This window comes from Miscanthus floridulus, chromosome 11, assembly GCF_019320115.1.
Source record: "Miscanthus floridulus cultivar M001 chromosome 11, ASM1932011v1, whole genome shotgun sequence".
Lineage (NCBI taxonomy): Eukaryota > Viridiplantae > Streptophyta > Magnoliopsida > Poales > Poaceae > Miscanthus > Miscanthus floridulus.
The window spans coordinates 85,619,155-85,688,974 of NC_089590.1; the positions used below are offsets into that span (position 1 = coordinate 85,619,155).

The 69,820-nt window shown below is 44.9% G+C and overlaps 7 protein-coding genes across 11 annotated transcripts; 4 read left to right on the forward strand and 3 right to left on the reverse strand.

Moving 5' to 3' along the window:
* The first annotated feature begins 10,712 nt into the window (after positions 1-10,712).
* LOC136493708 (ent-kaur-16-ene synthase, chloroplastic-like) lies at positions 10,713-15,679 on the forward strand. 5 transcript variants are annotated; one of them, XM_066489831.1, is made up of 16 exons: positions 10,713-10,847; positions 11,183-11,468; positions 11,555-11,678; positions 11,944-11,993; positions 12,082-12,367; positions 12,468-12,648; positions 12,953-13,170; positions 13,254-13,374; positions 13,446-13,543; positions 13,631-13,845; positions 13,924-14,036; positions 14,125-14,220; positions 14,293-14,508; positions 14,591-14,732; positions 14,807-15,052; positions 15,185-15,679. In XM_066489831.1, the coding sequence occupies exons 3-16, from the start codon at positions 11,576-11,578 to the stop codon at positions 15,512-15,514; spliced, it is 2,415 nt and encodes an 804-aa protein (XP_066345928.1). In that variant the 5' UTR covers positions 10,713-10,847; positions 11,183-11,468; positions 11,555-11,575; the 3' UTR covers positions 15,515-15,679. The 5 variants fall into 5 exon arrangements, with proteins under 5 accessions (XP_066345928.1, XP_066345930.1, XP_066345929.1 ...); XM_066489833.1 differs by having other exon boundaries at positions 11,183-11,463; XM_066489832.1 differs by having other exon boundaries at positions 11,183-11,352; positions 11,501-11,678.
* A 12,329-nt stretch (positions 15,680-28,008) lies between these two features.
* On the forward strand, positions 28,009-28,999 carry LOC136493893 (36.4 kDa proline-rich protein-like). The gene has a single exon (XM_066490020.1). It carries the CDS (start codon positions 28,141-28,143, stop codon positions 28,582-28,584), a length of 444 nt encoding a protein of 147 aa, XP_066346117.1. The 5' UTR covers positions 28,009-28,140; the 3' UTR covers positions 28,585-28,999.
* A 1,077-nt stretch (positions 29,000-30,076) lies between these two features.
* Positions 30,077-34,767, reverse strand: LOC136493710 (coatomer subunit epsilon-1). Its single transcript, XM_066489835.1, has 7 exons — positions 34,500-34,767; positions 34,328-34,411; positions 33,030-33,181; positions 32,089-32,224; positions 31,836-31,991; positions 31,628-31,707; positions 30,077-30,326 (listed from the first exon to the last, which is right to left on the reverse strand). The coding sequence occupies exons 1-7, from the start codon at positions 34,659-34,661 to the stop codon at positions 30,233-30,235; spliced, it is 864 nt and encodes a 287-aa protein (XP_066345932.1). The 5' UTR covers positions 34,662-34,767; the 3' UTR covers positions 30,077-30,232.
* Positions 34,768-36,687: 1,920 nt separating this feature from the next.
* LOC136491446 (probable cinnamyl alcohol dehydrogenase 5) lies at positions 36,688-41,469 on the forward strand. Its single transcript, XM_066487730.1, has 5 exons — positions 36,688-36,903; positions 39,433-39,546; positions 39,821-40,334; positions 40,715-40,868; positions 41,089-41,469. The coding sequence occupies exons 1-5, from the start codon at positions 36,806-36,808 to the stop codon at positions 41,319-41,321; spliced, it is 1,113 nt and encodes a 370-aa protein (XP_066343827.1). The 5' UTR covers positions 36,688-36,805; the 3' UTR covers positions 41,322-41,469.
* A 124-nt stretch (positions 41,470-41,593) lies between these two features.
* On the reverse strand, positions 41,594-44,158 carry LOC136491445 (pentatricopeptide repeat-containing protein At1g79490, mitochondrial-like). Its single transcript, XM_066487729.1, has one exon. It carries the CDS (start codon positions 44,005-44,007, stop codon positions 41,653-41,655), a length of 2,355 nt encoding a protein of 784 aa, XP_066343826.1. The 5' UTR covers positions 44,008-44,158; the 3' UTR covers positions 41,594-41,652.
* Positions 44,159-44,240: 82 nt separating this feature from the next.
* LOC136491447 (uncharacterized) lies at positions 44,241-45,267 on the forward strand. Its single transcript, XM_066487732.1, has 3 exons — positions 44,241-44,445; positions 44,641-44,757; positions 44,874-45,267. Exons 2-3 carry the CDS (start codon positions 44,661-44,663, stop codon positions 45,098-45,100), a joined length of 324 nt encoding a protein of 107 aa, XP_066343829.1. The 5' UTR covers positions 44,241-44,445; positions 44,641-44,660; the 3' UTR covers positions 45,101-45,267.
* A 4,881-nt stretch (positions 45,268-50,148) lies between these two features.
* On the reverse strand, positions 50,149-53,054 carry LOC136491448 (zinc transporter 3-like). Its single transcript, XM_066487733.1, has 3 exons — positions 51,651-53,054; positions 51,020-51,169; positions 50,149-50,454 (listed from the first exon to the last, which is right to left on the reverse strand). Exons 1-3 carry the CDS (start codon positions 52,302-52,304, stop codon positions 50,149-50,151), a joined length of 1,110 nt encoding a protein of 369 aa, XP_066343830.1. The 5' UTR covers positions 52,305-53,054.
* Between the last annotated feature and the right edge of the window lie 16,766 nt (positions 53,055-69,820).

The window sequence follows — 69,820 nt, forward strand, 5'->3', positions numbered from 1 at the left end:
TGGTATGGAGGGGTAGGAGACTAGCAAGGGTGTCCAAGTCAAGAAGGAGGTCCAAGGCTAATTTGGTTCGAATCCTCGAGGTGGAGGCCCAAAGCAATTCAAGTTCGAGTCTGCCTCGGCCTCCAGAACTAGTTTGCCTTAAACTAGTCACCCAGGACACATCTGGACTCTATTTTCAACGATCCACATATGGTTGGAAAGCTAATTTGATAAGGAAGCCAATCCAAGTGGTCTCACATCAAAAGACCTTTGGAATTAATGGGAATCATTGAAATAAGTCAGTGTCCAGAATCTATCAGGGTGTTGCGACACCGTCTTTTGGTCCGTTGAACCGTGTATCGTGTTTAGACCCATTAGGGGGCGTGTCCAGGGGGGTGACGCCTAAGACTCTATAAATAGCAGCCGTCGCTCTCCTTAGAATTTGAGTTTTGTTTAGTTCTTGATTTCCTCATGAAACATATGTCGTTTTGCTGCAACTGTGCCGCCAAGGCTGCTTGCTGTGAACCAGGGCCCCAGTTCTTGATCTTGTTCACCTGTGGCGATTAGTCCTTTCGAATAAAGACTTGAACTCTTTCTTGTTATTATAAGCCTCATATTTATTTGCAATTTCAAATTGTGTTTATCCCGTTCTTGCTTGTGTTCTTGATTCGCTTGCAGGAAAGCCTTCTCGGTGAGGTCAATCACGTTTGCGTGGTTGATAACCAACAGAGCAGTGGTGTAACGGTTGCGGGGGTCCGAATCAGTCTTGATTCGAAGCCTAGATCATGAACGTCGAGTCTCCACCAATTGATGCTATCATACCTATCAGAAGATCGGGCATTGTCTACATCAAAGGGTTAGCGGGACAAAACAATGATAGGCATAGATAATGATTCATCAATTATATCACAAGTTAAGCCTATATTGCAAGTTTTAATATGCTTCTTTTTATTTTGCTCATCAAACAAAGAGGAATGAGCCTTTTTCAAGCTTTTTGTGAGTCTTGTCAAGCTTCTCATGGGCTTCCTCTAGCCTCTCATGAGATGCATTGAGCTTATCAAAGGCTTGCTTAAGGGCTTTTAGTTTCTTATGCAAGCTTTTGCATTCCCTTCTCTTAATGCTAAAGTGTTCTTTAGCATCTTTTAGCATGTCAAATAGTTCATCCTTAGTAGGTTCATCATCATCACTATCACTATCATTTTCATTTTCATTTTCATTTTCATTTTCATTTTCATTTTCATTTTCATTTTCATTTTCATTTTCATTTTCATGTTCCTCATCACTTCCATCGTCACAAATTTGTACCTTAGTGGTCTTAGCCATGAAGAATGATGGAGTGTCAAAGAGAGAAGGCTTCTCATTGATAGCAATGCTTGCAAGTGCCTTCTTCTTGGTGGTCTTGTCATCATCACTATCATCATCATCACTTGAGGAAGCATCACTATCCCAAGTGACCACATATGAACCACCCTTCTTTTTCTTAAAGGTCATCTTGTCCTTCTTCTCTTTCTTTTCCTTCTTGTCCTTCTTCTTGTTCTTCTTGTCATCATCTTTGTCACTATTGTATGGGCATTGAGCAACAAGATGATCTTTGCTTCCACAATTGAAGCACCTTCTTGACTCTTCCTTGTTCTTGGATGAAGACTTCTTTCTTCTAGCATGGTAGCCCTTCTTCATCATGAACTTGCCAAATCTCTTGACAAAGAGAGTCATCTTCTCATCATCATCATCATCATCCCATGAGCCATCATCTTCACTTGATGTATCTTGTTTTGCCTTGCCCTTGGATGATATGGCCTTGAATGCCACGCTCTTCTTCTTCTTATCCTTCTTCTCATCTTTCTTCTTCTTCTTCTTCTTTTCTTCCTTCTCATCATCATCTCTATATATATCATCAGTTATTATATCTCCCAACACTTGGTTTGGTGTCATGGTGTCTATGGGGGATATACCCCCAGGTACCACAAGATGGTACATGGGCCGCACCATCCAAGGTGGCCTGGCCCGTAAGATAAAGGCGTGCACATCAAGATTACAAGTTGTACTAGATATTGTAATAGTACCAAATTGGATACTTTACTTGTAACCTTGTCTCTTTGGAGTATATAAGGAGAGACAAGGGTCCCCTAGAGGACAGGTTAATCCATCTACATCTCAATACAATACACCAAAGACACAGGACGTAGGATATTATGTCGATTAGACAGCCCGAACCTATCTAAATCATTGTCTTTGCGCCTTGTGTCACCATCTGTTCTTGATTACATGCACCGTCTACCGATAATCTACCACCATGGGCACCCCCCTCAGTGGACTACCGACCATATTTTGTCGACAGTGGTACGCTAGGTAGGGGGTGTGCGTGCTGATCCATGGCGAATCAGATGGGAATTTTCTTCATCAAAGACGTCATGGTAATTCAACTCCCGCGACGGTGTGCTTCAGAGACGAGCCATGATTCCAGCGCTCCCATGCATCCGTGTGTCGCAGCAAGCCACCACTGATGATTCACGGAGTTTAGTGACAGCCTCGTGGATCGATAGCATGTGACGTGCGGAGCAGAAGCAGCGGGGCATCATCATAACAAGGGCATTCGACACCTTACTGTGAGGCCTAGATCCGATCTACAGGATCATACAACCTGGAATAAAGCAAGACGTGACCGGCAAAAAGAAAGCAATCAACGGATCATGTATATGCATCTATACATCACGGATGCATGTGCATACAAGGAAAATTCCTTTGATGATCGCCTATGTCTCCAAGATCAGATGACCACTCCGGTTAAATAAGCTAAGTCAAGTCAAGATTTACTATTTAGCAAAATACATATTTTTATATATTATAGTTCTAGCTATGTCTACGTGTCTCCCTGTCTACTATGGGTAGGAATCAGATATGGTACCCTTGCCATATGGGCGGTTTCCCTTATCGACGACGAAAGAATCATCACGGATCATCACGCACATCAAGCGGCACCGCAACACGATTCTGTCCCGACGGCAGACTCTGCGGTAGACAAGAATTAGAAGATGAGTTCACCTGGAGGCTAGCAACGAGGCCGCGGAGTCATGTAGATCACCACGTCAATGGCGCCCTGTCTCCATGAGACGGCGAGATCTGATCTAAAGCCCAAGTATCGTAATCAGAGCACAAGTCGGACTACAACGCCGTCTCCATCTCCAACATGGTAGTCAAGGTTTCGCCGATCAAGACTTTCCTCTTATTATGAGCAAACAGGAAGCAAGCAGGGCCAAGGCATCTATGGATATATGCATGCATCGTATATGGGTATATGCATGTGAATGTCATGGCCATGCAAGCAAATAAGGAGCCACCGTGCTATGTTACAGAACCATGCAACCAAGGAAGCATATATGTGGTACAGGGCCATGCATCAATGGAGTGTGTATACATGTATATGTCACCGTTTCTTGCATAGCATCTGATACTTCATACAAGTCCAAGTTAGATCACCACACAAGCCACTGATGACGATGAATACTCCATTAGCGGCAAAGGCTGTTCCTACTGCTCCTACACCATCACCGATTGAGCAAGCCGTCCGAGCTCACGTCGACCACGGACCATGTCGACCACGTCCCAAATGGCTACACCGAGCTCTGGCCACGTTGACCACGGACCACGTCAGCCATGTCTCGAGCGGCTCTGCTGAGCTCTGACCACGTCGACCACGGACCACATTGACCACGTCTCAAGTGGCTCCGCCGAGCTCCGACCACGTCGACCACGGACCACGTTGACCACGTCTCGAGCAGCTCCACTAAGCTCCAACCACATCAACCACGGACCACATTGACCACGTCTCGAGCGGCTCCACCGAGCTCCGACCATGTCGACCACGGACCACGTTGACCACGTCTCAAGCGGCTCCATCGAGCTCCGACCACATCGACCACGTCCCGAGCGGCTTTGCCAAGCTCCGACCACCTCGACCACCAGAACACATCACAATGATGATTGCCGCGAAGAACGGTGCTACGACAACCGTGACCACCGTCATGACAACAGGTCGGAAAGCTCGAGGACCGGACGACTTCATCACCACCGACCAGATTTCTATCCAAAGATAAGTACACTTCTAATATTTATATTTAACACAATTTTCATTACGATGTTTCTCCACAGCGTCCTTGTCATGATTATTCTTCAAATAACGTTTGTCCATGTATACAATCTTAAATATAACATACATCTATACTTAATGCAAATCCTCAACCAGTCATGTTGACGCTTGATGCCTCTAGAGATGGCCCTATCTCTGGCTCCTCCCTACACGTGCATGAGCATCTGCCCTCTACGTTATGGGTGGTCGGCAGCGGTTCCTTAGCGACGCTTTGTTCTTCCTACACGTGCACAGGCTTCGTGCCCCATGTTATGGTTCATGGGTTAGCTAGGGCTAGAGACTCAGCTACATACTAACTGGTCGGGCGGTTTATATTAAGTATAAACACAAACTTCATATTAACACTGATGTTCATAAAGCACCAACTGCTTTATCACATCATGCTCATTTGCAAATGACTGCTGATCGTATTTTCTTCACCGCTGATTTTTTCTCCATAATTTATTATTTTGTACATCATGTACTACCATTCTACATATTTATATTGCAGTAATTTTGAGCTATGCTCGGGGACTTCGTCGCTCGCTTCTTGACCTACACTCAGGGACTGCCTCGATCACTCTCCAACCACGGCTCAGGGACTTCATTGCTCGCTCCTTGACCTATGCTCAAGGACTACCTCGATCACTCTCCGACCACGGCTCAGGGACTTCATCGCTCACTCCTTGACCTGCGCTCAGGGACTGCCTCAATCACTCTCCGACCACGGCTCGGGGACTTCGTCGCTCGCTCCTTGACCTACGCTCAGGGACTGCCTCGATCACTCTCCGACCACGGCTCGGGGACTTCGTCGCTCACTCCTCGACCTGTGCTCGGGGACTGCCTCAATCACTCTCCGACCATAGCTCAGGGACTTCATCGCTCGCTCCTCGACCTGTGCTCAGGGACTGCCTCGACCACTCTCCAACCACGGCTCGGGGACTTTGCGTCTCGACTACATGTGACTGGCAACTCGCATACAGTTGTGATATTTTTTCTCACTTAGACCTTGCTACAAGGCTCATACCTCGCCTTTCAGCAAGCTCGAGGACTACATCGGTACGATGCACCTGCCGGTGCATCTCGTATCGCCTGTACGATGATTGGATTCTCAACTTAACTAGGAATTCTTTTTTAGACCCTGGCACCACGTGCCTACGTCACCTACTACCAGGCTCGGGGACTAAGTGGGCACACTTCACCTTGTGGTGAATGTGTTTGTTTTTCGACCCCTACGCCTCTGATGATCAAAGACGCTACGCTTCAAGACGCACTTACATTTCTTTTCAGAAATACAAGTGGGCACACTTCCCAGGATGGGAATCATTTTCTTTCTTCTTAAGAGCACCATACATTCTTCAGACAACCTACTTCTCCGGTGACAACGGTGGTCGGAGATGTCAAGAACTCAAGCCTCACTGTTCGGAGAAGGTTAAAATGACGTGTCGCATCAGAATACATGGCGCTCAGGGACTAGCTGTGGGGGATATACCCCTGGGTACCATAAGATGGTACATGGGCCGCACCATCCAAGGTGGCCCGGCCCGTAAGATCAAGGCATGCACATTAAGATTACAAGTTGTACTAGATATTGTAATAGTACCAAATTAGATACTTTACTTATAACCTTATCTCTTCGGAGTATATAAGGAGAGACAAGGGTCCCCTAGAGGATAGGTTAATCCATCTACATCTCAATACAATACACCAAAGACACAGGACGTAGGATATTACGTCAATCAGACGGCCCGAACCTATCTAAATCGTTGTCTCTGCGCCTTGTGTCACCATCTGGTTCCTGATTACACGCACCGTCTACTGATAATCTACCACCACGGGCACCCCCCTTGGTGGACTGCCGACCATATTTCGTCGACAGTGTCTAAACCACTCCTCACTAGAATAGTGACCAATGTGTCAAATCTCGAAGGTAAGCATCTCAAGAACTTGTGGGAGAAGTCCTTGTCCTTCACCCCTTCTCCAAGTGCTTTAAGATCATTGACAAGCACTTGAAGCCTATGGAACATCTTCGGCACACTCTCATCCTCCTATATCTTTAAGCTTGCAAACGATGGTATTATTAAACACCTTAAAATTGGTCAATATAAAAAGTGTAGTACAAGTCATGTACTATAATATAACGTAGTTTACACATAAGTCAGCAAAAAAACACAGTTTACACAGAGCTAATCATTGGCCATTAATTGCCTATTTGCCGAGACCCATATGGCCCAAGGAGTTGGCGATCCCAACATGTATCCCTCTGTTCTCTTCCCTATATTTTTGTCTGTTTTCTTTACTCTCCACTCCCACATTACACTATGCTGGCTAAGAAAATCCGGAGAAAAATCAAACTCCAAGCATAGTTGGAATTGTTGGACTGCTGGAGGGGTAAAATAAAAGAGGAAAAAAAACTTTTGGGAAAATTGGTCTCATAGCATTGAAAGATCACCGTATCCGAAAAATACCATCAAAACTTTGTCGCTCCGTAAAATACCACTGAAACAGCGCAACGTCACCTGGATATAGCATTCTGTCACGTTTGGAACAAACGCCGTCGCCTCCGTCAAGCTCCTCCCCTTCTCCTTCCTGAGGCGAGTGCGGCCGCTCTCTCTGCTCCAGGTGGGACTATGGTCAGCGACGTTGCTATTGCATTCCAAAACCAGCCGCTCATCTTGCCAGCACTGTGGTCAGCCATGTTGCTGCTGCTGCTGCCGCCGCCGGCGAGGCTCTGGCCGGTCTCCCCCGAGTTGCCAGTAGCAGGCTCCTTGGCCTATGCCTCTACGGCTTCTGGCCAAGGCCGCCCACGAAGCAGTCCATGGAGAAGGAGCGCTTGATGGGCCACTGCACGGCACCGGTCTTGGTCGGGAACTTGCAGGAGCTCGGAGCTCGAGCCCGGCGCCTGTGTCCTTGCCTCGGACGCTGCTGACGAGCACTCCAGCGTCGACGCCGTACGCCGCCGGAGCCGCGCTCGTGGCTCACCGAAGCCACCTCCGCCGGAGCTATGCCGCACCAGCTCATGATTCTGCCCGCAGCAGCCAGACGTTGGAGCTTGCCGCCATGGGCACCAGGGCCTACCAGTTTCCACGATCTAGCTCACTATTCAAATAAGTCATCTGTTCTTCACCTAGCACCATATATTTTCCTATCTTCACCGTTCCCTAGTCCCCAAGCCTCACCAGAGCAGAGTAGCGCAGTAGGTCTTGGTCAGCCGACACTGGTTCTGGCCAGGAGGGCTCGCCAGTGGCACAGGGCGAGCGACAAGGTGCGCGGGCCCCTGTGCGGAGACAACGTGGCCATGGAGAGCGACCCGAGGGGGCCAGGGCACCCGACGGTGGGTAGGGCACTACTGCCCACGTGTAGACATGGATGGCGGCAATGGTGTAGCGTTCCGGTGAGATGGCTACGACATAGGTTACACAAGGAGTCAAGGAAGGACTAGTGGCTCACCACGAACACCGCTGTAGAGTTGGTTAGGGCAGGAATGGCTCGAGATGGACTAGCCACGTGCGAGGCGGATAGGCGAGTCCGTGACGGCGGTGGAGATGATGTTCCCGGTGAACCATTGGAGGTCCGGCGAACCTGCTTCATATGCGACACCGATACGTCAAAGAGAAGCTAAACTGAGGTCATGGAAAGGAGAAAGTGCTCGAGGAGGGTGCAACCACAGTAGAGCTTAGATCGGTGGACACAGTGGCCGGCGGCGAGGAGATTGGTTTGGGCGAGCTCACTGGTGGATGATTTACCCCGCGACCAAGTGCAGTGGCAAGCTATGCACCTTGGGCACCAGTGAGTGCAAGGAATTGGAGGGAGGCACTTCGTGCACGATGAATTTAGGAGGAGAGGGAGGGCGGCCATGGTGACTGGCGATGACAAAAATGACTTAATGGCCTTGAGCAGGGCGGCGCGAGCTTGGCGAGCCTCAAGAAGGCAGAGGGCAGGGCAGGCAGCAGCATGTGCGGCCATGGCTAGAAGGACGAGAGCGGGGCCAATGAGGACCGAGCAGGACATGGGCTACCGGGCATGGCGCACGTAGGGGCAGGGCCAGCGAGGGTAGTGGCCATGTGCCAGCACAGGAGCGCACTATGCAACAATTTCGGTCAAGGTTCAGGTCCCGCGTACTAATAATGCATGCATATTTGCGCTATGCCCTGGTGGCTTCAGCAGAGGCAGGCAGAGACAAGCAGAGGCAGTACGCGGCAGCAGTAGCTCGGGTAGGTGAAATGAACGACCGAGAGCGGGCGGGGCGATGTAGTTAAGGTGAGCGGCTGAGATCGCATTGCTATAGGTGCCAGTTCACGAACAGAGCGCCAACGACATATCCTTAACGCGTTCTAACGAAGTTCGGTCAATTTTTGCGTGAGCATCGTAACTCAAACGTAACCACAATCTGCACCATGTCCTAGTATACACCTAACTACAACCGATCGTGTGAAAACATAGATGTAGTGCTTAACCATTTTTATTGGAAATTGAATGCCAAAACGGCATTGTCTACTATCGTTTCATATTTAAAAGAATTCAAGGTTTTAGTTAGAACTAATCTTCCTAAGCACTTTTGGTTGAATTTTTAAATGGTCAATAATTTACCAAATTTTACCAAATACCATTTCACGGCATAGCACACACTTTATACCAAACAATAGAACCAAAACATCATGGCGTTATTTAACTATTTTGCATTTTAAAAATCATCAAAAAGTGTACTTTCAACATAACTTCACATTTTTGCCGATTCAACGAAAAGAACTAATTTTAATCTTGATTTAATTTTTGAGCTAGCAAAAACCCTAGTCAACAACATTTGTTTTCCATACCCACGTTTTCATCTACTCGACTTGTACTTCAATTTTTATTAAAACCCCCAAACATACGTTCTTTATTATTATTGCTTTATAAAAATCACTTTTTAAGTCAACTATTAACTTATCCATATAACTAGGGATTAGTTTTTTTTCATTATCGCATTTGATTAAACTAACTCACTATGCTTATAGATCTATTTCTCATACCGTAATCTCTGTGCTAAGCGAGCTCATAACAACAGAGGTGTTACAGTACTCATGTTGACTTATACAATCTCTATGTTGTTTCCACACACATAGGTCATAAGTCAACATGAGTACTTATGACCTATGTGTGGAAACAACATATACAAGTTAAAAACATGAGTGCACACACAACCTCTGTTGTTGTTTATCACCAGATCACCTAACTAAAAGCATTGTTAAGATTATCTCTAACTAAAGATAAATCTATGACATGTGATGATAGTTATGCAGACGTCAAAGCCTTTTAATTATGGTCAAACTCAATTTTTGGTGAAAAAGATAAATTAAATTAAATAATTATTAAATATAATTTAATGTCAAATAAATGAAAACAATTCAAATTACCAAACACATGATGCAGAAACCTTAACTCCAACTAAAAATAAAATAAAAATAAAGGAGAAAAATAAAGGCCACATAAAATGATAATGTATTTAAAAGCTTTAAACATATGCTATTATTAAATATAACTCTATATATTTGCTTGTGCACAAAAGTCAACCTTGTGACCATTAAATCCTAATTAAGTTATTAAACATCTTTCATTGAAGTTTCATGTGAAAATGGTATAAAGGAAATGACTAAAAGTTATGAATACTCCATTGGCCATTAATTGCCTATTAGCCTTTTGGAGAGCCAATTAAATGATAAAATTATTAAACACCTTAAAATTGGTCAATATAAAAAGTGTAGTACAAGTCATGTACTATAATATAACGCAGTTTACACAGAAGTCGCAAAAAAAAACACAGTTTACACAGAGCTAATCATTGGTCATTAATTGCCTATTTGCCGAGACCCATGGCCCAAGGAGTTGGCGATCCCAACATGTATCCCTCTGTTCTCTTCCCCGTATTTTTGTCTGTTTTCTTTACTCTCCACTCCCACATTACACTGTGCTGGCTAAGAAAATCCGGAGAAAAATCGAACTCGGAGTTGTTGGACTGTTGGAGGGGTAAAAAAAGAGGAAAAAAACTTTTTGGCCCTTTATTATTACAGGTAATAACAAGCCAGCTCCAGCGATTTCAGTTCAGTTTGCAGAAATGGCCCAGCCCACTACCTCAACCTTATGATCTAGCGAAACGAAGGGCCGAACATTCCTGTTGGGCCGTCACCTTGATGACCCAGTCTCGCAGAGTCGCAGTGCAGGCGCTCCCTTCTCGCGCCGCCGCCCGTGGCCCGTCCGTGACGTGAGCTCGTGGCCCGTCACTGTCCGCCGGCCCTCCTACTCGCTCGCACGCAGGCGGCAGGCAGCAGCACGCCAACAGCTCCCAATTTTTTTCTTCTTCTTCTGGTTTTCCTATAGATCGGCAGACAGGGACAAAACTAGACTTGGGTGCATCTCGCAACGAACACCGTCGTCGATGGTTCCCCTCCGGGCTCCGGTGCTTCCGGGAAGTGTGGAACCGCCTCTGCCTCAACACACCGTACACACTGGGAGTACGAGTATATAAACCAACTCATCGTACTCAAGAGATTCAGAGCAGAGCAGAGCATGGTCATGGCTGTGAATTGTAATGGTTGAAAGCCAAAGCGTACTGTATTGCTAGTCCGACGACAAAATCACTCCAGATTTCTGTCCTTCTCCCAGTCCCATCTCGAGAGCAAACAAGCATCCAGATCCGACGACAAGTCATCACAACAACAAAAAGACGCTCCCACTCAGGCCCCGTTTAGTACTTGTTTGGCAGGTCTCCTCTCCGGCTTTGGCTTCGGCTCCTTTAGAGGAGCTCTGCTAAACGTTTTTTTTTGGAGGAGCCATTTTTCAGTGAAAAACAGAGGAGCCCCTCAGGAGGAGCCGTGTTAAACAGAGGAGTTCCGAATTTTTTTGGCTTTTGGCTACTGTAGCATTTCATTTGTATTTGACAAAAATTATTTAATTATGGACTATTTAGGCTTAAAAGATTCGTCTCGTCAATTACAGGCAAACTGTGTAATTAGTTATTTTTTTATTTATATTTAATGCTTCATACATGTGTCGTAAGATTTGATGTGATGAGGAATGTTAAAAATTTTTGGATTTTAGGTGGGATGGCCTCAGAGCGCACGGCCCCGGCGCCTCCGCTCGCCTCTTTCTTAACCAGTGAGCAGTAGTTCTTCGCCGCCGCTGATCCCCCTCCTCGGTTCCTCCTAGTCCCGCCGACCGAGGTTCTCCCCTCCGCGGCCCCGGCAGCTGACTGTCTTCGTTCTCTGCTGGTGAGTAGAACCTAGCTTGGTTGGTTCTCTCTATTTTTTATGAGGATGGGTGCGGGCGACCGGGTCCCAGATCTTCGAATTCGTCTCGTGCATGCTACATCCCTATAATAAGTAAGGTAGTGCCAAAAAGCTCAAATTTGCCGATCAGGTTCCTCCTCCTCTTCTTCAGGAATTGGCTGGCTCTCGACATTTTTTTCCCCAGGTGGTGGTTTTGCTGGACCCGATGCCCACCGTTACGGCCGCCGCCCCAGCCGGCTGCTCACCTTGCGTGGTGACTCCGGCGCGATCGAGCAGAGGCAGAGCATCTCTTTCCGGGGTAGCTAGAGGTACGTCCACGTCGTCTTCTTGGTTCCATCCGTTGGCATCCTACCATGACGATGCCGTCGCGTAACACAGTTGAGGGAAAAGTGATATTTATCTTGGTTTCTGTCACCTTCGATGGCTATGTTGGGTTCAATCCAGAAAGGATTTTTTTAGTTCTTATATATACACGTTCTCGGGCACTTACTCTGGCAAGTTGCTAAGGGCGGGATTTTACTTCACCTTCTTATGCCTGGGACTTATTGCTGCCTGATTCCTTTCTTCGAACAGCATATGCCGAGAGGCGGTTGGTTGCAGAAAACATAAGCCTGCCAAACAAGGTACGGGCCTCATTGTTGATTATTGTAAGTGTGCAACTTGCCGTGGGTTTCTATGAAATAATAATACTAGCATACTAATAAATTGCAGCATAAAGAGGAACTGGAGACTAGAATAAGGAGTCAGCTCCGGAGGCCCCAGTTGCCACCTTCTTCATATGACACGGCCTGGGTTTCTATGGTGCCGATACGGGGCTCTCATCAGACTCCCTGCTTCCCACAATGTGTTGAGTGGATATTGCAGAACCAGCAGGATGATGGATCTTGGGGTGTCAACCAATCTGACTCGTCAGTCAGCAAGGATGTTCTCCTATCCACGTTGGCATGTGTTCTTGCGTTGAAGAGATGGAATGTTGGTAGAGAGAACATGTGGAGAGGTATAAATTGTGGTTCATCAGGAGAGATTTGAAGGTATTTTTATTTCAGTGAAAATTTATGCTGACCAATCACCTTTTTTTCCTTTTATGTTTTGAACAGGACTGCATTTCATTGAGAGAAATTTCTCTGTTGCTATGGACGAGCAGGTCACTGGTCCTATAGGTTTCAACATCACTTTTCCTGGTTTACTTAGCCTCGCCATTGATATGGGTTTAGAAATTCCTATAAGACAAACTGATGTCTGTGGGATTCTTCACCTCCGGGAGATGGAATTGAAAAGGTTTGTCGATGACTTATCCTGGCATCAAAGTTCATCTTGTATTTCTTTTGTGTTTGCATATCAGGGAAGACTTGTTTTATAGAGTTATTGGTATATATGGATTTAACGCATGAACATAAATCACTCGTAATTATTTTCCTTGTTTTTGAAACATTAAAGGAGTTTGCATTAATTTTTCAGATGACCATAATTTTGCTGGAAAGGGGTGCTCCTGATGTTGTTCATATTGTCTTTTGATTAATTCATAATTTGACATGAGCTTGTGAATAATGTACTGAAAGTCCTGATAGTTGATTTAATTTAGACAGGCTGTGGACAGTTCTTCTGGAAGAAAAGCATATATGGCTTGTATCGCAGAAGGATTAGGAAATATGCTGGACTGGGATGAAGCTATGAAGTTCCAGAGGAAGAATGGATCATTGTTCAGCTCTCCTTCCACAACTGCTGTTGCATTAATCCACAAATACAATGATCAAGCCCTTCAATACCTAAATTTGCTTGTCAGTGAATTTGGCAGTGCTGGTGGGTTGCCGTACTATTCCTTCTCATAATCATTCTAGCATTTGGACTATTGGTTAATACCTAATGGCATTAGGCTTTTGCAGTACCAGCAATGTATCCTTTAAAAATACATTGTCAGCTTTCAATGGTGGATGCACTTGAAAAAATGGGAATTTCTCAGCACTTTGTCAGTGACATAAAAAGCATCCTGGACATGGCATACAGGTAATTGTCTTGTTTGAAAATTTTATATCTTCCTTTAGTAACTTATATACTTGACTATATCCAGCTTGCAGTTGCTGGTTACAGAAAGATGAGGAAATCATGATGGACATAGCAACATGTGCAATGGCATTTCGCCTTTTGAGGATGAATGGTTACAATGTTTCCTCAGGTACTTCAGAACTCACAAGTCTGGAATTCCAGACAACATTAGTTTTTTCTTTGACTTTGGCCAAACTAATGCGCTAATTTACATCAGATGAGCTGTCTCTTGTTGCTGGACCTTCCAATTTTCATGATTCACTACAAGGATATTTAAATGATACAAGATCCCTGCTGGAATTGTACAAGGCTTCAAAAGTCAGCTTATCAGAAAACGATTTGATCTTAGATGGCATAGGATCCTGGTCTGGCAACTTATTGAAGGATAAGTTGTGCTCTAGGAGGGTGCAAAAAGACCTGATTTTTGGAGAGGTGCTGCATAAAATTTGAAATTCTCATTTTCACTTGGGAGGTTCAGTTTATGTTTAATTCTGTGTTTTCTGATTTCAGATGGAGTATGCTGTTAAGTTTCCCTTTTATGCTACACTGGAGCGTCTAGAACACAAGAGAAACATTGAACATTTTGATGCTTGGGGTCCTCTGATGCTAACAACAAAATCCTTGTAAGATTTTAATTTTGCAGAAGCACATCTCATCAAATTTGAGTAGTTTAGATGCTGAGTACCAATGTTATACACTTTGTTGTATCAGGTCTTTTCGTATCAATCAAGAATTTGTAGCTTTGGCTGTCGAAGATTTCAGTTCCTCTCAATATGTTTACCAGGATGAACTTCAGCATCTTGATAGGTAATATAAATGCCATATACTTGTCTTTTAAATTTTCTCCCTTAGGTAAATGGCTTAAGTTTGTTGCAACAGTTGGGTGAAGGAGAACAAGCTGGACCAGCTACAATTTGCTCGGCAGAAACTGACATACTGCTATCTGTCTGCTGCTGCTACCATATTTTCTTCTGAATTGTCTGACGCTCGCATTTCATGGGCAAAAAATGGTGTTCTCACAACTGTGGTTGATGACTTCTTCGATGTTGGGGGATCAAAAGAAGAATTAGAAAGCCTGATAGCACTAGTTGAGAAGTATGTCTGCTCTTTATGAAGTAACGCTGATCGCTTATGCATGCCTAATTAATCTCCCATTTTTGGCTGATGATTTTCATAGATGGCATGCGCACCATGCAGTTGAGTTCTACTCAGAGCAAGTGAAAATAGTATTTTCTGCTATTTATACAACAGTGAACCATCTTGGAGCAATGGCTTCTGCAGCACAAGGCCGTGATGTTACAAACCACCTAGTAGAAATAGTAAGTCTGATGTGTGTCCCAATAATCTTGCATTTGGTTATGTTCAGTACTGACAACTTGGAGCACATTTGCAGTGGCTGGATTTGTTGAGGTCTATGATGGTCGAGACAGAATGGCAGAGAAGCCAATATGTGCCAACAGTTGAAGAATACATGACAAATGCTGTTGTCTCGTTTGCACTGGGCCCAATTGTGCTCCCAGCATTGTATTTTGTAGGGCAAGAGGTATTAGAGCAAGCTGTCAAAGATGAAGAGTACGATAAATTATTTAGGCTAATGAGCACTTCTGGGAGGCTCCTCAATGACTGCCAAAGTTTCGAGGTATTAGAACCCCTTTACACATAAAAGTCATGATTTTCTACTAGATAAGCATATCTTCTTAAAATTTTCCTCATTTTCTCATTAAGTTTGCAACTGGATGATTCTTACAAAATTGTTCGTCCATGTCTGCAGAGGGAAGGAAACCAGGGGAAGCTGAATAGTGTTTCTCTACTTGTCCTCCACAGTGGTGGTTCTATGTCCATAGAAGCCGCTAAAAAGGCAATGCAGAAGTCCATAGACGTCTCTAGGAGAGAGTTGCTAAGATTGGTTCTCAGGAAAGAAAGCCCTGTTCCTAGGCCATGCAAGGAGCTCTTCTGGAAGATGTGTAAGATAGTTCACTTGTTCTACTCTCAGACTGATGGATTTAGTTCCCCAAAGGAAATGGTAAGTGCAGTGAATGCTGTTATCAACGAGCCACTCAGAGTCCAAAATAGTACTAGTTCGTTTTTGTCTAGTTCATGAAGAGAGGATCTCATGTAATGTATCCGTTTCATATGGATCAGATACAACAGCAGCAAGCTTAAGATATTTGTGAGTTTGTAACTGGGCTGATGTAGATCGGTGAAGGTACAGTTTTGTTGTATGTGGATCAAGGTATTAGTGAGAGTTATTCGCTCTCTTTCTCAAGATTTTGTCGAGAATTTGCAATATCCTGGCCAAAATCCGCTCCCTATCCATAGTCTTTCTTTCTTTTACCCACAAATAAATATTAATCTGTCTTATTGGGCTCTTATTTACCCTATTACGAATTTATGATAAGGATTATGCTGTGCGTCACAACTGAGGTTTTCTTGTCATCTGTATCCTGCTAGTCACACTTCGGCACTTCAGATGCTTTATTAGTTCTTCTCAACTTGCCTCCAAATCAAACACGCGCTTAGTGTCGAAAGAAGTCAGCTTGATCATAGAGAACAAAATCCTACTACAGCTTAACATCAGAGAGTAAAGATTCCCAGAGTACGCGTAAGCATCAAGTTAGCATATTTGACTTAAAATAATTGGGCGAAAAGCTGAAAGTGAAAAGATGGCAAGCAGCAGTCTGAGTAAGAGCTTGTATATCAATATGTAAAGGAATCACCTTAGTTTCACCTTTGCACAGTATTGGTCTTACAAAATTCAAAACCATACTAGTGAAGAAGAGCTAGTTACAAAATCTGGAGTGGTGTGGCCTAGAAGCAAAAGGAATGATAAGCCCAAATGATTTTGGGAAAAATTTGCACATCTGCAGTCTGTTCTCCTGCATATCTACGTACCCTCCCTCCTCACAGAAGGTCAAATTTGCACTTCTCGTAGCCTGCAGAGACAAAATAATGCAGTAGGGTTAGTCGGTTAAGTAAATTAGGAGGGAAATGTAGTTGGGTTCGGTTTAACACGCAAGTTACACCATAGTTAACAAGAATATTGAAGGCATTTTTCAGGGGAACTACAGCAGGTGAGATGCCGGTTTGAACAAAGGCATTTCAAAGGAAACAATTCGATTCCTTAAAAACCTGGAATATGTGCTTAATAAGGATAAACAAGTCCTGGAAGGCAAGTATCTAAGTTCAGTTCAGTCAGAGCCTCAGAGCAATACACTAGTTCAGTCAGAAGTAGAGTAGTCTACAATCTACAGACTACAGCATCACTGAACAAGATTGACAGTGATCAGTAAAGGCCAAACAACATCTTCGAGTTCGAGCAAGAATGCAAGATTGACATGAAGCAAAAGTCAGAGCAGGCAAATCCACCACGGCATGAACGCATTGAAGGTGAGGGAGCTGATGATGATGCTTACTTGGGTCTCTGGTGACAATGGTGGCTGTGCCGCCGAAGTCGCAGGTGCCGCCGTTCGCCTTGACCTGCTGCCAGTAGCTGTTGAACGCGAAGGAGGCGTGCGCGAGCACGGTGTTGGGGCGGTAGCACGCGCCGCTGGGCAGGATGGAGTCGCACTCGGCGCCGGAGCCGCACGCGTAGTCCATGGCCTCCTGGATGATGGGGTCCGGCACCGTGGGCTTGGCCACGCACCACAGCGTCTGCCCGGCGCCCGGCGGCATCGGCGGCGCCAGCGGAGGTGGGTACACGATCGGCGGCTGGAACGGGATGCCGCCACCGCCGCCGCCGCCGCCGGAGCCGGAGCCGGGACCAGGGCCGAATCCCGGCGGGCTCGGCACCACGACGATGGGGCTCGGCGGCACCGATCCGAATGGCGTGCCCGGACCGACCTGCGGCGGCGAGTTCGGTGTTGTGGATGCCGGTGGGCCTTCCTGGCCTTGACCTCCGCCTCCCTGGCCTTGATCACCGCCTCCCTGGCTTTGACCACCTCCCTGGCCTTGGTCTCCGCCCTGGCCTTGACCACCGCCCTGTCCCTGGCCTCCACTCGGGGCGCCGTTCTCCGGCGGGCTGGGCTCGAAGGACGGCGGCACGGGGGTGATCGGCGGCAGCGGCGGCAGCGGCGGCGCCTGGCCCGGGAACGAAGGCGTGAAGGGCGTGGACGACGTGGACGGCGGTGTCGTGGACGACGGCGCGTCCGGTGGGTTGACGCAGAACGGCGAGTTGGTGGTGTCGCCCGCGGCGAGGCTCGCGGCGTCGGCCGCGTCGGCGGTCGGAGTGGGCAGCCGGCGCGGTGGCTCCACCGTCCGGATGAAGTTGAGTTTGAACAGCGCGTTCAGCAGCGGGCTGCTGCTCCTGCTCTGCAGTCGCCTCGCCGCCATGGCCCTCGCTTCTGCTCCATGCATGCACGGAAAAAAAAGTCAAAAACCCTCTCGCTTAGTTATTACTCCTAGCTAGTGACCCAGCATTGTGATGAGGAGGATCGCCATGGCCCTCGCTGTTGGTCGTGCGTGTGAGACTGTGAGTGAAGTGCAGCACGTACTTACCACACCGAGTGGCGCAGCAGAGCAGGAGCAGCAGCGACGCCACCGCGAACCCGGCAGTACTGACGAGCGGCACTCTGTCCTTGTGCGCCATGGCTACCGCCGGCGCTGCCCTGTCCCTGACTCCCTGTGCAGCAGCAGGCAGCAGTGGGGGCCGTTATATGTGTGGCTTTCGCGAGGCTAAAGGAGCAGCTGGGGGAACAGCGGTGTGGATCGGCCATGCGTGGATCTCCAAAGCGTCTGGGAAACTCTAAAAGCCGGGCGGCGCAGCGGAAAGAGGCAAAAGGGATGGATCGGCCGCGGTGGCGGTGGTGGATGATGCTCATGCCATGTATGCTTTCCCAAGAAAACTTAGAGAAGGCACGTCGGGGTTAGTTGTTGCGACGACTGCTGCACGCAGTGGCAGTGGGCAGTGGCCATGGATGGAGGGAGGGAGTGAGGATGGGACGAGGTGGCTGTGTCGCCTTTGTTAATTAGCTTGTTCTTTAATCTTGGCATCTATGCTTGCTTGCCGCTAGGGAAAATGCTAGTACGTCCTGCCGGGCCGTCGCGGCACGGGCAACGTGCGACGTGTCTGCATCTTCAGCTTGCTTTGTGCTCAAGGGAAGAGATGCTCCTACTCCTACTGCTGTGGAGTGTGACTTGTCACTAGTGGCTGCTGTGTTCTGGCCGGGCTTCTTGCATCGAGAAGCTTTTGTGTGTTCGTCAGCTGATGAGCTTAGGTTGACCGAGGTCGGGGAGAGAAAGATCAGGCTGTTATGCCTTTCTTGACGGGGCCGGAAATCTTTCTGAATCGGAGCAGGCGAAAAGAGGAAAACGGGCTTGCGTCTTGTAGCCTTTTAGGTAGTTTTGGGCCTGGACGCAGCCCACACACAGCATCGAGTCCTGGGCCAGGGACCGCCCTCCCCCGGTTGTTTCGGCCCGCGTACGACGCGGACGCGGAAGACAAGGGGAAGGCCCGGCATCCCGGTGAGGGCCCCACGTCCACGCCTATCAATTCTGCTGGGCTGCACCTCGCGCGAGGCGACGGAGCTAGACATCCATGGACGGTCGATGTAGGTGTGAAAGTGACGTAGATAATTCTTTTATTTGATTCAACTTGAATTCAATTTTTTTTATGTGTAGAGAAGAATTTTTTTGTATAAATAAGAATTTTTAATATCGATACAGATAAGGATAATCCAAATCTAATTGTATGGAAATGTGGGACATGATATAGAATAGGAAAAATCATGTAGATATAGATTATCCGTAAATTATATGCGGATTATTCGATGTTTAAAATAGGATATCCAATAGTTTTTCTCCTAGACTAAAACCAAGAGGAATTTAGAAACTTTTTAAAAAGTATTAGTTGAGAACCCTTATTTTGTGTTGTGGTCGTTTGATGTTCTAAATTTTGAATTAAGAATTTCCTAGCTAGTATTACATATTGGTTAATAATTTATCATTTATGAGTGAAGATATCGGTATTATAGCCACAACATGGAATGCGATGCAAAATCCATCTCCGATTCAATTTCGCTCCATCTATGTACCAGTTCCGACGTCCAAACAATCTGCATCCACATCTACATCCATGTATTATCGCTCCGATCTAAATCCGACAAAAAAAATTAAATTAAAATATGGAAGAGACATCTCCGCTCCTACATGTATGTTTTCATCCCATGCGCCAGGTTTGGTACATGCCGTCGCCATCGCGGCGGGCCGGTAGCTAGTGGCTACTGTAGATGCCCCTGGTCCGTGGGCACTGCCCCATTGCCAGCATTGGATGCCAAATCGCGTTGACAAAAGGGAAGAATATTGGGTGAGCGATTGCGCCCCCTTGGCTGATGCCTGCCGCGTGTCACCGGTTGTAATCAAAGGACCAGCACACGAGGCGCGTCGTGGGCTCTCCCCTCGGCTCCTCACGTACACACACAACGGCTCCTCGGCTCCTTGCACGGGTGGATGGGATCGACCGATCGATGCCACTGCATGCATGCACGCACGCACGCACGCACGCACTGGCCGCCGCCGCCGCCGCCGCCGCGTACGTCGGCCTGTCTGTATGTCGTCGGTCGGCCGAGTCAGTAATACACGCGCGGCCGCAGCAGCACCGTCGTCGCCCACGCCGACCGACGCCCTCAGCCCCTCACCGTACGTCACCCAGCGAGTTAGGACGAGACGCGCGTACCATGGACTGCACGGACAACGACGACGTGTGTGCCTGGTGACAACGACGACGATCGAGATCACGGCCGCTCTCTGCCATTGCCGGCCGGCGCCCCGGCCCGAGATCGACCGAGAGGTCGTCTCGCTTGTCGGTCAATCAATCTAGCTAGTAACCTAGGCTAGCTACTGCTGTGTGGCCGGACGACGACGGCGCGCCGGTACCCATATGCTATGTACGGCGGCCGATTATATGTGGCTGTGTTTAGTTCCGGAAATTTGGGAATTCGGCTACCGTAACACTTTCGTTTTTATTTGGCAATTAGTGTTCAATCATGGACTAATTAGGCTCAAAACGTTCGTCTCGCGATTTCCAACCAAACTGTGCAATTAGTTTTTTTTCGTCTACATTTAATGCTCCATGCACGTATCGCAAGATTCGATGTGATGGCTGCTGTAGCACTTTTTGGAACTAAACGCAGCCTGTATTGATTTCGATGAGCGATCGATCAGCACTTCAGCAGGTGAGTGCTTGTTTAGTTCCCAAAAAGTTTTTCAAAAAGTGCTACAGTAGCCATCATATCGAATCTTGCGATACGTGTATGGAGCATTAAATGTAGATGAAAAAAAACTAATTGCACAGTTTGATTGGAAATTGCGGGACGAATGTTTTAAGCCTAATTAGTTCATGATTGAACACTAATTATCAAATAAAAATAAAAATACTACTATAGCTAAATTCTCAAAATTCGTAAACTAAACACGCATTGAGATCTCTCAGCAGATACTAGTACACCACTACTGGTAGTGTGTACGTTCCTGCTGGTGTTCGTTCCCTCGTCCCAAGGGCAAAGCGGGCATGCATGCCGGGCTGCCAGGCAAAGCACTAGGCTACTGCTCCACGCCACAACGGGAGATCAAGACAAGTCGCCTGCGAACAACCTGCGACTACCCATTTCTAGATATTTAGGAAATCGTCTAAAAAAGATATTTAGGAAATGAATGAAGAATAAAAATGGCGTAGGTCTGACACCTACAACACGCGTAGTAGTATCATTAGATAAATTAAAAAAATACATTTTCGTAGTGTCTGTGCTACACCTTCGGAATACCTCTATAGTGATTCGGACAAAATTGATTAGCGTCAGATCGATATATCAGGTGAGGCATCACATCACATCACATCCATCCTGGGTCCTGAGTCCTGACGGAGAGCCCGGGGCATGCATGCAGCATGCCAAGCCACCAAGCCAAGCCTACAGTACATGCCAATGCCAAGCCACCAAAAGCCTACAGCACAAACAGAGCAGACATGACAAACTGCTGGAACGTGCGTTTCGCCGACTAATAAAAATCGCTAGTATGCCAATATATGCATGCTCCGTTCATAGGTGTACTGCTTTTTACTGGAACAGGAGATTTTTTTTTTTGAAACGGAACAGGAGAATTCTTTCATATGAAGCAGTGGCGAAGCTAGAGAAAATTCAAGGAGGGTGCACTTGTCTTGTAGATGCATAGAATTATGCCACAGGGTGCATATATGGTGAATTGTGACTATAACTAATTTTTGAAATTTTGGAGGGTGCCTTTGCACCCCCTACTCACATAGGTCTGTTCGGCTGGTATTAAAACCGGCTGATAAGCTGGCCTTAGCTGATTTGTTGTGAGAGAAAAATACGGTAGATTTTAGCTGATAAGCCGGCTGATAAGTTCAAACGAACAGGCCATCGCCACATGTGGTATATATTCATCCTGGCGTAAGATTCACCACTGTATACTGTATTACATCGGCTATATATATATATATATATATATATATATATATTCTGATCAGTGGTACATCTTGCATACACCAATCTCGTTCATAGCCTATTAACCTGATAGCCAATACTCCCGGGGCCCTGTTCGGTTCCCGAGGAATGACGTCCCGGAACCGTTCTGACCAGGAATGTCTATTTAATTTATACGTAGCAGACTCGTTCCGGGGGATGACTCAAACGAACGAGCCCCCAAGAGGCTCGCAAGCATGCATCTACTACATTCTGCCCACTAACTTGGACTCGATGTGTAAATAATAAATTTGTCTGTATATATCTTCTTCGTGCATTGTTCTCGTTCCCATCAACTTCAGTAGTACATCATCGTTGGTTGTGTAATCTCATCCAACCAAGCAAAGTCAAACTATATATTTCCTCATATATCTGTGTGGCGAGCTAGAATTGAAAGGATGAATAAGAGGTTGTTTGGTTCCGTCCCCGTCTATAATTATCATAACTAACTTTAGGCTAGTGTGTCAATAAGCTACAAAAGTATATGGCTATAAAATTTAGACCCACACTTTGCCTTTGCCATGTCTAAGTGAATCTTGCCACCAAACTTCAATTAAAAATCATGAATTGTACGTATGTACCTTGTAAGTTGTCCCTTTAATCAGAAGACTACCTTGTTGTCTAAGATTGTTGCTTGAAAACTGAGGCACCTAAAATGTAGGAATTCTCAATATAAAATAAAAGTATATGTTTTCTATCAGTCTAGTAATATTGATCTTATATTTTTTAAACTATTTGGCTTAGAACAAATTAAATTTATTTGTATTTTAAGTTGAAGGTACTACATATTTGTCTTCAGCTATTTGATATATATTTCATTCATGGAGTTAGTAAATTTAAATATACTACTATAGTACGTTCCAGTTTAAAAATAAACTTCCCTTATATCTTAGATGCCTAACTTTTGTTGTTGTTCTGACAACATGCAATTTTTCTGTTTGTTGTCTCTTATGAGTTGTCCTTTTAACTGTACTAGTTGTTTTTTTTGTGAGTTGTTGCATGAAAAATTCTCAAAATCAAACGTCTGAAATATAGCAACTCCCTTAAATATACTACTACAGTACCTCCCAATTTTAGCAGTGGATCCAAACAAAACCCAGCCTCAGACCTGTAATATAATGTGTTTTTAGAAATTTTAAAACAACTTAAGGGAACACTCAAATGATGACACACATGCCGATGGATTAAACCCAATTAAAGAGTTTCTCCTCAGATTATGGTTTGTTTTTAATAAATCTTGCCAAATATGAGCATGGACACCACATACAATGCATTATATTTCAGGACAAATTTTAAAGACATAACATATATTATATTTCAGGATGGAGGGAGTAACTCGCTAATAGTTATTAGCTAGCTCTAATATATATATTGGATATGTATTATTAAGGGGCCACGTGGTATCGTTCCTTGAATTAGTTTCTCTATGAGAATCACTTCTCCTAAGCCAAACAGTAAAAATCTGCAGAAATTTTGGTGGAGAGCATATAAGAATCTCTTGTCCATTACAATCTAGGAGTTAAAAGAAACTCGCTTCTCACCACTCCCTATTCAATCTACACCAGAATCAATTCTCAGCTAGAGACCTAATCACTAGGTCTTTCAAGGACCTGGACTTATGAATCAGGATGTGGAGCTCTGTCAAATAGACTCTAATAACCAACTCTTTCAAGTGTAGGCAGGATAATTACAGAATTACACCGGTAACAAGCACTCCATCCATCCTGAAATATAAGATATCTAAGTAATTTTAGGACATATTATGTTGTACAACATATGGCACATATAAGCTTTTTTCCTGATTACTATATTTGAGTTGCTGATAGATATTATTAATGGTAGGTCTCTGTATGTTAATGTTGCTTTTTAGAGGGTCTGTTCACTTAGCTAGAATCACTTATAATTTTGAATAAATTTGAATGCTTAGATACCTTATATTTGAGGGACCGTGACTTGATTTGCTTGTGTTGAACAAGCAGGGCCCAACGTCGACACAGTTCAATTCTCTCCATATGCAGTTCAGCAATGGGAGGACAGGAAGATCCAGGAGATCACGAATCCGGTCCAAGCGTACAGCAGTATCATATCATACATTCATGCACCGCGTTCAGACTTGAGTAGCACTACACACACAACAGGAGCAGGGGTCTCGCTAGCTAGGTAGCGGCAAAAACCGCAGTCCCGTGAAGAGACCAAGCTAGAAATGCATGGCTGGATGACAGGTACGTGGAAGTCGGCACGGGAAGGCGCCAAAGCCGTTGGCGCGTTGGCGCCACGCCCTTCCAAGAGGCATGTCGCCCGTCTTGGATCCTTTGGACGGGAGACACCGTCGCCTCCCTATCATATCATCAGTCCGTCCGGCACCCGGGCCCCCTCTAATACCCTGCACTGTTTTCTTACGGGACTTCACGTTTGTTCGCGTATACGTAGCAGCAGCAGCAGCAGCAGCGTATGATCGATGTGCCCTGCTCGGACGGATGCATGATGGTAGAAGGTATCCGTCCATCGTCGATCCATGGATCGTCCACTTGCAGCTCAGCAAGTCCAAAAAAATGTGGCCCGGACGGCCGGTGGCCGGATCGTCCGGAAGTCCACTGGTGCTAGCTACACACAGATGTTATGCGCCCCTCGGCACACGGTGTAGACTAAGCAGAGTACTGCGGAGTATACCACAACCAAAATTAATAACGCCGGACATAGTTGATAAATAAAAGTACTAGAATATCGATGTACACAGTCGGTCGGTAAATGGTGATATTTGCATCCAAGGATCCGTCGGCACATATGAATTGGGCTCGCGTGCGCTCGGTTGCCCCAATTTGTGCCTTATTTTTAGATGACCCACACGATGACAAACCAAACCCTAGCATGTGCCTACAAAAAATTGTATGTAGTCCAACTTTGCAAACGCCAGTGTGATTGTATCTGCCCTAAAAAAGACCATCGGTGGTTTAGTACAAGGTCAGAAAACACCTACTTCTGGCTAGTTAACAGGTTGTAGCAAAAGGTGATTTGATCAATGCATACCATATTTTTCTCCATCTCCAGTGACATGAAAAGTTGTGTTCTTGATGATATAAGATGTTTTCTATAGAAATTGTATATTATGTTTTAGGTAATGTTATTGATGAATTGAATGGCTGTTTTGATTTTCAGGTACAAATTACTAGATATATATAGTTTGTTGAGCAATATGATCAAAGTGCTTATAGTGGTTGTTTTGTTCCATGACTTCCTAGAGGTGAAACGGTTTTTAAAAGAACTTTATGATTGTGCAAACAATACCAGTGAGTTATGGGCTATACATGACAAACATCTTAGTTGTGTAGATACTTAAGTGATCTAGCTTGGTTGTGGGTATTTTAATAAAACATTGTGCAAGTACAAATGCTGATGGCTTCAATGAAAATTGTGAGCATGGTTTAGCCATTTCTGTATTTGATGTTTAGCATCAGCTTGGATGGTCAATGTTTAAATGGATGATGTTATATGGTTACTGTAAGACTAATTAGTCCATATTATGCCTGGTGTTGGATAGTTGGTCGTTATAAATATATATCATCTGACCATTGGTCAATATAAGTTTACAATAGATGTCAAACTATCAATCGATATATCTACACAATAACGTCTAACAGTCGGTCGGTATAACGGCTTATATCGACCAATGTTAGCCTAAACATTTAAATAGACTAAACGGTCACCTATCATCTAACTATCTATTCAGGCTGAGTGGCCAATTAAACGGAGTAAACAGTGATGAAACCAGATAAATGACTGATTAAACAGATGCGCGGCAAACCGTCGTGTAGCATTTGCACGGCGTGTAAACAAGCTAAACGGTCGTGTAGAGGAACCCTGATACAAAAGGAATCGCTATAGATGAGTGTTGTGGTATAGTGTTACGTGGAGTTAGCTAAGCTCTCATTTATTCGGTCTTAATGATGAAGAGAATATATACGATGATTGTCGACGGCTGAAATATCAATACAAAAATATATAAATGCAATCTAGCCTTTAGTTTTAAAGAAGAAATATCTGAAGATAGTGCCAAACTGCCAATGGAGGATCGGAGTGTAAGGGCCCATGCAAAATCGCAAACGGATTGCAAGCATACACATAGTGCGTGCGTGTTGCAGAGAAGAACAAAGACAAAAATCACGCCAGCTAGCTACTAAAGTTCTTGCACTACGTACACAGTTGATTTGTTTTTTACTTGAGACTTTGATATTGTAACTGGTAGTAGGATGTATTGTATGCACGTACTACTGGAAACCGGCACTTTATCGAGTATCTGAGGCACTTGGCAAAGCCCGAAATACACTCGGTAAAACCCGAAATATACTCGACAAAGACTTTGCCGAGTGCCGCACTCGGCAAAGCCTTTGCCGAGTGCCGGAAAAGCACTCGGCAAAAATTTACACTCGGCAAAATGAAAATGCGAAAAAAATCCAAAAATAATGGCAAATTTTTTTTTCGGGGGAGGCCGCCACCGGCCAGTGCCCGTCCGTCCAGCGCCACCAGCCATCGAAGTCGCTGCATTTTTTGCAGTAAAATTCGCGACTAACAAGGCCGGCGGGATTCGAACTAACGACCTCCTCTCCCTCGCGTGTCTACTGCTCTACCACTGCACTACACTGTCACTTGTATCTAGATTCCGTTATCTATCCTCATATATTATACTAAACCGAGAGTAAATTGCTTGTTTGAGGCCCTAAACGAATTCAAATCAAAAAGTGGTCGACTACAAAGTTTCATAACTTTTCGAGATCTACAATTTTCATTTAGAAAGTTTTTCCATCCGAGGTCGTTTGAAAAATTCGAATTTCAAATTTGAGAGATTCAAACGTAGTTTTGCATGATAAGATGATTTCAAATCAAAAAGTTGTCAACTACATAGTTTCATAACTTTTGGAGATCTATAATTTTCATTTAGGAAGTTTTTTCATCCGAGGTTTTTTGAAAAATTCAATTTTTAAATTTTTTAAATTCAAACATTGTTTTTGCATGACAAGATGATTTCAAATCAAAATGTTGCCAGCTACAAAATTTTATAACTTCTCAAGATCTACAAAGTTTATTTTGATCATTTATTCATCCGATATAGTGGTAGTAACATTGTTCACGAATCTTATATATCTCTCTTCTACTTTTATGAAACTAATATAAGAGAGATGTAGATTTTATGAACAACGTTATTGTCGCTTTGTCAAATGAAGAAATGACCAAAATAAACTTTGTAGATCTTGAGAAGTTATATAACTTTATAGTTGAAAAGTTTTTCATTTGAATTCATTTAGGGCCTCAAAAATTGCTTTGAAAAAATGATTTGCCGAGGGCAAAAAAAAAATGCACACGACAAAATGCTTCTTTGCCAAGTGCCAAAAAAAGATACTCGGCAAAGACGTATTTGGCCGAGTGCCAAAAAAAGGCACTCGGTAAAGAGGCATTTTGCCGAGTGCCAGAAAAAAGGCACTCGGCAAAGACACATTTTGCCGAGTGCCGAAAAATGGCACTTGGCAAAATACATCTTTGCCGAGTGCCGAAAATAACACTCGGCAAAGCCATCTTTACCGGTAACCAAAAAAAAAAAAACACTCGGCACACTCGGTAAAACTTTCGGCACTCAGCGAAGCGCCGGTTTCCGATAGGTTTCCGATAGGGACGTTAGCTGGCTAGACGTCATCAGGGTAAGGTTTCTTTCACCCAGCCGTATGCACGGGTCCGGCTCGTCCTGTGGTCGTGCCTACTACGCGAACGAGGTTACCGCGTCAAGCTAGGTCTGGAAAACTAAAAGTTTGTTCTGTCCATATACAACAAAACAACCGTGCAGTGCGGGCCGTCGAGCGACAGTTAAAAGCCGGCTGTCTGCCAGTAGGCTGTCGATTCAATCGCGACATGCCGCGGACCCCACTGCACGTCCTCACAACACTCACATGCGCGCGTTTCCAAGAACGAGCTGAGACGAGGAGAGGACAACTCGTTGGATGATGGATCGCCCACCAAGTTGCCATGACTACCTTGGGCATCGAAGCAACGACGATGATCCCATCCATCAAACTCGGTCGATGGACGCCAGACATACAGTGAGACATGGCAGCAGCTCGGCCATTGCCGATGCCACTCCACGGCCTCACGCACGCGCGCCTATATATACCGCGCCCCAGCCCGCCCTGTGCTTCATCACCACTCGCTCGCACCAGTACTCAACCTGAGAAGCAAGTTAGCTACAAGCCGCGCCGCGCCGCGCGCCATGGCCACGACCACGAACCACCGCCGCATTGTGGCCCTCCTGCTAGTCGCGGCCACGCTGCTCGCGCAGGCCGCGGCCTGCACCTACTGCCCGACGCCGAAGCCGCCGCCGCCGCCGCCGCCGTCGTCCACGCCGTGCCCTCCGCCGCCCTACTCGCCGACGCCGACGCCGTCCACGCCGACGGGCAAGTGCCCCGTGGACACGCTGAAGCTGCTGGCGTGCGTGGACGCGCTCAACGGCCTCGTGCACGCCGTCGTCGGGACCAAGGCCAGCGACACCTGCTGCCCGCTGCTCTCCGGCGTGGCCGACCTCGACGCCGCGCTCTGCCTCTGCACCACCATCAAGGCCAAGGCGCTCAGCATCAGCGTCGTGCTCCCCGTCGCCATCTCCGTGCTCGTCAATGAGTGCGGCAAGCACGTGCCCTCCAGCTTCACTTGCCCGTAAATTAAGCCCACTGATCATCTGCATATATATGTACCACTATATGATGTATCATCATTATACTATAATATCCGCATGCATGCATCAATGCATTGGGTTATTAAGGATTTATATATATAGTATACATACATATATGATAAATCACTCAAGTTATACATGCATAGAACACAAATATACATATATAGCTTATTAAGCATATGTAGCTTCATTTACATGAGCTCGGCTTGTGATATACATGGAGCTGTGGGTTGTGCATTTATTTTGTAATCATGTACCAATATTATTGTATCATAAACCAGTGTGAGAGTTGTGGCCTTGCTGAGGCCGCTTGTAGTCGTTAAGAAAATTTATGAATAAAGTGCGTGTGTAATATATATGATGCTTCTGGTGTAATGTTGACAAAATCTGTCAACTATTCATAGTCCTAGTATAGTACTACTAACGAACTGGTTGTCTTCACCATTTATTTAGTTTCATACACAAAGTTCAGACTCCGCACACAATTATTTTATTTTCATACACAAAATTCGGACTCCACCCAATTTTCCTTGGAGCAAAGTTATTTCAACTTTTCACCTGTTCGCTTGTTTGTTTCATCCGGGCTTATTCAACCAGCCAACAATGTTTTCCTCTCACAACAAATCAGCACCAGCCAGCCCAGAAACCAACCAGCGAACACGCCGTTTGTATAGACCTGACCTGAAAGTCCCATCCCATCATCAAGTGTTGTCAGGTGTTGTGGCGCACTGGCACAACTGCGCAAATGCATGTTACTAGTGATATCCCATTTTCGACCTTGGAAAAAATCCAGCAGGTTCCAGGGTTATGTGTGGGCGGTGGGAGAGTAGCATTTACCGGGTGACATTTCAGCTGTGCCAAAACTGAAAACTATTGTCTTTTGCTGTCGAATAAAATCTCCATTGTTTCAGAAATTCTTTCCATGCGGCAAAAAATCACCGATAAACACAGCGGAATGAGCAGAGACTACGATCAAGAAAAATACCCAATAATGTCCCAGAAACAAATGAAGCATGAAACTTTCGAGAGCAAATGACCGGACGTTTAACAGAAGTCTCATTAATATAAGCATACCAAAGAAAGGCGCTGCAAGTACGAGTACGACTGTAAAAGCAACGGCAAGACTTCCATGCATTTGAACGAGGCAGCAGCAGCAGCGAATCATCGATTTGTTTCTTTAAACCAAAGGCGGACGAGCATTTGCCCAACTTTTCCTACCCAATCTCAGCATACAAAGTACAGACTGTTTCTTCAGCAACAAGCGTTGCTTGGACACGAATATCAGCATAAGCACACTGCCACCACGAAAAACGTAAAAATTCCGTTTCCTAAAGCACACGAGGAAATTATTGTGAGGTCCAGAAAGACACGGTCACGTTCTTTATACGTATGGTTCTCAGATCGTCGCCCACAAGGGTTGACACTTGACAGTATTGCATATATCTACTATAACAAAACAAAATACTGATGTTGGCAATAGATGTAACGATTCAATATTCTACATATCCGTTTATACAGCAGTTGTAGTACAAGGCTGGCCGAGTCGCATTAACAGCGACGATAGACAACCAAAACCACCATACTTTACTGGGTTAACACACTCAAAATGGGAAAAAAGAGATCAATGTCGAGCTCAAGCGACGGCTTGGAGGGCCCTCTCGAAGGTCGCTTCTGATGATGCTGCGTTCTTAACGAGCACATGATCAGGATGCGATAGCTTCAGCTGGCTGCAAATGGAAAGAGAGTTACACTTTTTTTTGGACAAATCCAAAGGAAAGCATCGTATTAGCCACTGACCAAGTAAAAACACAAAAACAAAGCAGGGAAAGTTCTAATTATAACATCCAGGGTGCGCCAGCAAACAGTTTCGAATCTATCCATAATATAATTACGGTCTTGATGTTGCCCTCAGCTTTTCAACGTATCAATCTCCTGTGTCTTGTATATGTCACAATCCACTAATTGAGTTAATTAAATGAAGCTTAGGGTATCCCTAAGTGATTTATAACATCCCTCCAAAATCAAAAGTTCATAGGACTCTGCCACTTATTTTTCGTACTATATTAGTGGTGGCATATAAAGCAAGTACAACAGTATTCTTGAATGCGTGCGGACCCAAAGTTGGACTGGTAAACACAGCCAACATAGGTCAGTTTCAAGTTGTTATGAAGGCTTTGTCAGGATATCTGAGATCATGAAGAAGTGGCTGTAAACTGTTAATCCCAGATTTGCAAAATCAGGATCAGAGGCCAAAAACCACAGCTAGGCCGCAAGAGACTAGAGCAGATGAATTCATTGAATCGGAAAAATATCTCACAAGTCACAACAATGTCCCTGTGGTCCTAATCCCAGCACGTCACAACACCTGAGCCCAGACTCCAAGGTCACAGCTCTTTCTAGTTTCTATAAAAGAAGCTAATTGCACTAGAATGCTTGTCTCTGATGCATAATTACATTCTCATTTCTCAATTTAACTGTTAATCTTAAATGTTTAAGACCCTAAACACGAAGTTTAATACAAGTTGCCAAAAACAGTAATGGTACAATCTACATTTGTCCTGCAATCTTCCTAGTTGTTTATATTTAGAACAATGTCTGCTAGTTGTCCATCCATGTACATTCATCAACTGGGTTACTCCCTCCGTCCCAAAATAAATCAACTTCTAGAGTTGTCCTAAGTCAAACTATTTTAAGTTTTACCAACTTCATAGAAGAGAGTACCAACATCTATGATCCTAAATAAATACACCATGAAATTATATTTCACAGTGCATCTAATGATATTAATTAATTTGATCTCATAAATATATGTGCTTGTATCTATAAATTCCATCAAACTTTAGATTGTTTGATAATTCTAGAAATTGATTTAGTTTGGGATGGAGAGAGTATTTGTAAGACCACTAAATCAATTTACCATGCATTTACTGGATTATTCAAATTCACAAGAGAAGACATACACAATCACATAATGAGTAGCAGAATAGCAGTAGAAACTGTATAGATGTTTTTCAATTACACTTTGTACCTGAGGAATCGTGATGATGGTTTGCCAAGGTGGAGATTGCATACAATTAGATTGGCAAGAGTTTCAGGATCCTTTGCATCCTACAATAATAGAAAATTAGAGTTACACGGTTACAACATTATGCAACACCAAAGCAAATGAAAATAAAAAACAAATTTCACAAGATTTAGAGCTCCCATTGCTGCAAATGTGTGTAATCAGTGCAAACCTTGTTCAGCGCTTCAAGCAATAGAGTCTCGGCCTCCTCAAAGCTTCCCATGTGCATACAGCAGACTGCCTTCCCATTTAGAACCATCCCTGTCATTGGGTACTTTTCAGCGAAGTCTTGGAATATGAGATAAGCTTCACGGATCTTAGAGCCACCCTGCAACCATTAAAGATGATGTCAAAGCACATGTTTCTGGACCAATGCAGAGATGAAACTTCAGCATGTCATAACATTGGACTGTGAAATTACTTACAACAGCAATGCCAAGCCATGCGTTTGCAAGTTGTGTCAGTGTATGGTCTTCATCAATTTGTTGCATGATCTTCAACTGCTTCTCAGCATAGTCTGAACGATGCATCTTGATGAAGATCTGGACATTCAATGCATGCCTGTAACCAAGTGCAAGTCCCATCAACAAACAGCTTAAGTTTGAAGGATGCTGGATGTATTAAAGATGTTGTTCAAAACACCAAGCTTCACAGTGAATTTACAAATCAGCAATGTCAGAAACTCAGAATTGAAACCAATACTCCCTACATGTCCCAAAAGAAAGTCGTTTTGGACATCGACACGGTCTCCAAAAACAACTTTGACCGCTATTTTTTCCTATAAAATATAGTCAATATATACTTTTATTAAACTACATTTCGTGATGAATACACTTACATCACTTTCATATTTTCAAACTCAACTCAAAAGAATTTATTGGTAGTCAAAGTTTAAAATGTTTGACTTAAGACAACCTCAAAGCGACTTTCTTTAGGAACATGGAGGGAGTAAGCAATATCATAACTTCAAATCACAGAACACTTAAAAAACTGAATATCTGTCATTGATCCTACAAAAATGAACATCTAAATAGCCCAACTCTAAAGCATCACAATTTCAACAACATGAACATAATAACATCTATAGTCATGGAAGGTTTGAAGCTCTAGCACTTTAGCAAAGGAAAAGCTTACAACCACATCAAGTAGGTAATGAACAGTGTAAAGGAAACTGTAGTATTTGAAGTTACTTTTTCATTAGTAAGATTTCAGTTGCTATACCACACAAGAAATAAACTTGTACACTTGCTGTCTGGCAATCAAAATTCATAGAACATTTGCAGCTGTCCAATCTCATCCATATGGTTCAATACTGAAATTCTACACCATCAAAAGATCGAGGATAAAGGTAAACATAGTAACATACAAATCCAGAGTTCCTCCAGAGTGTGTGTGCTTGAGAGCCTCATTGTAGTCCTGTTCATGCATAAATATAATTCCAGCAATCAATCGCAAAACAGGATTGCTTCCAATTGCTGAATCGCTCAACCATTCCTTGAGACTGGAGATAGCACCTTCCTTCAGGATTGAATGAAAAATAACATAAAAGCCATTTCAGACTATCTGGATGGAAATGAAAAATACTAAAGGTTTGAACATCAAAAGCGCCTTTAAATTGCAAAACAGACACATACATGCACAGAAATTAGGTATTTGTACCACCTGAACTGCTATCTCATTACTATAACCAAATTATAAGAAAGATAAATCATTGCACATAATATTGGTACTCCTGTGTCTCAGATGAGTAATCACCAGATGAAAATTTACCACAGGTCCTTGCTTCCGGTATGGGTAAAGTAATTAGTCTATGGTACTAACTCCCTCAAGGAACATCATATGGTCAAATCTATAATTTTAGCTGATATCCAAGCAGTATGCGTTTCACAAAGAGTGATACTTCCAGATGCTTCTTTTTGGTAGCATTTTATCACCTTTATAAATTGTTATAAAGATCACAAGCTAAATAAGTAAATATGTGCCTTTATTATATGAAAAAACAGGTATGCAATTTGTAACTTTGTCCAGTTAGATTCCCACCCACCCAGGCACACAGGGTCACCCTGAGATTTAGATAAGTGGACTTCACACTGCCTAAACTTATAAGCAGCACGTATCATTGGAGGAGAGGTCATATGCCTAGGCACACACAGGTTGCGACAATGATTTGAAAAGGTCCAACACATGTCCACCAACAAACCTGATAAGCTGATTGTGTTGACTGAATCGTATTTCCAATGCTATATTGTAGTGATCACATCGTCAACCCTATGCCTTAGTGGGAAGGGGAGGGAGGAGAGGAGAGGTTAGTTTCTAACAGCAGTGTAGAAATGATGATATGCATTGTTGTACGATTGTTGCTCTTACAGAAACCTATTCAAAACACAAGCAAAAACAGGAATACAGGATCATAGTACCCATGGCGCAAACGAGCTCACGCTTTCAACTAAAATGGCCGTAGCGGGATCATCAACATGTCACTCCGTAACCTCTAGCAATGCACGTGATGCACAGGATCTAACCCAGACCACACTACTTAGTTTAGCAGTGACAGATCTAACCCTACTATCACAACGACACCCAAACCAACGACCCAGATCCAGACAAGCAGAGCACGATCAGGACCAGATCAGAGGCGACATAGTTCAGATCCAGCGCGCTAACCTTGTCTCCGGTGAGATACAGCGCGAGCAGCTTCACAGCCTGCAGCGAGGTCGCGGCCGACGAGTCGATCTCGCTGATCACCAGCTGCACAAACACAGAGAGGCAGCTATCAGAGCCAGAACCAAGTGCGGCGAGCTAGCGCTGAGGCGCCTGACGCCGGATGAATTCCAACCTGGTAGGAGCCGAGGGCGATGTAGGAGCGGAAGACGATGGCGTCGCGCTCGGCGGCGGCGTCGGCGTCGAGGCCCGGGACGTCGCTGTTGTTGATGGCCGCCTGGTAGGCGCCCAGGTAGAAGAGGTTCCGCAGATTGAAGAGCAGGTCGGGGGAGGCCATCGCTGCGGCAGTCGACGGCGGCGACGAGGTGCGGGTGGCAGAGAGATCCGGGAGGTCTGCTCTCGACTCCGCCCTGTGGTCTCTTCGGTTTGGTGATTCGAGTTGCTGCGGGAGGACGGAGGAGAATGGAGTTATACTTATAATTGGGCTCTAGTTGGGCCTTAGATGGATACAATTGAGCCTTGAGTACGTCCTATGCGGGCCAAAGCCTTTTTTTTACTATGCGGGCCCAAAGCCTGATATCGTGCTTCCCCGACCGCCGCGCGCGAATGCGATGGCGGCGGCCCCAACTAACACAAAGAAGGTCTTCGCTCGGATTTTTATTCTCCCTCCTTCCCAATTAATGCACATCTAGCACTTCGAGAAATCAAACATTAATAGATTTAAAAAAATAATATTACCCTTTCTATTTTATATATGTTTACTATGAAAATATATAAAAGTGATTCATCCAATGATGTTTGTTTGAGATCATAAAATTAATATTTTTTTTGTTTATACTTGGTCAAACATAGAATTTGTTGATTCCTCCAAGTGTGAGATGTGCACTTATTTTATGACAGATGGAGTATATTGTAAATTCGTTTAAAAAAACTATTGCACTATTTTTCAGAAATAAACTTCTATCGCCAATTGAGATGCCGAGATGAAAAAAATCACTAGCTTAATAGGCAGAATTTCCCTTTCCGTCAAATCAAATGGCGGAAATTCCCTTCACCTGTGGTTAAAAAAATCATAATTTATCAATATGAGCTCTCGAATGGAGATAAAACTAGTATGATAATGGTAGAGCTTGATAGATCTGCAACTTTGCAGTTTGTACAAAAATCGTTCTAAGCCATCTTGTCTAGCTCTATAATTTTTATGTAGTCTAGCTCAATAATTTTCATGTAAATTTTATCTTCATATAAGGTCATATAAAAAAGTTGCAATTATTTTAAGATACGATACACCGGTGAGTGGAATAAAAATGTGGTAATTCATTCACTCTCCTTCACTATGCTAACGAAATCATAGCTCTTTTATATGATTGCATATGAAAAATAAAACATATGAAAATTATAATGCTCAAGGAGATATGTAGCTCATGCCAAAATAATTGATACAATAATTCAGATATGTAGATGTAAGTGTGAACATTGTATGCATTATTTTAGCATCATATGGTTTCAAAACACAAAATATTTGTGAAATATAAAGTTGAAGATTTCATCTTAGGTCTATAATTTATATAACATTACTTTGATCGGATTTCAAATGAGAAAGTTGTGATTTTTAAATACAAAGAGTTTTTGCTTATTGACGTGGTGGTAAAGGACTTTCACCAATTGAATTCACGGAATTTAAATCTCACTGTTCTATTTAGCGACATAGGAATTTTCTAAGTATTTTATTAGGGTAATCATTTTTTAAAGATCTGTCTTGGCCACATTCAGTTGTTTTGGCTCTTCTTGTCAACCGAATTTTTCCCATACACTTACACCGTCTTGTAACTATATTTACACTATCTTATTACTATATTTACAATGATTTCTTCGGTACAATTTATTGGATTGAGTGATGTAATTTGGGGACTTTTATTTCTATGGATTGCAGATCTCAGAGAAATATATGTCAAATTTTGCAAAAAAATTACAAATTATTTTTAGGGATTGCAGATATAAGAGAAATATATATCAAATTGTTCATAAATTATTCACAAATCTCAGAACAAATTACAAATTATTAGAAGTCCTTCTAGAATATGCAGGCGTCCTTGTCTGCGTCCGGCGAGGCCACGACGCCGACGAACACGCTGCTAGCCGGGTACGCCGCAGCCCACTTCCCCGCCAGCCCACCGGCAACGCACCTGCACGCTGCTGGCCGTTACAACGAAGGAGGGCAATGCGGTTTGCGGTGGCAGGAAAATTCGGTTGACAGATAGAGATAAATTAACCGGTTGACAGATAGCAATTGTCTTTTTTAAAACGGATCAAGAGAATTCATTTGGCTCGCGCTATAAAGAGAGCGGCAACCCGGAGTCGGTGCGCCGTCTTCACCGCCAATCGCAGCACCGCTACCACTCTCCTCCGCTTCTCCAGTCCAGCTCACCGGCCGCCACCTCCGCTGCTGACTGCGAATCAAGCCACCGCGGCGCAACGATTATGGCACCGGTGGAGGCGGAGCAGCACCCGCGGAGCGCGCTGGCGCTCGCGGCGCACGACGCCTCCGGCCGCCTCTCCCCCATCCGCATCTCGCGAAGGTACGCCTACGCACGCGCTCTCGCGGGCGGCGCTGGCAGGTGGCCGTAGCCAGACGCCGCCTGCTCGATCTGTTCCTAGCGGTGGCCTCACCCAATTGCGGTTGATAGTGTGGTAGCGTGCGGCGTGCCTCGGCATGGAATCGAGTGCGTGCTAGTGCAATGCAGGATTAGTAAACCGACGCGCGTGAAATCTCGCGGGCTGCTGGATGTTTTGCCTCCCGTCTGAGAAAGTGCGTTTAATTTGGCTTGGTTCGGAGTTGAGGTGCAATGTAGGATTAGCAGAGCTATGGGGGCGAGTAGGATCTTTGCCTAGTTGTTGCGCGTGGGATGCGGGTTTCTCTTCCAGTTCCACTGCGAAATTGAGATTCTGAATTCTTGTTAGCGTCGATCTGCACCTACATTTGAAGCGTATTTCATGGGATGTTTAGAGCTAAAACCTCACATTTTTTTTTATCTCTCAGTTTCTAGTTGAGTTGAGCATCAGTATATGCAGTGTTACGACTGAATGCATCATAAAAACATACTGTACGAGCTTATGTGCAAAACAAACAAAATTTGATAGCAATCGCCAGCCGGATGGCTTATGTGCCGTCTGCTGTACTTTCTCACGGTTCCAGTATTTCTGTTCAGCCCTTCCACTGCAAATAAACCACTGTAAACACCTCTAGTACAGAATGATTCCAGTAATAAAAATGCTGAAGTCGTTGAGGAAGGTTCCATACATTAGCAATCACCCCTGACTTGCCAGGGAATGGATTGTGGGTAGTGGTAAATTGGTGACAGCTCAGCTGTTGGCGCGTGCCAGATCTGATCAGATCTCAACGGCATGTACCCTTCTTAAAAATCCTTTGCTGGTGCATCAATACAAGGTGACAACGCCATTCCTCCTCCTGCAGGAATTTATTGAGCCCACCACTCCTCGCAGTTACCATCGCCCGTCTTCTCTCTTCATTGTACGCAGCCCTTTCTGGTTTCTGGTTGCTACCGTCGCAGTCACCATTTCCTTCCGTTGTGGAGCCTCCACCTCCTAGTAAATAAATAAATGCCCATCACGAGCGTTGGTCCGTGCATGGATGGATCATGCGTTTCAACCTGTAGGGCATGACAGCACATGGAGAATCTATGTGAGCAGTGAGCTGCGTCCTGTTCATATTCATAATTCATGTATGCTAATATTTTTTTTTCTATCTTCCCCTCTATGACAAACGTTTCAATAAGACCAGCAAATCTATGTGAGCAGTGAGCTGCGTCCTGTTCATATTCATAATTCATGTATGCTAATATATTTTTTTTCTATCTTCCCCTCTGTGACAAACGTTGCAATAAGACCACCAAGCCCTGTTCGCTTGGCTAATAAGCCATGGCTGAAAGTACTGTTGGTTGATTTGTTGTGAGAGAAAAATACTGTTCGTTAGCTGAAAAAGTACGGCTTATAAGCCAAGCGAACAAGACTGAAGATGATGTATTGAAAACGGGTCCATGAGGTGGTTGCATACTTGCATCTGTGCCATGGGTGTTGAAGTCATTACCAGATTTTGTCTGTGCAGCAGTGCAGGCCTTTTCAAATTTTCACAACCAGCCAACAATCTGTTTGTTGGTGATATGGCTGCCTGCTTCCCTCTGCGCCAGCTCATCTTCTGCAATTACTATAACAGTGTGTTTTATTTCTCGAGTACTATCACTGTTTGTTGGTGAAACTATGCATTCTATTTCAACTAGAAACAATGCAATGATATATGGAATGGTTCGGGTTCAAAAAAATATATGGAAGGTCTTCGTTCATCCTTACAGAGCAACAGTTTGATTGATTCGAATGGACTGTTAAATTCTAATAAGAGGTGTTGGCTGTCTAGATTTGGAATAGTGTGTGACTGGGGCTCAGGGCATTTCTTTTGAGATTTTCTTCTTTCCTTGGAGCCTGCAGGCAACCAGTAGGTGACTAGGTGACTGGTTTCTTGGTCGAGGCTGTTTTTTGTTGCAAGCATAAGGCATGAATGCTTTTTCTATATTCCTGGGTGTGTGCTGTAAGGGATCTTGCCTCCTTTTCTTCTTAAGGGCCCGTTCGTTTCGAGCGGAACGGAGTGCCGGAACCGATCCCAGCCGGAAGGCAGCTGTATTTTATACCCGTCAGCTATCACTGGGAAGCATTCCGACCGGAAATCGACGTAAACGAACGGGCCCTAATACAAAGCTGAACAGCTCTCCTGCCTGTTTGAGAAAAAAAATGGGCTAATGAAAATCTTGGTTATAAAATTGAGTTGGGCACTTCACTGCCCATTTTGGTCCACAAACATAACCATTTTTTTCCTGATGAACAAGGATTAAGTAGTCTCTTTTTGTGTGCGGAATTTTTTTTTGCAGCCGTATAATGTGAAGAAATTTGAACTCTGAAGACTGAATTATTGTCATCCCAGCACCTGATAAATAGTTCTTTCGTAACTTAAACCTTCAAATAGACCAGACAGATAAGCATAATGGGCTTGTTCCATGAGAAGATGTTTTATACCTTGGCACCTTGCCATTATGCAGGGACACTGGAGATGACGATGTTGCCATACAGATACTGTACTGCGGGATATGCCACTCTGACCTGCACACCGTCAAGAATGAGTGGAAGAACGCCAACTACCCTGTTGTCCCTGGGTAAGGGTTCTCATGTCTTGAAAAGAGTTACTACTTCATAATTCTTTTTTTTTGAGACTTCATCAATTCTAGCTGCCCACTGCATACTTGCATGATGCCCGCTCTGAATCTTCGTTCAGGAGGAGAGAAAATAATATGCTCTCTGAATGTGAGATCATACTACACCTAACACGAGACCATCTCAAATTATTTAGTGCTCTCACGGTCTCACCTTCAACAGAGGTAACTCTGATTGGTTGCTCTGAGCACAAATAATGCTGACGGATGGATGCAGGCACGAGATCGCCGGACTGATCACTGAGGTTGGCAAGAATGTGAAGAAGTTCAACGTTGGAGACAAGGTTGGCGTCGGGTGCATGGTCAACACTTGCCAGTCCTGCGAGAGCTGTGAGGAAGGACACGAGAACTATTGCTCCAATATCATCTTCACCTACAACTCCCATGACAGGGACGGCACTGTCACCTACGGTGGCTACTCTGACATGGTCGTTGTGAATGAGCGCTTTGTCATCCAATTCCCTGATGGCATGCCCCTTGACAAAGGTGCGCCACTTCTCTGTGCTGGGATAACCGTGTACAACCCCATGAAGTACCATGGGCTAAACGAGCCAGGCAAGCACATTGGCGTGGTTGGACTTGGGGGGCTTGGGCATGTCGCTGTGAAGTTTGCAAAGGCATTCGGGATGAGGGTGACCGTGATCAGCACGTCCCCGGAGAAGAGGGAGGAGGCTATGGAGACGCTTGGTGCAGACGCCTTTGTTGTTAGCAGTGATGCTAATCAGATGAAGGTAAGAAATGTTGGTTGGCTTGGCTTCATGGGACTTCAAGTAGTCCAATTAAGGGATAACTTGGATGAACAAAAATACTCATGTACTAGTTGATAAGGACCACTTCGCATTGCATTATGAGTAATGAACTATTTATCATTGCAGGACCAATCTATCTGTTTCACTGTTTTGTAGTTAGGGTGCAACTTCAGATCTCTATCAATGGTAGAATCCTTGGTGAAGTTCTGCTGCTTCATTACAAAAACGTCCAAAGCTTTATGGAACCTAACTTTTTTTTTATGAAACTATGGAACCTAACTTGAGAACACGCCATTTTATACCATCATGTCATCTTCTTTAACCAAGTATTCACTTATGTATCTTGATCTGCATTTTGACAGGCTGTGAAGGGCACAATGCATGGCATTCTAAACACGGCCTCTGCAAGCATGTCCATGTACTCTTACCTTGCTCTCCTCAAGCCCCACGGCAAGATGATCTTGCTTGGCCTGCCTGAGAAGCCTCTGCAGATCTCTGCCTTCTCTTTGGTTGCTGGTAAGTCTGTTTGACTGTTTCTAAATTCCGATACCGTTGCAGAGGTCACTTCAACAATTGACACCATTTCGTCATCTTCCATATGTTGATGATAATATGACAATACCCATTTTCAAGAAAAAAAAGAGATGACAATACCCATACATCTTGCACAATGGTACTCTGATGATCTTCCATGGTGGATGATGATGAGAAATGTTGCGACAATCTGTGCACACAGGCGGCAAGACTCTGGCCGGGAGCTGCATGGGGAGCATCAGGGACACGCAGGAGATGATGGACTTCGCAGCCAAACACGGGCTGACAGCGGACATCGAGCTGATCGGCACTGAAGAAGTGAATGAGGCCATGGAGCGCCTCGCCAAGGGCGAGGTCAGGTACCGCTTCGTCATCGACGTCGGCAACACCCTCAGCGCGGCGTCACTAGCGAGCTCACCGGTCCCAGCTCTGTAGTTACGACACCTGATTCCTGCTCGGATCAACAAATGGTCACCTAAACATATTGTTGTGTGTCGATATATGGTGCCTAAGTGAAGTATATTTTGAATAAAAAGGAAGTTCTATATAGCAATTTAAACGCAAGTAATACTATTTGTCTTAAGCATCATGTCCATGCCACTTATACATATACGATGACGCTCTTAAGCAGCAGAACAGAACCTTATACTCAATTTGCATTCTCTCTTTTCCCACATTTAGAAACTTTGAATTCCACATTCACGAAGCTTTAGTATACAAATACATTTCAGCTTGCAGTGTTCAAGCAACAAGGCATGTCGTGTCATCACCTAGACATGCCAAGGGATCTTGGAATGGACAGGGACCGGATCTCCGGTGCCGAACTTGGAAACATCACGTTGAGCCTGTGCATCAGGACGTCGGCCTTGGATGGTATCTCGTTCAGGAGGAACTGCTGAACGATTGGCTTCTTGAACCACTCCAGTACAGAGTCGCCAGGTGCCCGCAAGACGACTTTGCTCACCTCAAACGGCGACTCCAGTGACGCCAGCACCTGTGCCACCACCATCTTCAGTGTCGGCCCTGTCACCAGCTTGATGCGCCGTGGCACAACCCCATAGTAGAGCATCCGCTTCCTGAACCGATGCAGTGTGTGCACAGTCGCCACGAGAGCTGCGCCCACAGATAAGCTCCGGACATCCAGGGACCAGGCGATGTGCTGGTCAAAGACGATCGCCTTGGCGAACAGCTTATTCTCATAGGCGACCTTCCACACACAGCGGCCACGGTTCATCTGCCCCATGAGCACCAGGTAGTTGAGCAGGACGTTCACGAAGTACCTGGCTGCGCTCTCCTCATTGTCGTAGTCGATGCCCTGGAAGAACTCGCGCACGAACGAGAGCACAGGCTGCTTCCGCTGCTCCGGACCAGTGAACAGCCCACACATGAAGTCATGCGCCTTGTGCTTGCTGGCACTCAGGATGTCCATGATTGCACGCTCGCTGCTCTCGTCCTGGCACCGCACCAAGTGAGCAAGGATGGATGTGTAGAGAATCAAGTCCACCTTCGCTGCCCCAGCGACATATGCCTCAAGCAACGGCCGCGCTGAGTCATACAGCCCCGTCTTCATGCAAGACTCGAACAGCTGCCTTATGATGAAGTTGTTGGTCCTTATGCCAGCCGAACCCATGAACCGTAGCCACCGGAGTGCAAGGTCAGTCGACCCATCCTTGATGTAGATCATCAGCAGGTCACTTGCGGTCACCTCTATTGGGAAACCTGATGCCTTCATCTCCAGCAGCACCTTTGCAGCCAAATCCAGCAGACTCTTATTCGCCAACATCGTGAGCAACGCCGTAAACATGCTAAGCCCTGGCCTTGTCCCTGAATTCACCATGGAGTGATACAACCGCATTGCTGCATCCACCTGCCCTGCCGAGGCATGCATTTCCACTAGACAAGCATATGTGGCCGGCGTAGGGAAGAAACCAGACTTCTCCATGTCACTAAACAACTTGGCAGCCATGTCCAACCTTCCAGACCGTGCATTGGCCTCGACCACCATAGTGTACAAGCCAAAGCTTGGTCGGAGCCCTCCCCTCCTCATCTCCTCCCAAAGCTCCATCCCAGCATCCAGCTTCCCAGATCTCACCAGCGCCTCCACCATGGCGGTGCTCACTGCTGTGCTCACCCGATGCCCGACCGCCACCATCTCTCTGTACATCCCCATGGCCGCATCAAGCCTCCCTGCCTTGGCCAGCACGTCCACCATCACCGAATACACGCCCACCGGCGCCCGCCCAATTCCCTCCCTTTGCTTCATTTCATCGAACATCTTGCGGGCGGCGTCGATCCTCCCGGCCCGCGCCAGTGCAGGCACCGCGAGCTCGTACGTGCCCTCGTCGAGGGCGCAGCCCGAGGTCGCCATTTGGTCGAGCACCTCGAAGGCCTTGAAGGCGAGGCCCCTGGTGAGCAACAGAGAGAGGAGGGCGTTGTATGCGGGCGTCTCGAGGCCCCCGAAGCTGGCATCGCGGAGGCGCTTGAAGCAGTAGAAGGCCGGCTCGAGGAGGCCGTGGGTGGCGAGCGCGGAGACGACGGCGTTGAGAGTCTTGGGGAAGGCAGCGAGGTCGGGGAGCCCGAGGGTGTCGTCGAAGAGCGCGAGGAGTTCGGAGGAGTGAGTGGCCGGCGGGAGACGCGCGGCGAGGAGCGAGGAGAGGTCGTCGGAGGGGACGAACCACGGCTGGAGGCGCGCCCATGCGACTAGGGAGATGAGCGGGACGGGGTCGGAGGCCGGGAGCGAGGAGGCTGCGAGGAGGAGCAACGCTGGGTCGGGCGCGGAGGGCAGCGCGGAGAGCGCGGCGGAGAGGGGAGCGCCCGAGCGGTGGCGGAGCGCGAGCGCCGCGAGGCGGGCCGCCGCCGCGGGCCGCGGGAGCGGGTGCGCGGAGGCGCCGGAGAGGATGGTGGGGTCGGCGCCCGGCACGGCCGGCCGCGCCCCGCGCGCCGAGGAGAGCAGCGCGCCCGACTCGTCCAGGTACTCCACCGTGTCCGTCCACTCAGTATCGGGCGGGGGCGGGGGCGGCGGCTCGAACGAGAGACGCCGCGCTAGGGGTAAGGAGAAGGAGACGCCGCCACCGCCGCCGCGAAGGCGGGCGCTGCGCGCGAGGCCGACGCGGAGCAGCATCTCTTCTGCTGTTTGGCTCGGTGGTTTGGTCGCCGCCGGTGGACAAAGTCGCCAACGGCAAACCGATCCGACGGCCCAGATTGCAACGGACCGTCCATCCCACGAATGAGCGGGCTAGCCCAAAGGAACTTTTGGCCCATTCCAAATCGGCCTGCTGTGTTTGTGGTCCAGTCTCCTTCTCCTTCTCCTTCTCCTCCCCCCTCGTGACAGGCAGGTTCGATCCAATCGACGGCTCCGCAGCCTCCGGACCGCAACCCTCTCCTCTCGTCGCTTCTTCCACCATCTCTCGGCGTCGAATCTCCTCCGGCCACCGAGCACACTCTACTAGCCGCTCGGAAGGAGTTCTTCCTGGATTGGAGCCGTTGCTGCCCTCACCTCTGCTGGGGCGGCGTCGAGCTGAGACCCAATCGGAAATCGAACTGACTTCGTCCTTTGTTGGTAAGAAATCCTCTAGCCTGTTTCGCGGATCCCTTCTTGCTGCCAATGATCTAGTCCAAATCTTTCTGGCTCTGATGTACGCTCCAATCCAGTGTGGAGTTGCTTGCTTTATGTGTGCGCGCGTGCGCTAAAAGCAGTTTAGTCTCTATTTTTTGGGCTCTAGCTGAAGTGCGGATATCTGTACGTTGATTTCAGCGTCCCCATCCGGAGAAGCAATGTCAGGAGTGATCACAAAGTTTGCGGTTACATCCATGGTGATGTGGATGGCCCCGGTTGCGATCATGTGTGGGTTCTACTACGAGTTGTTTCCAGGTTCGGCTTCTGTTCCTGTTTTCATTGCTGCATGGTGTACTCCATCTACTATGTTCAGATGCAGACATGCAGCACATAAATTTTATTTGGTAATGGTAGTTTTTTCTTAATTTCAGGTGTGAGTCAGATGTCATCCTCGGCACAGACACTCGCCAGCGGGTTCCTGGCCGTCATATCAGTTAATCTGGTGATCGGCTTTTACATATTCATGGCGATGAAGGAGACTCCACACCAAGAGCCACAGCCAGATCCCACCTTCCTGGCGAACGCCAAAGCTAGTATCAACCAGCAAACATCCTCTCAAGTGAGTGATGATTCCAAGGGGAAGGGAAAGGTCGATTAAGCTTGTAGCATGTTGGCTTTGGTCTTGTGTATGTTAAGTGCATGCTATTTAGGAGGAATAGTTGTGCTACGCCATCACACTTAAGGATGAAAACGGAACGGAAATATCCCGAACCGAACCGCATCGTTTTTTTATATTTAATCCGATCGAATCCGCATTTTCTTGTCCGACTTTATCGTTTTCGCTTTCGCATTTCAGATGTTTCGTATTTCAAATGTAAAAGTAGAAAACGGTTTAGACATTTTTTCGACCGTTTTCTACTTTTCTACTTTTAATTTGAAATATTCCGAATTGAAAATTCGGTTTAAACCGAATTTGGCCAACTGCACAGGTCATACAGCCCAATTACAGGTTGTTCACCACGCAGCTGTGTTCTTTCTACTGGTGGCCAGCTGTTCTCTCTTATAGACGGCGCTTAGTCTCGTCTCTCTTCACCTCATGAGATGGTGCTAAATGTCAGGAAACCGGCAGCATCTACACGAAAGCCCACCTGGGTCATAGCCCATCAAGCTCATCGGTTTAACCCTCATCTGCAAAGTTAATCATTTGATAGTTTTTGCATCAGCCGAATAAATCTTTGTTACTCAAAAGAAAAATCTGAATAAATCTTTAAAATAAAATACTACATCTATTCTAAAAAGATTAATAAAATTATTCTGACTCAGTTTGAGTTCATGTTTCTATAATATGCACTTGTTAATTATTATATGCACTTGAACTTGATCATGTATGCACTTAGTCATGCACTTGGTACGGGTCGGTATTCCGTATTGAGTTTTCGTATATCGACCGTGTTCGATATAATTCCGCTCGAATTGTTTCGTTTTCGAAATTCTCGATATTCCGTAAGTTCGTGTTCGTTTTCGTGTTCGGTTTGTCCGCTTTCGTTTTCGTTTTCGTATTCAAATGTAAAAGTAGAAAACGGTTGAGGAGTTCTCCGTTCGATTCCGTCCGTTTTCATCCTTAATCACACTACACCGCAACCTTTTAAAGCTCATGATTTTGCTGTAAATCTTATCAGTTATGGTTATGGAGCAATATGAAGTTGAACCTCTTGTACCTATTCAATTTGGAAACTGTGTTCAATGTTATTTTATGCGTCCAAGAGACTAAATGGAAGAGGCAGAAGGCGAAGGAGGTGGACAATACCGGCTTCAAGCTCTGGTACACAGGGACAACTTCAAATAAAAATGGAGGAGGAGTTTTGATTGATAAGAGCCTCAAGGATGGTGTGTGGTGGAAGTGACAAGACAAGGGGATATGATCATCTTAGTTAAACTTGTCATTAGTGATATGATCTTAAACGTAATTAGTGCGTATGCCCCCCCCCCCAAGTAGGCCATGATGAGAGTGCTAAGTGGCTTTTCTAGGAAGACTTAGATCACTTAGTTAGAGCTGTCTCTAGTAGCGAGAAGCTCTTTATAGGAGGTGATTTTAATGGCCATGTAGGTACATCAAGTGCAGGTTTCGAGACGGTTTATGGGGGTTTTAGATATGGTAGGAGGAACTAGGAGGGAGAGGAAGTCTTAGACTTCACTATAGCTTTTGATCTGATGATAGCTAACACTTTCTTTCATAAGAGACAGTCCCATTTAGTGACCTTTAGTAGCGGCCAGTACTCTAGTTAAATCGACTTTGTCCTTAAAAGAAGGAGGGATAAACAAACATGCGTGGACTGTAAGGTGATACCTGGAGAATGTATGGTCACTCAACACAAGCTGATGGTGGCTGACTTCCGCTTTTTTGTGCAAGCTCGTGGGAACAAACAAGCTAGGGTTGCTAGAACGAAGTGGTGGAAATTAGAAGGGGAGGCATCAAAGGTCTTTAAGGATAAGGTCATTGAAGAGGGCCCTTGGAAGGATGAAGGTGATGCAAACAATATATGGGAGAAGATGACAACATGCGTTCGGAAGGTTGCTTCAGAGGTGCTTGGAGTGATCAAAGGGAGCGGATGTGACTCGAAAGACACTTGGTGGTGGAATGAAGATGTGCAAAAGGCTATTAAGGAAAAGGAGTGTTATAAGCGATTATATCATGATAGGTGCGCAGACAACATAGAGAAGTACAAGGTGGCAAAGAAGACTGCAAAACGAGCGGTAAGTGAGGCAAATGGGCGGGCCTATGAGGACCTTTACCAACGTTTGAATACAAAGGAAGAAGAGAAGGACATTTATATGATGGCTAGGGATCGCGATGGGAAGACAAGGGACTTCAACCAAGTCAAGTGCATAAAAGATGAGAAGGAGCAACTCTTAGTGAAGGAGGATGAGATCAGACATAGATGGCAAGAGTATTTTGATAAATTGTTCAATGGTGAGAACGAGAACACCACCGTTCAGCTGGACGACTCATTTAATGACATTAATATGCGCTTTGTGCGGAGGATTCAAGAATCGAAGGTCAGAGAAGTCTTGAAAAGGATGAAAAGGGGCAAAGTGATAGGCCCTGATGGTATCCTAATCAAGGTGTGGAGATGTCTCGGAGATATAGCTATAGTATGGCTAACCAAGATGTTCAACAATATCTTTCGATCGAACAAGATGCCTGAGAAATGGAGAAGAAGCATATTGGTACCAATATACAAGAACAAGGGAGATATCCAAAGTTATACTAATTATCGGGGAATTAAGTTGATGAGCCACGCTATGAAGCTATGGGAGAGAGTCATCGAGCAGCGCCTGCGAGGAACGACGCAGATATCAACAAACCAATTTGGTTTCATGCCCAGAAGGTCAACCACAGAAGCAATCTTCTTAATAAGACAAATTATGGAGTGGTTTAGAGAGCAGAAAAAAGGACCTCCACATGATTTCCATTGACTTGGAGAAGGTTTATGACAAGATACCAAGAAATATTATGTGGTGGGCTTTGGACAAACATAAAGTCCTATAAAAGTACGTGACCCTCATCAAGGACATTTACAACAATGTTGTGACTAGTGTTCGAACAAACAATGGTAACACAAATTACTTCCCGATTAAAATTGGACTTCATTAAGGGTCAGCCTTAAACCCGTATCTCTTTGCCTTGGTAATGGAAGAGGTTACCAGGAACATACAAGAGGATATCCCTTGATGTAAGTTGTTCGCTGATGATGTAGTGTTAGTGGACGAAAGCCAGGCGTGAGTAAATAGGAAACAAGAGTTATGGCGGCAGACCCTTGAGTGTAAAGGTTTTAGATTGAGCAGAACTAAAACCGAATACATGAGATGCAACTTTGGCGGAACTACACAGGAGGAGGGATATGTGAGTTTGGAATGTCAAGTAGTGCCTAAGAAGGATACCTTTCGGTATCTGGGATCGATGCTACAGAGGGATGGAGATATTGATGCGGACGTTAGCCACAGAATCAAAGCAGGGTGGATAAGTGGTGACAAGTTTCTGGCATTTTCTGTGACAAGAGGGTACCACAAAAGTTAAAAGGCAAGTTTTATAGAACGGCGATTAGACCGGCTATGTTGTATGGAGCAGAATGTTGGCCTACAAAGATTCGACATGTTCAACAACTGAGTGTTGCAGAAATGCGTATGTTGCTATGGATTTGTAGTCACACAAGAATGGACCGAGTTCGGAACGATGATATACGTGATCGCCTAGGGGTAGCACCAATTGAAGAAAAACTTGTCCAACATCGGTTGAGGTGGTTTGGCCATGTCGAAAGGAGATCTCCAGAGGCACCAGTGTACTGTGGAGTCCTAAGCCAAGCTAATAATATGAGGAGAGGTAGAGAAAGACCAAAATTGATATGGGAGGAGGCAATAAAAAGAGATTTGAAAGCTTGGAATATACCTAGAGATCTATATTTGAATAGGAGTGCTTGAAAAGCAGTTATTGAAGTGCCTGAACCGTGACTTGGGGCTCTTGGTAGGTTTCAACTCTAGCCTACCCCAACTTGCTTGGGACTGAAAGGCTATGTTGTTGTTGTTCAATGTTATTTGAGTTACAATGCTCATTGAAACTATTGTTGGTTGTATTTAGGTCCTTTTTGGTTATTTGGTTTGATTCTATTTAAGCATGTCGCATGTGCCTTGAACACAGCTGATATGTGGTGTCATTTTGGTTTTTTGTGAGACAAAATCTATCAACATAGTTACTTGGTGATACTTGTAATATCTGCTTCAATGTGGATATTTTTCTATGCACACTGGTAGCCTTTATTAGCTCTGGTCCAACTTGTTATTGATGATTGTTATAATGTTATTATTCCATAAGGAGGAAAAAATAATTACCTTGAAGTACACGTGAAAGTTGGTATGGTCGTTAATTGCTGCACCTTTTTTATATCTTTTGACCTATAGCAACCTTTATCCAACATGTAAACTTTATTATAGGATCAATAGGATTTTGTTGAAAAATGCTGCATGATTCTGTTCAATAGCCTAAATGCGCATAAGCAAAGAACCTCCTGTACAAGAGGCTAATCACAAAGTAATGTATACATCCCTAAGAATTTACAAAGGGCTTCTAAACTCTTATAGCCTTTTTTTTTGTTAATTTGGCATTCTTTCTAAAGGATGTCAATCTTCTATGAAGATTTCTCTCAACATAGGACCAAGGTGGATTCCTTCTAATATCACTTCGATCAGTATTTGTTAAAACATGTTTTTCTCAGAAGAGTGTACTACTGTTGATTTTCCTGCATATATCCATGACCTTTGTAGTTTGTACCTCTCAGGTCATATGTTTAACTATGAATTTCACATGTTTCTTCTGGTTATTGCGATAAGCTAAAAGATACAGATTGGTTGATTGTATGATAAAATGGGCTCAAGTCTCTCTTTACGACTGACAGCTCTGGACTGGACCTACAGCTAATGACTAACATAACTTTAGGATATAGGATTATGCTAACGAATAATGGATCACGCAATCTCACATTATGAAGTACATACAAAGGACCATCTGAGGCTATATGTATGGAAAATGGAGAACTCGTGGATTAATATGATGAACCCTTCAACAAGGGTGTCTTATTTGAGAAAATGGAGAACTCTTGGACAAATAAAATTATGTCTTCAACTCTAGCCATCCTCTGGTGGTTTGAAGATCTATGCCCATATAGCAAGCATGGACATCATCCCTGCACCTAAGAAAAGTGCAAGGTATGTCATCAGCTGAAGCTTTGTATTCGTCTGTAGTTTGGGTTTATTGAAATCTGTGGCCAGAAGATCGACTAATGACATGTAGATCAAAATTCCTGCTGAGGCTGAGTTGAACACTCCTTCAACAATGAAGGCTGTAGTGCTATGGCCATTGTAGCTAGATGAAATTGCAATCCCTAATGCAATGCCAATGGGTGCAGTCAGGGAGAAAAAAATTGCCATCATGATGGTAGCCCTCAACTTGAAATTTGCCTGCAGCGAGAAATGGGAGCCAGAGAATGTTAGTTTTTTTTTGTTGTGAAGCGCAATATGAGTTTAATTCTTTCTTCTTTGTGTTCATTTATTTTATTTATTGAATAAATGTTAACATATCATTGCTAGGGTCTATTTGCATGGAGTAATTGGTAAAAGTTGTTTTTCTCTCTCGAAAAAGTTTGAGATTTATTTGATTTAGCTTTCGAAACATGTCTGTTCAACAATTGATTGTTGATCAGTGTTATATTATGTGCCTTCTGTTATTACTATAAAAATTGATTAGCAATAGTTTGTACTTGTATAATATGCCATGTTGCTGTTGAAGAATGTTCCATTTTAATTTTGTACATCTCCTTTTTTTTCCTTCCTCTTGTTTATCCCCCCATTCTGCCGAAGGGGCACTTAGTATAAATTTTCTGACACGCTGAGTTATATAAAAGTGCCTTTTTCATAAAAGCTGTAGCTTCCCGTTATTTTAGTCAAAGGGTCAAAGCATAGAGAATGGTTAGTTTTTTTCAGCGAGATGTATTCAGGTATTGTAGGTTATGGTCCAAGTATATACCTGCACAATGCAACCACCCAAGCCAATGCCTTCAAAGAATTGATGAAAGCTAAGGGCACCAACAAGAGGCCTGATGGTGGATGGCCTCACAGATGCACCTAAGGACACCCCAATTATCACTGAATGCACCAAGATTCCGAGCTCAAGGACCTGCATGGTGAGAGATTTACTTTGTTATTTCAATATATTTTTGTCCTGAAAATTCTACCTAGCTGATGAACAGTGCGCTCACTCACTCTCAGGCTGGAGAGGAACGTTATGCTCTGAAGCACAAGTTAACACCCACTGTTTAGGTATTTATCTCCTTGTCCCAATCTATATTTCTTCATTAATGTGTTTTGGGAACTGTAAAGATATTATTATGCCTTTTGTTCTCTGGAACTATGAATGACAATTATATGTATCTTACAATGTAAATATATGATTGATCATAATGAGACATTTGAAGCTAATTCAGCAAACTGCTGTGATATCTTGATTGTTATGCAGTACTCATGGAAAAATGATGTATTCTTGATTCTATTTAAAGTAATGCCTTGCTTTTTTTATGATTTTCTTTGCTGCACTGACTTCAACTTTTATCAGTACTATTTGCAAGGGAGGTTTATGGACATCAAGGGACTGCACTTGCCTGAGATACCACCCTGTGCCGGATTGTGTCAGCTATTGAAGCCTCCTCTGGTGAACTGATGACATCCGCCTCTCCGTGCGAATGCCCATGTGTTGCATGGGTGTGCACATGCACATGTTGTGCATGCCCAGTCCTCTCCTCATCTCCCGGTTGTTCATGGATCTCTAGGTTGTCGATTGGCCGTGCCTTCTTGAAGTGAGACCGGCGGTAGTATCCGGCAGCTAGTGAGTCTATCACCATTGTGGCCATTGCAGCAGACATTGCAATGAGGCCTGCAAAGGGGAAAATGTTCCCACCACTGCCACCTTTGTAGAGGCATGGGGATGTCAGCCCATCAAATGCTGCTGGCAGAATGTGGACCATGCCTGTGGCCAGGATGACACCAGCTGCAAATGCCTTGACAGCGAAAAAGATGTCACCATCAGGATGTAGCGCGGCCATGGAGCGGCCAAGTACTGGTACCAGCACACCAGCTGCTCCAGCTGTGAGGATGGATGCAATGGCAATCAGCTTCAGCTTCATTGCACCCAGGCTGTCAGTCTCAGTCCCATTTGTGGTATTTGTGCACTTGGAGGTGGTGGCCACAGCCAATTGTGCGAAGAGTAGGAGCCATGGAAACACTTTCAAGGTATGCTTCACAGCCCCCATGGCCATTGGTTATGTTGTGTCTTGTGATATGCTGTATGTTCTAGTATGAGCTGCGAGGAGAGGCATATGGTTTGTGCTTTATATAGGAGGAATGTGTTGATTGGGATGGTTGCCAGATTGGCATCTCGTGGGCCGGGTGGGGTCTGTTACTTTCAGTTTCCACATTCTTGTGTCAAAAACTGCAGTACAAAGTGTTGCTATCTGGAGCTTATACCAGTCATCAGCATCAAGGACTGAACTCCCACAACATAATGCTGCTGTTAGTTGCCACTTTATGATTATGCTTAATGACCGTTGAATCATCGAACATGAAAAGGAAGAGATCAAGCCCAGATCCCCAGCCTGAAGCTCAGTTATCTGAATCTTGATCATCATGAGTCAGCTACCATATCTCCTGCTTGTCACTGTTCATAACTGCTGGATCGTTGATGACAAAAGCATAGGGCACCGGATGCCATTCACCTATTCAAGCAAGGAAAATATCGGAAGCAAGGGTGTGGAATGTACTGGCGGCTGGTGACGTGAATGGGTGAATGATGCTTTCTTGTAAGGTCAAAGCATCTTGTAATGTTGACACTATGTTGTCATTAGTTATTTAATTAGATTAAATTCTTTTGGGCCTGCACTTTGCTGGTGAGTTCTTTTTGGTGGTGGCTGAATATGATGTTCCACTCATGCCTAATCATCTGCGATGAGATGTGACAAAAACCTGTTCATGAACTGACTGGTAGATTCATCCCTGAGATTAAAATTGACCTTTTCTTTGAGGATATTGCTCCTTTTTGGTGGTTGTTAGTTCACGTATCTTTTATTGCACCTGGAAGACGTTGCTCCACCTTGCTGCCTTTATGAGAGTGCTCCTGAACCAAAATGACCGAGTGATTTTCATGACTTCGGCAGGTATCGCACTGTTTTCCTGGAAGCTGCAGCTCTCCTTTTGCTAAGAACCTGGAGCCTCTCTCTCGACCAAGAAATGCATCTTAATGTGTTGTTTGGGGGCTATCTATTCAATCCTAACATGTGGGGAAGATAAAGAGGTTGCTTTTGTTAGAAATAACAAACCTACAAAAGTGATTACACCAGAGCATCAGATTGGAACTGAACTAAGAAGATCACACAATGCAGAGGTGATTGCCCTATATCCATCACCTCCAAATAATAAGCTCATCTATCAGTTGGACTCTCAAGGATATAGAGGACCGTCCATTCGGGGGCAACTCCGTTGTGCATGTTCTCTGTACGACTGGCCCAAATTTACGCAATGTACGGCGCTTGGTCACTTTAACTACCCAGTGGCTTGTATTGCATGGTTACACCTTTGGATAGTTCGTAGTTCCACTAACCTTGGCACTGCAGAGGTCTCCTTGTCCAGTATCAGTGTCGAGGAATATTTGTGCATACAACAAATAGTATGCATCAAATAAAGAGGCAGGCCCCTTTGTCTGGAGTGGGCAGCTGATGGTGAAAGCTCAGCTTTTTTATCAGGGAAAGAACGCTCCAATTTGATGGAAAAGAAAGCTGAATGACATTGCATAATTCTGGCCCCAATATAGATAAAGATCTCCATGATTTTGCAATAGGTTGGGATGCTCCATGGATTACTGGTTTTGTACAGGATGCAAAGGTGCTGCCATTGTTGAAGACCCCTCTCTACTCAGCTGCTCAATGGGTTCAATGTTGGAATGAATGTCGTCTACATCTTTATCAGAATGGCTATCCCAATTGGTCCCTTCACTTCACCTTTCCATGGCACGAACTTGCCGCGTCATTGGAGGCACAACGATTGATGTATTCATGCAATGGAGAAGACTGGGAAAGTTGGCCGTCCGTGTGGGGCTGTGGTGTGTGGACCTTCCAAAAACTCTTCCGGGCTCGTGGCTTCGACTGTTGATAAGGATCTATGCCGGATTATTCCTGCTCCGTATCATCCTAGGATTGAACCATTCCAATCCCTAGAGAAGGATATTTCGGTGAAGTGGCTCACCCAATGACCCAAACATATCAGCCTCTGTGTCATGCCTACCTGTGAGCATTGCAGTGGCAGTCGGCCAAATGATGGGCAGCCTGACAGTTCACATGGTTGCTTTTCATAGACACGACAATGGTCATCGGTCATCAGGTCTTGCAAGTTCACATGGTCTACTGAGCCGTGTCCAAATGGTCTACTGAGCAGTGCATGCCCCAATGGTCTGGTCTACTGAGCAGCGTCCAAGTTACCCGTCCTGCACGATTTGCTAATTAACACGTTCCAATAATGTCCGGAGAATGACAGATCAGTGAAGTGGCTGCCGAACAGATGAGCCAATAGCAAGCAACGGAAGTTGGCCTAAAGATGAAAAGAGGCAGCAGATTACACACGCTTGACAGCTGACACAGCACGGTTTGCATAATGAACATGGAAATGCCCCTCACTCATCGGCCATCATCGGTCGATCCAACCACATGGTCTACTGAGCAGTTTGCTAGTCATGGCCGGTGCACTAGCGGGGAAAAGAGGGGCCGGCCGGAGACGAAGGCGATGCCACTGCCACTTCCACGCGCAGAGAAGCAAGGACGACAGCGGGATAGATATTGGACGGGACAGCGTGACTCCTGTGGAAACAGCAGCCGCACCACCGGGGGAAAAAAGCCTCGGTTCGTGGGGGAGGCAATAATGCCCGGTGAGATGCGTGTTGCACGATGATGCCGCGCTTGACTTGATGCCGGGAGGCCGGCCGTTGATCTCGCGTGCTGAGCTCGTCGGCACTGTGTTTGCTGCTGCTGCTGTTCTGGAATCTGGACGTGCACTGGAATGGCGAACAGTAGGTGATGGTGCCATGCTTGATGCTTGCTTGCAGAGTCAGTGCGTGGCCTGATCACTTCGTGCGCTGCGTTTTTGTACATGTTCTGTGTTCGTGCCTGCTGAGAGGAGAAAAGACGGTAAAACAAGCGATGCATTTTGGGTGGCCACAAGCTAGTCAACTTTCTGGCAATGCTTGCTCGCTTGCTTGCTCCCCTTTTTGCGTGCATGGTAACTGGCTAACTGCTGGAGTTACGTTTCTTAATTTACAGATGCAAGGAACAAGGGAGACGAGATAGATTATGTAACCACCGCAGGAAGCACTATGGCACTAGGGGAGAACTTTTTAACAACAATACTGATTTGATAGAGAATTTCAGAAATAAATGCTGTGATAGAAGATTTGTAAGAATAGAAGCCTGTCAAGCTAGCTGAATGCCGATAGTACAGTAATCGGCTCCGGAAGCCAGCCTAGTGTAGTCCACGTAGCCAATCATTTCCCATACACTTATCGGCTACCACCAGACGGCTGGTTAACTTATCTGTAAGTCTGTGTCAAAAAAACTTATCTGTAAGTGTGTCGGCAAATGGAAAGCTGATAGGACAATCGGCTCTCGGATATTTACCACTGCTACGGTTAAGTGATTTTTTATTTCATAGTTTTTTTTCTTGTCAACCCAAAATGAAGGACCTAAAGACCTCCAAAAAATTTGTAACTTTTCAAGTACATGAAAATAGTCAAGAACTAGGCATTTTGCTTTAATTTGGCATCTTAGATTTTTGTAGTTTTATAAAATTAAAAATCTTCCTGTAATGCTTTATTTAAATTTTCAGTAAATTGTTTAGCCTCCAAATAGTATCCAAAAATCCGAGAAAAAAACATCTAAATGCATGGCTCGGAAAGTAATATCTTTTTTCATGTAATTTCTCAACATGTGTACTCAAGTGAAATCCAAATTTATGCCCAAAATTAAGTTTTAGTTCAAAATTAAATTTAAAAGCATGCAAAACGTCTACACGATGACCTTGCCATATAAAGACCAAAGCCAATGACGATTTCAGTTGTCGTATAAATAATGAGCTCTTTTCAATGATTTTTAAAATTTTAACATTAAATTTAAACTTAATTTTGAGCACGTGCCATTTTGTGAAGAAACATTGAATTTCATTTGAGTACATATGTTGGTAAATTACATGAAAAATGGTACTTCCTCAACCATGGATTTAGATAATTTTTGGACGTGGCTAGCGCCTGAATGTCTGGATGCCTGCACAGCCCGGCTCCGTTTGCCTCTCTTCGACTCGCACGCGCACCCCACCTCGACGTTGTGCCCGCATCGCGCCTGGACGGCTGTGCAGCCCGCCCTCTACTTCGCCCTTGCCATCTCATGCGGCACTTCGGCAACGCCCCCTTCCTGCCCCCATCGCTGCGCCCCGCTCCTTCCCCTGACACCCTCCTCTCTCTCCCGCGTGGACGGGATCCGGGAGACAACCCCCAGTTCGTTGCGGCCCCGTCCGCCGGCCCCTAGCTCGTCGCGCCCCATCCCCTAGCCCCCGGGTCATGCGCCCATCACTCACCGTGCCCCAGTGAAACACTTGCAACATGAAACACTTGGATACAACATACATCTGACACAGATGAAATATTTGAAACATACTGTTGCAACATATGTGTGAAATATATGCAACATGAACATAAAACACTTATAACATGTGTGTGAAACACATGTAACATTCAGATAAAACACTTGCAACATGTGTGTGAAATATATGCAACATCCAAATAAAACACTTGCTGCAGCATATGCCAGAAACAGATGAAACATTTTGAATAAACGCTTGTAACATACTTCTTAAAACACTTGCAAAATATGCAACGTGTGCAACATCCTGGTCTATTTTTGTAACATCCATATGTAACTATTGCAACATACCTCGGAAACATGCATTTACAACATAAGGGAGGGGATGGCCGGGGACGGGTCGATTATGGTCATTCGGGTGGGATCCGGCAGCGAGCGGTGGCGCGCGAGCACCACAAGCACCATCACCATCGACGGCGCACAAGCACCACTGAAAGTGCATCTAGCCCTTTAGTGGGTTTTGGATGATTGAATGACAACGTGATTAAAGGACTAACCCGTTTGCTAAGTGTGGACAGGTAATAGGTTATCTCACAGGCACTTAATGAAAGCCAAAATGATGTGTTGTTGTATAAACAATCTAGTTCAAGCACAAGACAACAATGCAAATGGAATTCATGTGAAGGCTTATTTATTGTGGGATTTCCATGTTCTATGTGAAAGCAAGCTTGTGATTATTAGTTAATGAGACATGAGGGATTGCATATGGAATGGTCTCATATTTGAAGCATTGCTAAATTAAAATGAAAAAGATAACAATACATATGAATGGATGATTCAACACAAGATGTGACTTGATGGCTTGAGATGGTGAAGATAGCAAGGAAAGGCTTCGAGGTACTAAGCAAGGGTGAAGGGCAAGCGACGGCTTGGCGGCCGAAGAACCTAGCTAGGGTGAAGAAGAAAGTACTTGCATTTAGTTGAGGTACTAATCAAGCTTAGATGGTCATATTGATGTGAAGGATCAAATCTATAATGAAGTATTTGATGGAAGTGACTTGATACATTTGGGATTATTCAAACTTGATGAATGGAATCAAGTCACATGCTCAAGATGGCTATGCTCAAGTGAAAAGATCAACATCAACATGTTAGCACCCTTACTTGATGAAGATTGGAAGGGACGGCATCAATTCAAAAGAACAACTCAAGTGGTACAAATTCATATTTCTGTTTATCTTGAGTTTAATAGGTATGCCGTACTATTAAGAGGGATGCATCATGTTGATAGATAATGTTTCATAAGTGCTCAAGCCAACCCATGTGAGTTTTGAGAATTTGAGCGACAAAAGAGCTAACTGATTTGTTGCTGGTCTGGCAATACCGGACGTGTCCGGTATTCATACCGGACGTGTCCGGTATTTGTCCAGCAGCTGTAAAATTGTTGTTCTCGGGTTGGTTAGTCGGGAGTTCCGACGTAGGTCGGGAGTTCCGACGGTCGGGAGTCCCGGCATGGGTCGGGAGTTCCGACGTGGCGCACTTCGACCGACTTGGAGGGTTCACTGTCCTGGTCATACCGGACATGTCCGGTATGCATACCGGACGGATGACCAGAAGCCAACGGCTAGTTTTCAAAAGCCGTGAGGGTCGGGAGTTCCGACATATGTCGGGAGTTCCGACACCTCACTAACTTTAACTCAGTTACATGTTTTTCAAAATTACTGAGGGTCGGGGGTTCCGACTTGGGTCAGGAGTTCCGATGGTTGGAAGTCCCGGCGTTCTTCGGGAGTTCCGATGCCTCACAACTTCACTGTAACTTAGTTACCGTTGGCGCAGTGTGAGTCATACCGGACGTGTCTGGTATGCATACCGGACGTGTCCGGTATTGCAACGGCTAGTTTTTCAAGGGGGCTATAAATATCCCCAAGCCTCCACCTTTGGAGGCTGCTGATTCTACTGACTTAGACACACGTTTTTGAGCCTTGCCAACCCTCTCTTAGTGAGTGATTGATCAAACTTGCAAAATCAATTTGTGGGTTGAGTGAAATTCAAAAGAGAGCCATCCAACCACTTGAGCACTTGTGCATATTGTCAATCTCGTGATTCGCATTTGTTACTCTTGGACTCTTCGGTCCTAGACGGTTAGACGTCGCCGGAGAGCACCCGGGAGATTGTGGTGTGCCTCGGAAAGTTTGTAACGGTCGATTCCGCCGCCTCGGAATCAATTAGTGGAAGGAGGAAAAGGAGTTGGAAAAGACTCCGGCTAGAGTGACCTTCGTGGTATCCTCTAGGGCTGACCTTCGCTGGGTCGCCCGCAGCCCCTCAACGGAGAGTAGGACTCGAACGAGTCCGAACTTCGGTAAAACAAATATCGTGTCTCAATTCGCATTTCATTTGATATTTGTGTTGCTCTAGCACTTGTGCAGGTTCTCTGTGTATACTGATATTTAAATTAGGTGCCTGCAGTTTGGTTTGAAGTTAGAAATCGAAAGGAGAAACTTCGGGGCTGTTCTGCAGAAACCGTGCATACCGGACACGTCCGGTATTCATACCGGACACGTCCGGTATTTCCTGCCAGCACTGAATTTATTTTAATCTCTGTTCTAACTTGGTGTTGCAGGGTTGTAGCTTCTAGATATATTCTTTATACCTTGTATACTCTGTGGTTAACTTGTGAGGGGTGGTCTTACTCTTTATTTGGAGTTTCCATTTTGGAAACTCCCTTTACTAATCGTTTCCGCATTTAAAGGTGTTAATTTTCAAAAACGCCTATTCACCCCCCTCTAGGCGGCATCCTAGGTCCTTTCAATTGGTATCGGAGCGAGGTTCTCACCTAAAGCTTCACCGCCGTGAGAAAAGGATGTCGACGCCTATCGAGTTGGAGCCGGTGCTTCTCCAAAATGATGGTTCAAACTTTCTACCTTGGTCAATACATGTACTCAATGCTTTTAGAGATATTAGTCCTCTTGTTGAGCATATTGTGGATGCAAGCATACCTCTTTCTATAGTTGATTGGAGCAACTACAAAAATTTATCAAAAGAGGAAGAGATATGCATGCAACTCAATGCTCAAGCTATTAATATTATTTTGAGTACATTGAGTGTAGAGGTTCAAGATGAGGCAATCTTCAATGGACAACCACCTCCGGAGAGTGCTCATCTCATTTGGACTAGACTTTTTGATTTGTATGGAAAATCCAAATGTGATGATGCACTTGAGATTAAGTCATTGGAAAGTATGTCCATTGTGTCATCATACAGCGAAGAAGCCTCACAAGACCTCAAGAGTGCCGAGCCGGAGCAAGAAGTGCAAGCAGCACATGACGTGCTGTCTGCCTGCACATACCGGACGTGTCTGGTATGCCTACCGGACGTGTCCGGTATGACCGAGGCAGTAGACCAGCAAGCAGCTGTTTGCAACGATGCTCAAGCCCGATGGCGACCAAGTGATGAGTCAACCTCAGTATCTCATGATACTCATCACTTGTGTCTCATGGCCAAGAAAAGCAAGAAGAAGAGTAACAAGAAAGATCAAGAAAAGGAGAAGGCTCAAGTGGATGATCAAGATAAGAGTGATATTGATGTTGAAGACAACTACAACCTTGATCATCTCAACCATAAAGACAAGTTCATCATCATGAAGATAGTTGAAAAGAATGATGAGCTTGAAGAAGAGATTGAGAAGCAAGAGCAATCGCTTCAAAATCAAGAAAAGTTTCTCATCTCCAAATTGCAAGAGCTAAAGGCAATAAATGAGAGGTATGAAAAATTGTCAATTGAGCATGCTTTAGTTACTAACTCCTCTTCTAGTGTTTCACAACTAGAGAAGGAAAACTTCGAGCTCAAGGCAAGGCTAGATGAACTATCAAGCAAGTATAATGAGCTACAAGCAAATTATGTTCATCTAAAGTGCTCTCATGAGGAAGTAGTAGAATCAAGCATCATGCTTGAGGTGGCTCATGAGGTTGTGATTACATCGGTAAAATTCTCTCAACCTCTCATACATCCGCTCACTAGTACACCATCTCAATTAAATATTTCTTGTACTAATGAATGTGCTACTCAAGCAAGCCAATCTTCGATTGAGCTAAATCTTATAGAAAACATAGAGCTCAAAGAAGAAGTGCAAAGATTAAAGAAAAATGTGATTCGGTTGAAGGGTAAGGAGAAAGCACAACCTTCTCAAGATAACCGTGATAACATGGTGAAGAAGCTTGAGAAGGGTTCAAACCTTGCTTCCTCCAAAGCCCAACAAAAGAATCACATCTCAAGCAAGGCCAACACAACCAAGAGCAAGAAACATGGAAAAAGGATGTGCTATGGTTGTGGATTGTATGGACATGAGTGGGCTATGTGTCCACACAAGAGTTGGGCCGACAAAGTTGAAGCCGCCAATCAAAAGGCTTCTACCAAGAAATGCCCAATGTACAAAGAAGCAAGAAAGGAAGCCCAAGTTGCAACTAGAAGATGCTATGGGTGCAATGAGATGGGCCACAAGGTTGATAGATGTCCATACAAGCAAATCAAGCATAGAGCACACAAAGGCCGCATATGCTATGCTTGTAGAAGAAAGGGGCATCTAAGCTATGAATGCCCAAATGGTAAAACTCCTAAGCCAAAAACATTTGTTTACAATGATATGCTTAGGAAGACCACAAATGGAGTTAGCACTAGTAAGGTGATGTGTTCACCACAAACTAATGCTAAAGCCATTTGGGTGCCTAAGCACTTATTGACTAACTCAAAAGGACCCAACAAGAGTTGGGTACCAAAGTGTGCTTAGGTTAATGATGTAGGTACTTGGTAATGGGATGAAGGTTTCGGGGTAGTTGAGCAAGCAAATTGACAATATTCACTCAATCTATTAACCAATTCTCATCATAATCTCTTATATGGTTGACCCGAAGATAATTCAATGAACATATCATAGATTTCATCCTCAACATTGGTAACAAGTACCTAAACCTTGTAGGATAGCCACTTTGTTTGTTTCATGTTCTATAGTTCACAAATAGGTACATTTGTGAAATAATGAAAGTGGCTAATTAATTTCACTTGAGATTTATCATGTTTGCCATATGATGCTTTTGATTGTTCTCTAGTAGAGTAATTTATCTGTTGAGATGCTAGTATACAATAAATAATAAAGCTAAACAAAAAAATTACATGCAGTGATTTAATTGGTTCTGTCCTGAACCTATCGGACGTGTCCGGTATTACTATCGGACGTGTCTGGTATGACCAGAGACAGAAAGTCAGTGTTTCTGTTGTCTATTCCGGACGTGTCCGGTATACTACCGGACATGTTCGGTATTGCATGGACCAGAACACTAATTGTGTTGCAACTGAGTATTCGATCCATACATTTTTCATATATCCCTAACATACTCAGAAGCTTGTGTTTTATCAAATCTAAGTGGATTGTGAGCATCTCTTAAACTCACTTTTAAATATGGAATTTTTTTTTGGTTCATGGTAAAAATGAAAATTGGCTCTCAATTTCTTATCAGAATAAAAGTGCTCGTTGAAAGTCATTCAAAATACTTGAAGCACTTATTTAGGGGGAGCTAAATTTCTATTTTGCACCATTGTGGACTAACAAATTTATCTAGCACTCTTTGTAGTCCTTTGGATGAAAAATTGAATTTGTATCAAGCATGATTACTTGGCAATCAAGGTCAACATAAAGATTATCATGCCATGTGTCTTCTTAGTGGTATTCTTGTGGGCTCAAGGCAAAGGTATGTTTTTACATACATGTATTGTAAGTGCATCTAAGGCCCTTTACATGTTAGAATGTGCATTTGTGTGACATAGGAGAGATGTTTTTCAAAACCCACAACTAGCATGTGTAGGTGGTGTGAATTTGAAAAACTATTTGAATCTTGGTCTTTGTGACCTAGCCTTGCCATGTGATGATTATAGCTCTCCTTGATTGTTTGATTGGCTAATCACACATGACATGGCTTTCTTAAGTCCACAATCTACTTTGTCTCACTTTATCTCTCTCAAGCAAGCAAATTATTGATTATGCCATTTATTTGGAAAAGAGAAAATAAATTGATGGCATTCAATAAGAAAAGTGATAGTACTCGGTTTGGATCAAGATCATACACCTTTTTGGACTGAGCAACAACAGAGAAAGGGTTTGGAAGAGTGAGAACACATTTTGGAATTATTTGGGCCAGCCCGCGTATACCGGACGTGTCCGGTATGCTACCGGACGTGTCCGGTATGAGCGGGTCTATAAAAAAAACAGAGCGTACCCCGTCGGCCCAAACAGACTTGCCTCCTCCAAACCAACCAGCCAGCGCCCTTCTTCTCCCCTAAGGCGACCAAGGATTTCACCAAGGAAAAGAGAGAGAGGGAGATTGCATTGGAGAAGGCTTGGATCAAGGATTGAAGGCCCGTGGATTTGGATTTCACATCGCTCTCTCTTCTCTCCTCTCAAGGTACCCTAAATCACGGACCTCGTCCGATCTACATGGTTAATGCATGATTTGGAAATTCCTTCGGTAAATATGCTGCATTGGTGATATAGAAGCAATGCCCAAAATTTGGAATTGATCCGTGATGGTTTGAATCGAGAAACCCCGGTTAGGGTTGCTGGTTGCCCATACCGGACGTGTCCGGTATGCTACCGGACGTGTCCGGTATGGCCCAGCAGAGCAGACTGCCTGCTGATCTCTGACTCAATCCTATCTAGAATGGTTTGTTAGGCTTAGTTTCTTTTGTATCTACGTTTTGCAAACCTTGTGACAATGGTGTGTCGAGGTGATTGTAAAACCTTGGATGAAAGAATCTATGTCTAATTACAAGCTATGGGCATGTATCTAAAATTCTTTGGAAATCTTTGGATACAGGACAGCTGCCATGAGTGGACGACAGGAGCCGAGGTCCAAGCACAGGCATGATCCAGCACTTGAGAAGTACAAGAAGGCGAGACAGGATATGCATCCTGGATTTCAGCCGACTAGCAGGAGGTCCACTAGGGCTGCCACTAGTGCAGCAGCTCAGTATGCAGAGGGGTCCGGGAGCTCTTCTTCTGACACAGATACTGATGAGTTCAGAGTGGAGTCTAGAGATGAAAGAAAGAGGAAGAGCACTGATAGAGGATCAGATGGTGACAGCTCAGATGAGGAGCAGGAGATTGAGGAGGAGGAGTCAGTTCCTCTAGTTCAGCACCAGCCTGGTCAGGGGATGCATTATGGTCTTCTTGAGACACGTCTGCCCAATGTGCCCTCCTATGTTCCCAGATTTGATTACAGAGGAAAGGGTATGACCAGGAGAGCTAGAGATGAGCGAAGGGTTGATCCGAGGGGCTTACCTAAGGTTCAGTGCGATCACCGCTTCCAGACAGCCTTTCACCTGGACTTCTACTCCAGTGTGATTCTCACCAGGAACCCTGTGATTGCCAGGTCTCAGTGGATTGACTGGCAGTATGTTACAGAGTTGCAGAAGGCCTCAGTTGATCATGCCATTGCCATTTGCCAGCGCACTGGGGTCTATGAGATCATGGAGTTCCAGCATGACTGGAACACAGAGGTAGTAGCTCAGTTCTATGCTACTCTATTTGTTGAGGAGGATGAGCGGCGTATGCACTGGATGCTTGAGGGACAGTGGTACAGTGTTGACTATGATGTATTTGCCGCCCAGCTTGGCTTCTCTGAGGATGATCTCCAGAGGGACAGGATCCACACCGAGCAGGTGTTACCTCCTGAGCAGCTCGCATATATGTATCCTCCTGGTGGTCAGAGAGGAGCTGTGGGGAAGGTTCTAGGTCTTCACCCTACCTACAGGTACCTGGACAGGATGTTCAGGAAGACTATTGACTGCAAGGGTGGAGACAAGGGCACCATTGCTGATTACTCCAGGAACCTACTCCACAGGATGGCACCTGATGCTCGGCCCTTCAGCGTGTTTGACTTTATTTGGTCCGAGATCAGGAGTGTTGGAGAGAGGCCCCTCAAGGGCTGTGGTTTTGCTCCTTATATCATGCATATGATTGAGCAGGTGACAGGGCACACATTTGAGTATGATAAGATTCACAAGGCCCTGAAGATTATTGCAGATTTGCCTGAGACAGGGTTACCTCCAGCAGGACCAGGAGGAGCAGCAGCAGCACCAGAGGCAGATGCACCTGAGAGTGGTGCACCAGCAGGAGCTTCACCTTCACCACGTGCTCCTTCACGTTCTACTTCACGCCGTGGCAGTCCTCCTTCGCCTATCCGCAGGCTTTTCAGCTCCATATTTGGGATGTGCCGTGACATCCAGACTAGGTAGCAGAAGGAGAGGGAGGCTAGGAGGAAGGACACTCGGACTTTGAAGCAAATTGCTTCTAATCTTGAGCTTGATCCTCCTAGGTCTCCTCTATCAGATGAGGCAGCTAGTGAGCCTGAGACTGAGGAGCAGCAGCAGGCTAGATATGATAGAGAGTATGTTGAGTTCATACAGCGACAGCAGCAGCAGCAGGCACCTGAGCACCCTGACACTCTACCACTTCAGGCTCGTGTGCCTACTCACTCTCAGCCACGTCCCAGCACTGCAGACGACTATGCTACAGATTGGTGGAGTGACCTGACAGGTGGTGGTGGCTATGACGCGTCTGGTGCGGGTGGTTCTCATCCAGCCGGTGTTGCGCGATCAGATGATGAGGATGCTGGTCGAGATGATGATGATGAGTGATCTCTGCTTTCCGTGATAGCTTATAGCCCCTTTGTCCTTAGTATGTCATTGTTAGACCTTTGTGGTGATAGATGACAAAGGGGGAGAGAGACTGATTAAAGCTTCAGGATAGTTTCATTTGCTTATCTTTGTACCTGAAGATATGTACTGTAGGCTGTAGTTTGTTTTTGAGCTTCATTGATGTATCTTGGATTTGAGATAGATTGTATCATGTGAGAGATGAGACTTACTTATGCTTTATCTATGTATCTCTTGAGACATGATCTTTATCTATATATATCAGTGGTTTCTGGACTTGAGAAAATTTGTAATGAGTGCTATGTGTGAATTACATATGTCATATTTATTTTCATAAGGACTATGCATGCTAGAATGAAAATATTTGATGTGATGCTTTTATATTTATTCTTGTGTGATATATCTTGTCATATGCATCACGGTTTCACTTTGTCACACACACATGCACCCAACAGATACAATGATTTAGGGGGAGTCTCCTATTTGTTTTAATATGTGCAATTGACATTTGAGGTCATTTTGTGAATTCTAATCATAAGCACATATTAAGGGGGAGCCTCTCATAAATCATTGAACCCAAAAGCTTAAATGTTTATATCATTTTGTAAGCTTTAATCAAGTTGTCATCAATCACCAAAAAGGGGGAGATTGAAAGTGCATCTAGCCCTTTAGTGGGTTTTGGATGATTGAATGACAACGTGATTAAAGGACTAACCCGTTTGCTAAGTGTGGACAGGTAATAGGTTATCTCACAGGCACTTAATGAAAGCCAAAATGATGTGTTGTTGTATAAACAATCTAGTTCAAGCACAAGACAACAATGCAAATGGAATTCATGTGAAGGCTTATTTATTGTGGGATTTCCATGTTCTATGTGAAAGCAAGCTTGTGATTATTAGTTAATGAGACATGAGGGATTGCATATGGAATGGTCTCATATTTGAAGCATTGCTAAATTAAAATGAAAAAGATAACAATACATATGAATGGATGATTCAACACAAGATGTGACTTGATGGCTTGAGATGGTGAAGATAGCAAGGAAAGGCTTCGAGGTACTAAGCAAGGGTGAAGGGCAAGCGACGGCTTGGCGGCCGAAGAACCTAGCTAGGGTGAAGAAGAAAGTACTTGCATTTAGTTGAGGTACTAATCAAGCTTAGATGGTCATATTGATGTGAAGGATCAAATCTATAATGAAGTATTTGATGGAAGTGACTTGATACATTTGGGATTATTCAAACTTGATGAATGGAATCAAGTCACATGCTCAAGATGGCTATGCTCAAGTGAAAAGATCAACATCAACATGTTAGCACCCTTACTTGATGAAGATTGGAAGGGACGGCATCAATTCAAAAGAACAACTCAAGTGGTACAAATTCATATTTCTGTTTATCTTGAGTTTAATAGGTATGCCGTACTATTAAGAGGGATGCATCATGTTGATAGATAATGTTTCATAAGTGCTCAAGCCAACCCATGTGAGTTTTGAGAATTTGAGCGACAAAAGAGCTAACTGATTTGTTGCTGGTCTGGCAATACCGGACGTGTCCGGTATTCATACCGGACGTGTCCGGTATTTGTCCAGCAGCTGTAAAATTGTTGTTCTCGGGTTGGTTAGTCGGGAGTTCCGACGTAGGTCGGGAGTTCCGACGGTCGGGAGTCCCGGCATGGGTCGGGAGTTCCGACGTGGCGCACTTCGACCGACTTGGAGGGTTCACTGTCCTGGTCATACCGGACATGTCCGGTATGCATACCGGACGTGTCCGGTATGGATGACCAGAAGCCAACGGCTAGTTTTCAAAAGCCGTGAGGGTCGGGAGTTCCGACGTAAGTCGGGAGTTCCGACGGTCGGGAGTTCCGACATATGTCGGGAGTTCCGACACCTCACTAACTTTAACTCAGTTACATGTTTTTCAAAATTACTGAGGGTCGGGGGTTCCGACTTGGGTCAGGAGTTCCGATGGTCGGAAGTCCCGGCATTCTTCGGGAGTTCCGACGCCTCACAACTTCACTGTAACTTAGTTACCGTTGGCGCTGTGTGAGTCATACCGGACGTGTCCGGTATGCATACCGGACGTGTCTGGTATTGCAACGGCTATAAAACGGCTAGTTTTTCAAGGGGGCTATAAATATCCCCAAGCCTCCACCTTTGGAGGCTGCTGATTCTACTGACTTAGACACATGTTTTTGAGCCTTGCCAACCCTCTCTTAGTGAGTGATTGATCAAACTTGCAAAATCAATTTGTGGGTTGAGTGAAATTCAAAAGAGAGCCATCCAACCACTTGAGCACTTGTGCATATTGTCAATCTCGTGATTCGCATTTGTTACTCTTGGACTCTTCGGTCCTAGACGGTTAGACGTCGCCGGAGAGCACCCGGGAGATTGTGGTGTGCCTCGGAAAGTTTGTAACGGTCGATTCCGCCGCCTCGGAATCAATTAGTGGAAGGAGGAAAAGGAGTTGGAAAAGACTCCGGCTAGAGTGACCTTCGTGGTATCCTCTAGGGCTGACCTTCGCTGGGTCTCCCGCAGCCCCCTCAACGGAGAGTAGGACTCGAACGAGTCCGAACTTCGGTAAAACAAATATCGTGTCTCAATTCGCATTTCATTTGATATTTGTGTTGCTCTAGCACTTGTGCAGGTTCTCTGTGTATACTGATATTTAAATTAGGTGCCTGCAGTTTGGTTTGAAGTTAGAAATCGAAAGGAGAAACTTCGGGGCTGTTCTGCAGAAACCGTGCATACCGGACACGTCCGGTATTTCCTGCCAGCACTGAATTTATTTTAATCTCTGTTCTAACTTGGTGTTGCAGGGTTGTAGCTTCTAGATATATTCTTTATACCTTGTATACTCTGTGGTTAACTTGTGAGGGGTGGTCTTACTCTTTATTTGGAGTTTCCATTTTGGAAACTCCCTTTACTAATCGTTTCCGCATTTAAAGGTGTTAATTTTCAAAAACGCCTATTCACCCCCCTCTAGGCGGCATCCTAGGTCCTTTCAACCACCACCACCAGTACCAGCAGCACCGGCCTTGGCTCGGCCGAGGGGGCGTCGCGCTATGGGAGGGAGCGGGCGGCGCGATGCACGGCCGAAGCGAGGAGCGAGGTGCAGGTGGGGTGCGCGACGGATGGGAGAGAGGAGCGAGCGGCGCAGGTGGGGCGCACGACGGGTGGGAGCAAGGAGCAAGGAGCAAGCGAGCGAGCGGCGCAGGGTGGGGCGCGCGGTGGGAGAAGGATGCAACAACGAGCAGAGTGAGGCGTGGCGTCCGAATGGGACTGAGGCCCATGGCCAAACATTTCCGTTAATTTTTCTATATTTTTAGACTTTTTGCGGGCAATATAATATAACTTTTTGACATGGTAGATATTAGTACCCTTCTTATAAAATTGAGTTTGACTTAGAACAAACTTTTATCCCTTATATTTCAGATGGGGGGAGTATTAATATAGAGTAATTCTTAAAGTGAGTATCAATATCAGACAGACGTGTGCCAAAGTCTTTGGAGCAAACTTAATCGTTTGATCAAATAATTTACGGCACTAAATCGGCAATACCAATACACACACGACGCTGACACGCACGCATGCATATGTGATGGGAGACAGACAGACCTCAGGCTCAGAGGATGGGCATTCAGTCACGCCGCTCACCTGGGCATGCAATGCAATGGCAATGCAGGTCATCATCAGCTATCACGATTCCTAACTTTGCGATCGCAGTTTGGCGTAAAGAAGTAAAGCTGAAGAGGCGACGTGACAAGCAAGAGCAGAACGATAAAACACACATACTTACTACTAGATATTTAGGACAACGTGATTCTTGATTTCTTGTACATGGACAGCATAAAGCAGCGGCAGCATCAACATCAATCAAACCAACCTTACCGTTAGTTTAATTTGCTTTCTTATTTGTCGTGCGCTTTGCTAGTTTCTGGAGCGGATCATTGTGTCGCTATATATACTTCTGCAGCTTAGTTAACTGAAAGGACCCTGGTGACTTTTACAAGGTGGCAGTAGATCAACCAAACTCTGGGACCTGTCGTGCGAGTTGTGTGTGTGAGTGTGTCTAGTGTCTAATGTACTATGGAGAGCGTGCTTCGAGTGCTGCATCTGCATTTCTGCACTTGTGCCGGCCCGTGCTACAAGTCCAAGCATATCTGCAACGAGACATGGTAATGGACTGGGATCCAAATCCATATGAACAAATCTAACTAAATTCCAAGTCCAGCCCTACTCTAATACTTAATGACTCATGTTTAATCCAATTGGTGTTAAGTCCAAATCTATCCAACATGGTCCAATAATAACAAAATTATCATAATCATGTCTTGATCCTATGTAAAAAATGGAATCATAGAAAAAGCTCGCGTACACCGTAAACCGAATCTCTGTGACTAGATATCATATATCATATCATATCCTACTCTTATAAAACTAAACCCCACTAGAAATTTCA

Bases quoted from the DNA above. Each gene is read 5' to 3' on its own strand.
- LOC136493708 (XM_066489831.1), top strand. From the start codon at position 11,576: ATGCCCACCGTTACGGCCGCCGCCCCAGCCGGCTGCTCACCTTGCGTG. The intron at 14,037-14,124 runs GTAAGATTTTAA...TTGTTGTATCAG, and splicing joins ATGCTAACAACAAAATCCTT to GTCTTTTCGTATCAATCAAG. The intron at 15,053-15,184 runs GTATTAGAACCC...CCATGTCTGCAG, and splicing joins ATGACTGCCAAAGTTTCGAG to AGGGAAGGAAACCAGGGGAA.
- LOC136493893 (XM_066490020.1), top strand. From the start codon at position 28,141: ATGGCCACGACCACGAACCACCGCCGCATTGTGGCCCTCCTGCTAGTC.
- LOC136493710 (XM_066489835.1), bottom strand. From the start codon at position 34,661: ATGGCCTCCCCCGACCTGCTCTTCAATCTGCGGAACCTCTTCTACCTG. The intron at 31,992-32,088 runs GTAAGTAATTTC...TAATGGTTGCAG, and splicing joins CATGGCTTGGCATTGCTGTT to GGTGGCTCTAAGATCCGTGA. The intron at 31,708-31,835 runs GTTTGCACTGAT...CTATTATTGTAG, and splicing joins TGCTTGAAGCGCTGAACAAG to GATGCAAAGGATCCTGAAAC.
- LOC136491446 (XM_066487730.1), top strand. From the start codon at position 36,806: ATGGCACCGGTGGAGGCGGAGCAGCACCCGCGGAGCGCGCTGGCGCTC. The intron at 36,904-39,432 runs GTACGCCTACGC...GCCATTATGCAG, and splicing joins CCCATCCGCATCTCGCGAAG to GGACACTGGAGATGACGATG. The intron at 40,335-40,714 runs GTAAGAAATGTT...GCATTTTGACAG, and splicing joins GTGATGCTAATCAGATGAAG to GCTGTGAAGGGCACAATGCA.
- LOC136491445 (XM_066487729.1), bottom strand. From the start codon at position 44,007: ATGCTGCTCCGCGTCGGCCTCGCGCGCAGCGCCCGCCTTCGCGGCGGC.
- LOC136491447 (XM_066487732.1), top strand. From the start codon at position 44,661: ATGTCAGGAGTGATCACAAAGTTTGCGGTTACATCCATGGTGATGTGG. The intron at 44,758-44,873 runs GTTCGGCTTCTG...TCTTAATTTCAG, and splicing joins CTACTACGAGTTGTTTCCAG to GTGTGAGTCAGATGTCATCC.
- LOC136491448 (XM_066487733.1), bottom strand. From the start codon at position 52,304: ATGGCCATGGGGGCTGTGAAGCATACCTTGAAAGTGTTTCCATGGCTC. The intron at 51,170-51,650 runs GCAAGTGCAGTC...CTCACCATGCAG, and splicing joins GGCACAGGGTGGTATCTCAG to GTCCTTGAGCTCGGAATCTT. The intron at 50,455-51,019 runs GTATATACTTGG...TTCTCGCTGCAG, and splicing joins TGGGTGGTTGCATTGTGCAG to GCAAATTTCAAGTTGAGGGC.